The sequence below is a fragment of the Aplidium turbinatum genome, chromosome 1, assembly GCF_918807975.1.
Source record: "Aplidium turbinatum chromosome 1, kaAplTurb1.1, whole genome shotgun sequence".
In the NCBI taxonomy this organism is placed as follows: Eukaryota; Metazoa; Chordata; class Ascidiacea; order Aplousobranchia; family Polyclinidae; genus Aplidium; species Aplidium turbinatum.
Window position 1 is genome coordinate 45,975,260 of NC_137472.1, and position 71,178 is coordinate 46,046,437.

Here is a 71,178-nt window from a genome sequence, read left to right on the forward strand (position 1 = left end):
AAGGGGGTGACAACTTGTGACTATTTTTTAATATTCTTACATTTTGCTTTGGTAATTGCAAGTGTTTAAGATCAAAAGCGCAACAACTGTGATTAGTTTACGTTAAAAAATCCCGTAGGGATTTCCTGCTCCCTAAAGATTTCTAAAAATCTAATATTATGTTTGTTCTTGGTTTTGGTGGACCCAGCCCAGGGATTCATAGTATAGAGATGATCAACTCGGCTGGATATCTGACAAGCGGAGTGTGAAAGTGTTGCCAAATATTTTTTAAATTTTTAGAAAAACTAATTTTTTGGCATTTTTAAAGAGTAGTGCTCGACCAAACCTAGTTCGTTTATTTACTGGCAAGTTTTGGGCAACTACTACTTTAAAAATGCCAAAATTAGATTTTTTTCTAAAAATTTAGAAAATATCAAGCAACGTTTTTACACTCCGCTTGTCAGGTATCCAGCCGAGTTGGCGATCCCTATACTATGAATCCCTGACCCAGCCATATTAGTTTTTCTGGCGGCAACTCTGCGCATTTTTCCCAAAACGATTCAAGTTTGGCAAAAAATGGACTGTCTCGTTTTCGTCGAAATTGAATGAATTACAACTTGAAACTCTGACATCATTTTTTATGCTTTTCTGACTATAAAAATGTGCACCTGCCTGAATTTTTCTAACTATAAATGTGCATTGTGCACGTTACCTCATTCGCCAAAATGTGACCTATCAACTTTTGCCGCAAACGGCTTCAATTGCACTTTGAAGATGACATTTTGTCATGCAAATTCAAACAAACGCTGGTACACTTAACAGGAATTTGGGCGTTTTGTAGTTTTGGCTCTCTAGTGTGACGTACTACGTAGCACTGTGCAGAAAAAGACATTTGTTGTACCATTGTGCAAAGGCGAAGAATGACTTGTGGATTGACCCAAATAAATATATCTTGGCAATATATTTATCAAATTACAAACATAGTGGTAAATTAGGCACTTCTAGAAACTAGATTATCGACAAGTTGATCTTAGAAATTCTAGAAGTGGTTAACGATATGGATTTGCTAGATGACAGTTCAGGTTTCCAAAATATGTCTGTTGGTCGATTACGTCATACCTTAACTCTTTGTTCGTGAAATCGATTGTTCAATTACTTGTGTTTCAACTCAAAAAGTTTGGAAGAAGAAGCAATTGTTGCCTTCTACTGGCCCGAATCATTTTTATTTTCTTGAGCCAACAACTATTTTCATGCCCTTCCTCATTTTCATCGCCGAATATAAATTGCTCGTTTTTTTTTAGCAATAGTTGCAACGTTTATTTGATGAATGCGAAAGTAAAAAAAAAACAGAAACGCTTGAATCGTTTTATTGCTTCACTAACGTTTCGTCCACGTGACAATGTGCACCTTCAAATCAATTTTGTGAAGGTTTTTCCAAACTTGTATCTTACTGTATATCGAGTTTCGCTTTGAGCAGCTTGATCGTTTTTTATTTCACAATTGTAGATAACCACCTGGTTTAGCCTGATGCTGCGAGTTCGCTGTGGTAGGCCACTATCGGTTCGTCACGAACTTTCGGAACACTATTCCTATTCATGTGCAATGACGAGTGATGTTGGAGTCAGAGTGTCGTTGTTTTATTATAAAATTACATAATATTAAACAAGAAAATTTCCAACATAATTGAAAGTTTTGAAGTATTCAGTTTCGGCTCAACATCTTTGCTTTCATTCTGGAAAATTTTGTTTTTCTGTCGTAAATTTGCTACATTATTTAGTGAGAGTAGTTCTGTGATTTCTGATGTCTCTTAACCTCAATGATGACTGAGCTGATCACCTCGATTGTTGTCTCCTTTGTTTCTATTTGAATAACAATACTGGTGAGTGGTGAATGATGAATAACAATACTGGTGAGTGGTGAATGATGAATAACAATACTGGTGAGTGGTGAATGATGAATAACAATACTGGTGAGTGGTGAATGATGAATAACAATACTGGTGAGTGGTGAATGATGAATAACAATACTGGTGAGTGGTGAATGATGAATAACAATACTGGTGAGTGGTGAATGATGAATAACAATACTGGTGAGTGGTGAATGATGAATAACAATACTGGTGAGTGGTGAATGATGAATAACAATACTGGTGAGTGGTGAATGATGAGTGACAATACTGATGAGTGGTGAATGATGAATAACAATACTGGTGAGTGGTGAATGATGAATAACAATACTGGTGAGTGGTGAATGATGAGTGACAATACTGATGAGTGGTGAATGATGAATAACAATACTGGTGAGTGGTGAATGATGAATAACAATACTGGTGAGTGGTGAATGATGAATAACAATACTGGTGAGTGGTGAATGATGAATAACAATACTGGTGAGTGGTGAATGATGAATAACAATACTGGTGAGTGGTGAATGATGAGTGACAATACTGATGAGTGGTGAATGATGAATAACAATACTGGTGAGTGGTGAATGATGAGTGACAATACTGATGAGTGGTGAATGATGAGTGACAATACTGATGAGTGGTGAATGATGAATAACAATACTGGTGAGTGGTGAATGATGAATAACAATACTGGTGAGTGGTGAATGATGAGTGACAATACTGGTGAGTGGTGAATGATGAGTGACAATACTGATGAGTGGTGAATGATGAATAACAATACTGGTGAGTAGTGAATGATGAGTGACAATACTGATGAGTGGTGAATGATGAGTGACAATACTGATGAGTGGTGAATGATGAATAACAATACTGGTGAGTGGTGAATGATGAATAACAATACTGGTGAGTGGTGAATGATGAATAACAATACTGGTGAGTGGTGAATGATGAATAACAATACTGGTGAGTGGTGAATGATGAGTGACAATACTGATGAGTGGTGAATGATGAATAACAATACTGGTGAGTGGTGAATGATGAGTGACAATACTGGTGAGTGGTGAATGATGAGTGACAATACTGATGAGTGGTGAATGATGAATAACAATACTGGTGAGTGGTGAATGATGAGTGACAATACTGATGAGTGGTGAATGATGAGTGACAATACTGATGAGTGGTGAATGATGAATAACAATACTGGTGAGTGGTGAATGATGAGTGACAATACTGATGAGTGGTGAATGATGAATAACAATACTGGTGAGTGGTGAATGATGAATAACAATACTGGTGAGTGGTGAATGATGAGTGACAATACTGGTGAGTGGTGAATGATGAATAACAATACTGGTGAGTGGTGAATGATGAGTGACAATACTGATGAGTGGTGAATGATGAGTGACAATACTGATGAGTGGTGAATGATGAGTGACAATACTGATGAGTGGTGAATGATGAGTGACAATACTGATGAGTGGTGAATGATGAGTGACAATACTGATGAGTGGTGAATGATGAATAACAATACTGATGAGTGGTGAATGATGAATAACAATACTGGTGAGTAGTGAATGATGAGTGACAATACTGATGAGTGGTGAATGATGAGTGACAATACTGATGAGTGGTGAATGATGAGTGACAATACTGATGAGTGGTGAATGATGAGTGACAATACTGATGAGTGGTGAATGATGAGTGACAATACTGATGAGTGGTGAATGATGAGTGACAATACCGATGAGTGGCGAAAACATTACACAAATTTTATTTACTGTCTACCAAACCTGATTGTTTTTATTTACTGATATCATGTAGTGATGCAGCGTATTGTATGTTTTTAAATTGTTTGTTTTTTGATATTTTTTGCTATGCCAGTAGTGTTTTCGTAATTTATAAATGTAGTTACTTTAATATGCACAACAAAATATGCTCTATGTATCGTATTGTAAATGAAGGTAAAGTGCCAAGACTATGCTTTTGTGCTTGTCAATGCTCTCATTGGCAAAACTGATATCTCACCAACAGAGGTGGGCATATGTTACTTTAAAAGTAGCGCACTACCCGCTACCACTACTCTGGCTAAAGTAGCGCGCGCTACAGCTACTTTTCCGTTACTTTTGTCTCAACTTAAACTGACCCAGGAAGCACTCTGTGACGTCAAAATCACCTTGAAAACGAATGATATCATTCGAGTGTCCTACAAGTCATCAGTTGTGAACTGAGCAAGTGACAACTGAGCTATCACCATTTGAGCAAGTGGCTAAAGTTGGTAAATAAATGAAACTGAGTAAGTAACAACTGACCAAGCCTTAACTTGGCATGCCACAAGTCAGCAAACTCAGTTTGAATAGCGATGACCGAGCAAGTCCGACGTGAGCACGTATATCCCATTTGCTGACTTGGCAGTAGCTGAAATGTAATTGCCGAATTAAAACACCTGCTGAGTTGTCGCATGCTGAGTGGTCCGACGACCTATCATTCGTTTACACTGCCATTTCAAAGTCGTTGTAGAAAACACGTTTTAGGTTAAATTTATTGTTACGCATCTTTTAAAAACACGAGCAACATAAAATGCGAGTGGCGAAGTTGTGCCTGCTTCAGCTTCAGCATGTCTTTTCCAACGTAGAAAAATCTCTGCACCGCAGCACTGGAAAAAAAATGGGATGTTGTAAAAAATTGTTGAAGCTGTTCACTAGGCGTTTAGTTAAATAGCATGATATACGTTCTTCTGGTGCAAACTAATTTGCTGAACTATCACAAGATCGAAAAGGTGATAATCCGCTTTTATTACGGCTTTTTGTCAATCAGACACGACTGATTTCTTCTAGCTTCAAAATTTACGCACGATAATTTTTGTTTAGAATTTAAATTTTATTTTATATGTTTGATTGGTTTACAGCAACATGGTCCTGTGTTTTGCCGTGCTAGACAGGCAGTCACTACTTGATATAGCCACTTGAAGAGGTTAGCCGTGTCTGACTGACGAAACGTCGGAATAAAAGCAGATTATCACCTTATACAATACATCTTGTGATAGTTCAGCTGAGTTTGCACCAGAAGAACGTATACCATGTTGTTTAATGGGGTGTTGTATTTAATAAAGCGACGTTATAAATCGGGACTAAAAAAGCTCAAAGACTTGCTTCTTTCTAAAAAAATGCCTCCACAATTGACTTTTTACCGTACCAACGTTTCATGCGATGGCACCAATACAGTGAAAAATTCACCTTCGGAGTCGATGACTGGTGTTGGTGTCACTCTTGTCGGTATCAACGTGGCTTAATATTTCCCGCAATAGTCGAATGATTTCGGCTTTGATTTTTTCACGCATTGTTTCCATAAAATATCTCCAAAAACGAGTATTTTTTTCACTTTAACTTGGAAAGTAGCGGGAGATGTAGCAGCGTTACCGCCACTTTTACCAAAAAAAAAGCGCGCTACTGCCCATCTCTGCTCACCAGCTTCAAATCATGTGTTCATTTTGTAAGTCGTTATCACTGTAGCTGACCGTAGGCTAGCTGATTCAATCAGTGCGTTTTTTTATTTTCTCTATCGTATTCCATTTAGTGCTTTTAAAATTATCATTGTGTGCCTTCGCTGATCCGTTCATTGTGTAGCTTTTTTGAAGTCACATAATCCTCTGCTGAGCTATTGGATCTCCCCTATCATTAGTTTGTTCCTTTACATTTTGAGAGTTAAGCCCACGTCATGTTTTTTTTTTTTTTATTGCAGATGATGAAATTATATAAAGTGTTTTTGATGTTTTTTTCATGTTAATAACTCAGTTACAAAAGGTTGTTTTTTCATCATTCCAACGTCGCCAGGCGACTTTTGTTGCCTGGGAAGTCAATCCACCCCTATAGCCTACTCTATGCCGAAAGCTTTGAAAGAGAACTCACATTGGTGTATCGCAAACATGCGCGGAAGTTTTATCATTTTCAATAGTGTGTTGGGCTTTTTCCGTAGTTACCGGTGTTGAAAGCAAAGTTTTTATCGACTTTAAAGTTCAACACCAACCTGCACTTGGTGCGTTGGTTTGTCGAAATGTTCTTGCAGCTGATTAACCTAAGGATAGTTTTTCTTTTGTTCTTCAATGCCGGTGCCATATTTTTCGACAAAAATTCTTTATTCTAAGCACTTTCCAATGACATAGCAAATTTTTCTGTTTGTACGCTACCATGGTATTTTTAATATAGGCTACATTTCTGTGTCATGCCATGCAGCGTTTTTTTTTTATTTTTTTTATGGACAGATATTAAGTATTTCATCAAGTTTAATGCAACCTAATTAAATAATCATTAATTTGAACATTACGTTGTTTGTGACTGTCCAAAACCGCTGTTTTTTTTGTATGGCTCGGCCTACGCATTTGTTTTGATCATTTCAACTTTGCTGTTGTTTCTTGTTTGCAGTCAAACTGCATGGCATCGGCCTGTCCACTTCTGAATCTTCACTTCAATAGTAAAAGTCCGTCCCGATAGCTCAATTGCTTGAACTCTCAACTTTGTGACCAAGAATCTGCAAAATCAAGCGGTGTTGGTTCGACTCTGGGTTTGCGGTTGAACAGCGCACTTTAGTAGGGTCAAAATAGGAAATATATGGGCTGACCCGAAAAAAATTGCAAGAAAACGTTTTATTGGTTTTTCCTTTGGCTTAACCTCAATAGAACAACATATGAAAAGTTTTCCAAGATTTGAGCATCACAAAGTCTGAAATATGACGTCACAAAAAGTGGCCTATTGCAGGTAAAAAATCTCTCTGGACTGTCAATTGTTAACCAACATAGCTGTTTATCCATAATTTGTTGACAATGAATTTATAAAATAAGTGTCTAGTGTTGCTATTTTTCCATTATAACAGAATATAGATAGATTTTGCTTGTGTTACAATTAATATTATGACGTCATTATTATGTCATGATGCCTGTAAGAGATAGCCGCCTCTAAGCAAGCAGTTTCACTGAGCGATTGTTACTAGGGTGGACTGAAAAATTTTTTTTTCTAAACAAATCCCCCTCCAAAAACCTGGCAAATGGCCTAAAACTTGTTTGGGGGTGTTGCCCGCTAAACTGGTCGAGCCCGGGGCCGATAAAGGTCACGGAAAGGTCAAATTTCATAAAATTGCCGTAACTTTTGAACCAATTATGATAGAAAGGTGAAACTGATCTTAAAAGATGTGGAAGGGCAAAGTTTCTATCTGTTGTATGAGTAAAGTCTTATCTATCTTTTTCAGAAATAGAAATATTTCCAAAAAACTGCTTTTTAGAGGTCTGAGACACTAAAATATGGAACAAAACTTGTAATTTATTGAAGTTGAGCTACACTGTGCAAACGTGAAATTATATAATGCTATAGAAGATTAGCTACTAAGGAATGATCAACACAATGTAAAGTAGGCGTGAGCATCCAGGTCAATCATCTGTTCTCTTCCTACCAATGATCGATATGTACCCCGGCGACAAAACATGTATTCTAGCCACACTTGACTTCACCTGTAAGCTCGCAACAAGGCACAACATTCCACCTGTTATAACTTTTGATCAGCCATTATTTTGGAAGGCTTCTGAAATTGTTAACGAAGTTGAAGACTCAAGTCCACTAAAATAAATTGTCTTGTTACTTGGTAGTTACCATACACTCATGAATCTGTTGGGTACCATCAGGACATTGATAGAACTGAAGGAAGTTCTAAAGTGCACTGAAGGAAGTGCACTGAAGGAAGTCCTAAAAACAATCTATGGCGAGAATGCTGTGGTACACATGATGAAGGGAAAGGCTGTGCACTGTGTGCAGCGTGCGCTTCGAGGACATCTCTTAGTAGAGCATAGTGTCTCACCAACCAAATTGTCTCAGAGATCATTAAATGTGACCCAGAGTTTGAGATTTGCTTGCTTGAACTTGAGCAATTATACAAACTGAGGAAGGTATTATAGATGTCGCCACATTATCCAGATCAGCGTGCACGGATATGCTTGCTTGTTCAGTTTCCGCAAAGAAATACGAGTTGTCTGAAATTTCGAAAGCTAGCAAGCTTTGGTTGAACTATCAGCGGATGTTGGGAATTGTCCGAGAACTTATCGAGGCCGATCGCACTGGATCATGGGAAATGCATCTCCATACCATATCCGACTCTCTGCCAATATTTGCTGCCGTGGGTCACCCAAATTATCTGAAGTCAGCTTACCTATATCTCCAAACGATTACTGTCTTAGAGATTGAACACCTTGATGTGTTTCAGATGTTCATGCAAGGATACCATGTCATTCGGCGAAGTGACTAATTGTGAGCTGGACTAGGTTGCGAGTTGGTGATCGAACAGACGCTAATGAGATCACTGAAAAGTACTGGGGGGCTTACACGAGGCAGTGGAATGACGGAACATCAGCGGACCATCTGGACGATGTCGTCTCCTGTATCATCTGCCTACTGTGCTATGCAAGAGTTTTGTGATATGAGATATACAAGCAGTGAACAGCCAAAGAGGAAACTTCAGCAAGAATTTCAAGGGACACAGTAGAACGGACTGAACTGGCTACTACACTCGAACTCTACAGCCCATTTAAAGATGAGATCACACTGCGCAATATCATTACTGGGATGAACGCTGGCGCTGACTTGAATGTACACAACCTTTTTGCTGTGGGTATAGAAATTGTTGCCGAAATGGATGGCCAGTTGATATTTTCGTATTCACATAGACGGAACACAAAGGTGAAAACATTGGCATCAGCGAAGGTAATCAAGGTTGCAGATGAGCGATTGATAGAACCATCACTCCTGTTTCAGAGGTTTATGGTTGTGTCGCAGTCTGGAGACCTAAGCTTGGATGAATTGATGCAGTACGAACTCTGCCCATATTCACCATCTTTGTTTGAAGCTCAAAATCTATTATGCAAGCCAGACAAACCTGCCCTGCTGGAAGCAATACGGAACTATGCCGCTTCTGTGGAAAGTGCTGTTCTTCGGACTGCATCAAAGACAGAGCACTACGTCCTAGATTGGGGTCCTCTCTTACATCGACTGAAATGGACAGAAGGATGTACATATAGTTCAATTGTGGATGATTACATATCTTTCACAACTGGGTTGTATGGTAAAGCAACTGTCGTTTGCGATGGATATGGAGGGCCCAGTACAAAGGATAACGCACACCAAAGACGGAAGACATCTGCTGCTAGAAAGTCAATGTGACCGAATCTACCAAATTTGTTGGGTGAAGCAAGACTTCCTGTCAAATGCTACCAACAAGAAGTCACTCGTTGATATGATATCAACTCGACTAAAATAGTGTGACTGTTATGTTGTGAAAGCAGAAGGGGATGCAGATGTAGACATAGTACGAGCAACGGTGGATTCATCTAAGCTGAGAAACACCACGCTCATTGGAGAGGATACAGATCTCCTCATTCTGCTTCTCTACTATGGTGATGTAGACTGTAAAGATCTGCACTTTCGATCAGACAATGGGAAGCCAACTATCCACAACATCAGAGTTCTGAAAGATTTACTGTAGAAAGTGCTAAATGTAAGGCTTTAGTATCACTATTTAATCATAATGGGACAACATCTGACTCTGACCCACTCCAACCACCCCAACGCAATCCCATGGCATGCAATTTGTCTCTGATAGAGACTTATGGCGCTGTCTCTATAAAAAGCCTGGTATTATGTCATTTTATTCCAAATTATTACGTGATGGCTATCTTTGCAAAAAAGTTGTGACATCAAGCACATTTGTTACGCTTGAGCAGTTTCCGCCAACAGAATATGCATTGAAGTACCATTCATTACGCCAGTGGTGCCGAAGTTAGTTGAGGATTGGGGGGGGATAAATCAAAATTTTATCAAATTTTAGACAATTTTGAACATTGGGGGGGATGCATACTTTTATACACAATTTTAGTGGTTGTGGTAGGCCTATTAGGTTTATTAAACAATCACCGGACCTCGGTAAATTAGCTGCTAACAGCATAATACACAGACAAGAAATAGTGGAGATAAAAGCGCTACCTGTGCTCTTGTGAATGACTGCTGCAAGATTAAGAAACAAGCAAAGAAAAATTGGTACCTCCAGCTGGATTCGAAGCTATGACCTTCCAATGAATACTTAATTTTTCCAAAAAAAACAACAGAAGTTATAGGTTACTTTTCTTTTTACCCTCTCCTTCACTAGAATCACTACACTTAGTGCGCTATAGGACAAAGTCACTAGTCAGGAGACTGAAAACAATCGAAGCTACAGAAGAACATTTGCAAATTTATGACAAAAATGCTAACTTTCAAACACATCACAAGAACTTGTTACAACCAAATTGCGTTTTACGGTAGTGCTTATTGAAAATACATTAGCACTGTCATTTATGCTGATGTCATTAAGAATATTTTGGTCAATGTTGCAAACAATGCTAGCATTTAACCTTTCCTGTCCCAAAGTATTTCTCAGTCAGGTTTTCAATCTACGAAGATTGGAAAACGACCTCTCACAAGCAGCAAAGCTTACCGGGCAAAAAGAGGTTCTTAATCAGCTGGAGTATTTGAGAATAGAGAGGTTTTTTTCAACTCGGACAATGCCTGGTAAGCTCTTTTGGCATCGTACAGAGATTTTGGTGCTGTTGCCTTGCTGAATGAATCAATTTGATAACTCATCGATTGTCTATTCAGCTCTGGATAATTTTTGACCATTTCAGGAACTAAGCCGGTCTTGAAAATTCGTGCAAGTTCTTTATAGCCTACTTTGCCAAATCAGAATTCAGGCTACTTTCAAACCTCTCGGTCAGTTCAGACATAACTCTGTCCATGAACTGATTGTAAAGTATTTTATAACTTAATGCAGTTGAGTGTCTGCAGTAGCTGCCATCGAGCCTCCAGTCCCCTCCACCCAATCTTTCAGGGACTCTTCTTTGCCGTGGTGCTTGCAAATAAAATTAGCAGCAAATTTTTCCGGAATACCTTCAATGAAGGTCCTTAATTCATTGTCTAGCGTCAAATCCAAGACAATTAGAACTGTGATTAAACATCAATAAAAGAAAAACAACAGCAATTCGAGATGCTTACAAACAACTAAATCGAAGTACAACTTCATAGCAACTAATTTTTTCTGAATTATTGGGGGGATGCTGCCAAAATATTGGGGGGGATATATCCCCCCCATCCCCCCCCTACTTCGGCACCACTGCGATTACGCTGCCACTTGCAAGTGATGGCATGGATGGGCCTAAGTACTCAAATGGACGCTGAAAAATGGGGTTGGAAAATTCAAGGAGATAAGCTATTACCAGTGATGACGGACAAAAACCCTGCTCCTGACGTTCTACTAAAAATGGTTCACTGTAATTGTTCAACTGGGTGCAATACACTCAGGTGCGATTGTAAGAAGTATAAACTTGAGTGTACAACGGCATGTGGTCCTTACCAGGACGGTAACTGTGCAAATATTAACAATGCACCCATTCTAGAAGATACTGATGATTGATTTATAACTCACACCTGATAAGACAGTTTCGTGAATTCTGGTATATCAAAGTCTTCTTTGAACGTATTTAGTGATGGAAAAGTGTGAATAAATAACATATGAATGAAGACATTGGCATATTGATGTCATCGGAGATGAGGCAAACTGATTAAGTTTTCTGTAAGTCAATCTTTCACACACGTATTTTTTCACTATATCTCCAAATACTTTAAAATTGTAAATATTCGTGTAGGCTAAATAGGTGAAAACGTCATGATGATGTAATAGATGACGTCAAAAGTGAACGTTAGATTACTGTGTTAACCAGGGGTTCCCAACCTGGGGGCCATGAGCCTATTTCAAGGGGGCCTTGGAAACATTTGAAAAATAATAGTTTTTTTAATTTATTATCTCTAAGTCCACTCCAACACTATAGAACAAAAAAAAAATTAAAATTTAATAAAAATACTAGTACATTTTGCCCAAATCTGTGGGTTTTCAACAAGGATATTCAATATGACATGCGGCTTGCTCTTTCCACCACCAAACCAGAAATTAAGACAATGTCACAGCAAAAACAAGCTCAACCATCACATCAACTGCATATGTAATAACTAATTAAAACAATGAAAACTATTAATACTACAAAAAGTGCTCAATGCCAAGCAAAAAGGCAAAGCAGAGCGAATTAAATCAAATGTAGTTATTACTATCTGAAGCCTTTTCAAATTGTTCAAATTGTGAAACAATTTGTAAAGGCTTCAGATAGTAATAACTACATTTGATTTAATAACTAATTAATGTATTATCATGTTTATTGTGTGTTGTATTTATATCATTTTATCATTCTAAGTACTGGTTACTGCATAAACAAGTTTTTTAATTAAAATGACGTTTCTTAATTTTTTAAAAAATTGATAAAAATAGGGGGGCCATTGATTTTTTAAAATTTTCAAAGGGGCCACGGTGTAAAAAAGGTTGGAAACCCCTGGTGTTAACTGTTAAGATTACTGGGGTAATGCAGTTTATAGTTAAATTTGCCATTTTTATTGGTTAAGAATCAGTGTTTTTTTGCATTTGGTACCTATATACGAGTATTTCGGTAAAATGGCGGCCATCTTGAATTACGTAATATTTGGACCCTTTGTGACGCTCGAATTTTGGAAAACTTTTGATATGTTGTTCTCTGAACCGAAAACTATTGGAAAACACCAAAAAACGTTTTCTTGCAATTTTTTTCGGGTTGGTCAGCATATTGACCCTACTACTTCAAGGACTGCTTTCCATTCAGCGGCACCTAGCGGATAGAATATTTCCTAGAAAACAACACTTCAACAAGCGAAAATTTCACCCTGTTAATCACGGTGACCAGGCCTGCGTTAGTGGTTCAAAGGCAGGGATATCTAGAGAAGGGGACATGAAGGCTCGCAGCGATTGCCTTATTCTCATGACACTACCAGGGCGGTAGTTTGTAGTGCTTTAAACATGTGGTTCTTTTTAATATCGTAGAAAGTTTTGTAGTGCAGCTGATACAGTAAGCTACAAAAGACAGTTAGCAAATGTTACGTAGAGCATATTTAAAGAATACCTGTTTGGAAAGACAGTTGAAAAGTTACATGTAAGCTGTTTTTTTTAACAAAGCCTTTACAGTAGGCTAGATGTAAAGCAAGTATATTGGTAGTTGAATTATCAAGCAACCATGAGCATGCTGTGAATATCCAGGCCTGATGCTAATAGCGCAAATTCAAGTTATCATAACAAGATCTATTAAACTACTATCGGTGCCAATTGTCATTTTACGATAAACAAAAGCCCTTCTATTGTCAGACGTAATAAAAGCCTTCGTATCCCCTTCTTTAGATATCCCTGTTCAAAGGGTATCCACTTTAACGTAACAACTTTTGTAAGTGCCTGTAAAGCATTAACCAATCAGAAACTGCGTTGTCTGTGAAGTAATTACCGATACTTAAATGGAAGTTAGAGGTAGAACGCTCCGCCGCAGCCAGGTGTCCTGCAGGGTTAGGACTAGGGAATAGGCGTAAGTTACATTTGGACGACGTGAGTTCGATTCCCACCCCTATCACAACTCTTCTTCTGTAATTGTGAAACAACGTTTAAAGAAGACCTGAATGAAAATTTTTTTGTTGATTTTTTGGTGTTAAGCCTAAGTAGCCTATTATCTTTTTCGAAAAATTTTTTTGATAAACTTTTTTGTTTGGCAATTATAACGATTACTTATACGATTATTTATACGATTATATTATTATTATATACGATACGATTATATTATTATACGATTATAACAATTATATAAAAAAAAAAATATATATATATGTATACCTGCACTTATAAATACCTGCAATATAACGAAAAGAAAATCAACCACCAGATGGCGCTATGTGCCTTATGACGTAGTTGGTTGTTCACTCAGTTGGTAGCTTCATACATTAACACTGGAAGCACTGATCAAAGCCTCTAGCTTAGGCTCCTTGTAGGTGTGGTATGCTTACCGGATGTTGAAGGGTAAGAGGCGAATCCAGCTAGTACCCAAATCACAAATCCGACCTTGCAAATACTGTACATAGTGAATAAAGTTACTTTTCTGTGTTTTAGGAAAGGTACGATCGCCCACCTCCCTGGATCCGCCGGGTTAAGCGTTCTAGGAAGTGTCTTCAGTCCAAGAATAAATATTCATTCTATCATAGGTTATATAAAATAGCAACAACATAGACAGTGGCGTACGCAGGATTTTCTCAAGGGGGGGGCCATTGAGTAGCGTAGCCAAGAATTTTGAAAGGGGGGGTTGTGACGACCGGCGGGCGAAGCCCGACGGCATTTTAGCTTAAGACGACACCCAGCGGCGGGGGGTCTGGGGGCCTCCCCAAGAAAATTTTGAAAAATTACTTTGAATTTGGTGCATTCTGAGAGCATTTTCAACAAAAATGTGGGTATAAATATTCCTGTAAAATGGTGCTGTCAGGTGGCATAGCAAAAGGATTAGATCATGTTTTCTTCGGCATTTTTCGGAAATAAAGCTAAGTCTCTATGTTTTCTTGTTGTTAATTCCTGGCTGAGATGTTTAGTATTGGCAAACCTCGCTCTTTTAATGCAGTTTTGTTTAAAATTAGGCAAGTTTTTTTTAGACTAAAACCATCATTCTCAAGCATAAAGAGACTGAAAGCATCATTCTCAATATCGTGACGTCACACGCGTGCCAAAGTGGGGTTGTAACCCCCAAGGCCCAACCCCCCCCCCCTTGGCTATGCCACTGGCCATTGATATCCCTAGTTTAGACTTTATCCATTTCTCTCTCACTAATCACTATAATAGGCTTACAGAACACTATGCTACATTGGCATACCTGGGGTGGGGTAGGTGGATTGGGCTATGTATTTCGTATTGGCTTAGTCTATAAAACAACATTGTTACAGTAATTGCTTTGACAGAGCAATGCAAAACATATTAAATGCCTTAATCTACGTCTTTAACTACTAAAACATTTTTAAGGGGGGGGGGGCGGGGGGCATGGCCCAATGGCCCCCCCTGCGTACGCCACTGAACATAGACCTTGATAAAATTATATTCATACAAAATTCAGAGAGTTATGAAGTAAATAAGTAAATGTTTGCAACTATTTAAATAGGGAGAGGTTAATTTTAAATTCAGCTTTAGCCCTGATTTTAGGATAGGCCTACATCAGTTTTTAGGGTATAGTGTACTAATCTGAGACGTCTGAAAAAAGAAAAATTGAAAACTTTCCCCTATCCTGAAAATTACTTTTTGTGTAAAATTGCATTAATGTCACTTTTTGTTTATGGCAATCAAAGTATAAATAATATTTACTACTGTACCAAAACACATTAATAATGTTGCAAGACAACCACAAACAGTTTTTCCGGCCTTGATTTATCGTAAAACACCAGAAAGTAATTATTTCGATTTGTGCGCATGACAATGCGCAAAAGCGTACCGAAAATACAGATATTCTGCATTGAAGAGATAGAGAATAGGCTACCACATTGAATTGATCCAGGGGGTGAGTTGATACACCCCTCTTCCAAAAAAAAATAAAAGTTTTCGGGAAAAAGTGTTGCCAGTTGGCGATAATTCAGGGTAAAAGCGCTGTGAAAATCAGTTCAGTTCAATTGTTTTTATTTCTGACCATCGTATCAAAAACAATAGCCTACACGTCAACGTAGCAAAAGTTGAGAAAAAGGTAGAAGCGACAAAACGCGAACGTTAAAACGTGCTTGTGACCGAAGTAAGTTATTCAGTTGAAAAAAAAATTTGGCACTGTCGCAACACCTTCAGAAATATAATTGAATGCACTTTCCCGAAAGACTATGGTGTCATCTGAAAAAACAAAATGTTTAGTCTGGGAGTAAATTTTTTAAATATTTTTTATCGTCGTCTTGCAAAAACTAAAAAACTTTTCAAATAAAATCGGATAGATTGTTGTGTTCAGTTTATTGTTCTGTTGGCGATAAACGGGCAACACTAAAAGGCGGAAATGCGGAAACACGAAAATAAGCGAAATAACTTTAGAATTAAAACAGTTATAGTATTTAATGATCTCACAATTGCTTCTAAATAATATCTTTCAATGGTATTTCAACATAAGAAAATGTTCGGTATTGAGTTGTGGCTAAAAATCGCATTTCCGCCTTTTTCCTATTTCAATAAATTCCATTAAATTTCGAAATTTACTCCAATAACTGTAGAATTAAAACAGTCAAAGTATTTAATGACCTCACAATTGCTTCTAAACAAGATCTTTCAATGATATTTCAACATAAAAGTAGGTTCGGTGGTGAGTTGTTGTTAAAAATCGCATTTCCGCCTTTTTCCTGTTTAAATAAATTCCTTTCAATTTTCGAAATTTACACCAATTCGACAGAATTATAGAGAAATAAAACATAGTAACTTTAGCGGGTTTAACATACTTTATTTCACACAAAATATAACATAATTAAAATAAAATAAACTCAAACGTTTTCGACACGTACGTGTGTCCTCATCAGGAATTAAATCTGCAATACATAAAATAAAAATCGTAAGATTACCGGGATGCGTAACTACATCCGCTTTTCGTTCATCCGCAACATTAGAAGGGTAATTTTTTTTTTTATTTACAAAATAATGTATTTTTTATGCGTTACCGTATATAAAAAGAGTGAAGTTGGTTTTGAAGAAATTTAAAGTTTTTAGTTGAAAGCAAGCCAACAGCAAAGCGTGAAAAAAATGTCAAACTGGCAATTTACCATTCTAATGTTGGCGGAACGACGGAGTTGCGCGTCCCAGTAGGTTGTTTGCTTTGATAAGAAAATATGAACAATTTAACACCCGGATATTTAATATTATTTAAGCAACCAACTTTTTTGAGGTCATGAATTTAGGTGAATAGGTGATTTAAACTTATGAAGAGACAGGAAAGAAAAGCATTCTAGCTGACTATGTAACAAAACTGTATATACTGTATAAGTGTAAGGAAATAGCTGAGGGTATTTTGACCTGTGTGATTTAAAATTAGTTTACATTTGGTATATAGGCTACTAGTGCATTATCTGAAAGCTGCTTTACATTTCTAGAGTCCTTTTTTTACTAAATGTACGTGTTCTTTACTATCATATTCATAGCCTACTTTCTTAAAAAAAATTTCTCTAACATCTCATAAAAAATCTGAAGCAGTTAAATTTGTAGGAGTACGGTACTTACATAGGTGTTAATTATGTTGGGGCGGAGGAGCAGTGCCTGTTTTTTAGGATTAACATATAGCCTACGGTGCTCTTCCACAAGACGCCCTGTTGGTCAACCGGAAAAAATGATGACGTCAGACACATTGGAATGGACTATTATGAAGGAGGAAGTGCGGGGTGGAAATGCAATGAAACACACCAGAAAGAAATTGCCTCCCATTTATTCATTTCTTGCTCAATAACCAACTGGTGGCCACCTAAACTTGACCAAATTCAAACCATTATCAAAAGTTTATTTGCAATGATAAAAACATTAAACGACAACCAATTAAAAGAACATGTTACTGTTTATTGAAGTGCTAATTTTCATTTTTATATCTTATTCAATATGCGCGCAATCGTTGTTCGAAGACAGCCCCCCAACGAAGCTTTTGCCCAATGCATTTCAATGGCAAATCGATCGTCTTTCAGTTCACGCCCTGCATGTTCACGATAATTAATTGTCTCTCATTTATTCATTTCTTGCTCAATTTCAACAGATTTGCTATCGTTGAAAAGCACAAGCATAGATCTAACCAACTAAGTTAATACCAAGTCCCAAAATACTACTAGCTCCATCTGGTGGCTATTTAAACTTGACCAAATTCAAACCATTATCAAAAGTTTATTTGCAATGATAAAAATATTAAACGACAGCCAATTAAAAGAACATGTTACTGCTTATTGAAGGGCTAACTTTCATTTTTATACCTTATTTAATATACGAGCAATCGTTGTTCGAAGACAGCCTCCCAACGAAGCTTTTGCCCAATGCATTTCAATGGCGAATCGATCGTCTTTCTGGATTCACATTGCGTGATTGCGATAATTAATTGTCTCCTATTTTTATAGAAAAAATGCTAAAGTCATAGAAAGGATGAGGATCAGGCACACAAATAGCCTAATTTGTGGTGTAATGGCTTGTCCGAATCAAGTAATGTAACAAACACTGATCAGTAGGAAAGCGATGTGTGCTCTAGAGCGGTGTAGAACTTTGATCCTTTCGGAGGTCGTGGAAGAATTGTTGTCACTCGGCCCTCAGTCGACATCAACTGGAAAAGCTCGGTTGAGGAAGCAAGTGATGTCAGCTCTAAGTGCAGGAGACAGAAAATTGTTCCTATTTGGATGGAGAATCCTCTGCAAATAATAAAAAGCAACAACAACCAGCGAGACAGTGGGTGCGGATACTTATGTTTTGTTCAATGCTTAGCCAAGAAATTTTTTCACAACACTTAGTCTAAGCCTAATAAACCTAGGCTTAAATATGGATCAAAGGTAAGTAACGAAACCGTAATGAAATGACTTGGGCTTGCATTCTCGTGTTCTTTCATTACCACACGAAGTCTTTTTCCTAAAGGCATCCGTGTGTGTAAACAAAATGATTCATAGGTCCAAACCTTAAACGTTGACACACAAAATTCATGTTACAAACGTAAGTTAAAAAAATTATTTTGTTTCATCTGACATTGCACTTTTGTTAGCCTAGTTTGTTTGTTATAGAATAAATATTACAAAGTATGTGGGCAGCAACCCTTTTTTATCATTAGGTAGCCCTGAAAAGGGCTGTTTTTTTTTTGGCAAATGGACGATGTGGCGGCTACAGTAAGGGGTAGGACTCCCTTATGGCGCGGAGAACTTCCGGAAAATGTCGTCCCCGTGGAAACTGATGTCGCCACATAAATTCATCAAGATACCCAGGTATCATGTGCCTTGTGGTGCCACCCATTCTTTTAAATTTCCGTTTACAATTCAGCCACAGGTTTTCAATGTGGTTCGTATGAACCCCTGTGGCCGAAACATAATGATGGTGATGGTTGACCGTTTGGTGGCGATATCCAAGATCTAAAAAAATACGAAAGCAACTTTAAATAAATTTCAGCGTAAAATGCTTGCTGCAACGGTTTCCAAATAGAAATAACAAAAACATGTTGAATTGGTAAATTTATTTTTAATGGATGCATAATTCTTTTGACATGAGCCATCGTGCTTTTTCAAAAGGAGCTGTGCAATTTAGTGGCGAGGTCAGTTGATTCTTTTTTCTGCTCCCAAAGTAACTTTAAATGGTTAACTGTTGTTAACAGTTTCTACACTATGAATAAGTTGTATCAAGTGGGACCTTGCATGACATTTTAAGCCATATGGTTGGGTCTGATGCTATCACAACAGAAAAGTACACGTTGTACTGTGATATGTCTTCAGACAAGCTAAACACAAACTGGTGGTTGAATGACCAATGGGACTGTGCAAGCAATCATTTAATCGGTTGTCGTTTAATGTTTTTATCATTGCAAATAAACTTTTGATAATGGTTTGAATTTGGTCAAGTTTAGGTGGCCACCAGATGGAGCTAGTAGTATTTTGGGACTTGATATTAACTTAGTTGGTTAGATCTATGCTTGTGCTTTTCAACGATAGCAAATCTGTTGAAATTGAGCAAGAAATGAATAAATGGGAGACAATTAATTATCGTGATCTCAAACGCAAGAAGAAAAATCGTGATCACGCAGGGCGTGAACTGGAAGAGGATCGATTCGCCATTGAAATGCATTGGGCAAAAGCTTCGTTGGGGGGCTGTCTTCGAACAACGATTGCGCGCATATTGAATAAGATATAAAAATGAAAGTTAGCACTTCAATAAACAGTAACATGTTCTTTTAATTGGTTGTCGTTTAATGTTTTTATCATTGCAAATAAACTTTTGATATATGTTTAAATTTGTACAAGTTTAAGTGGCCACCAGATGGAGTTAGTAGTATTTTGGGACTTGGTATTAACTTAGTTAGTTAGATCTATGCTTGTTCTTTTCAACGATAGCAAATCTGTTGAAATTGAGCAAGAAATGAATAAATGGAAGACAATTAATTATCGTGAACATGCAGGGCGTGAACTGGAAGACGATCGATTCGCCATTGAAATGCATTGGGCAAAAGCTTCGTTGGGGGGCTGTCTTCGAACAACGATTGCTCATTTAGTAAATAAGGTATAAAAATGAAAGTTAGCCCTTCAGTAAACAGTAACATGTTCTTTTAATTGGTTGTCGTTTAATGTTTTTATCATTGCAAATAAACTTTTGATAATGGTTTGATTTTGGTCAAGTTTAGGTGGCCACCAGATGGAGCTAGTAATATTTTGGGACTTGGTAATAACTTAGTTGGTTAGATCTATGCTTGTGCTTTTCAACGATAGCAAATCTGTTGAAATTGAGCAAGAAATGAATAAATAGGAGACAATTAATTATCGTGAACATGCAGGGCGTGAACTGGAAGACGATCGATTCGCCATTGAAATGCATTGGTCAAAAGCTTCGTTGGGGGGCTGTCTTCGAACAACGATTGCGCGCATATTGAATAAGATATAAAAATGAAAGTTAGCCCTTCAATAAACAGTAACATGTTCTTTTATTTGGTTGTCGTTTAATGTGTTTATCATTGCAAATAAACTTTTGATAATGGCTTAAATTTGGTCAAGTTTAGGTGGCCACCAGATGGAGCCAGTAGTATTTTGGGACTTGGTATTAACTTAGTTGGTTAGATCTATGCTTGTGCTTTTCAACGATAGCAAATCTGTTGAAATTGAGTAAGAAATGAATAAATGGGAGACAATTAATGATCGTGAACATGCAGGGCGTGAACTGGAAGACGATCGATTCGCCATTGATCACGCAGGGCGTGAACTGGAAGACGATCGATTCGCCATTGAAATGCATTGGGCAAAAGCTTCGTTGGGGGGCTGTCTTCGAACAACGATTGCGCGCATATTGAATAAGATATAAATATGAAAGTTAGCTCTTCAATAAACAGTAACATGTTCTTTTAATTGGTTGTCGTTTAATGTGTTTACCATTGCAAATAAACTTTTGATAATGGTTTGAATTTAGTCAAGTTTAAGTGGCCACCAGATGGAGCTAGTAGTATTTTGGGACTTGGTAATAACTTAGTTGGTTAGATCTATGCTTGTGCTTTTCAACGATAGCAAATCTGTTGAAATTGAGCAAGAAGTGAATAAATGGGAGACAATTAATTATCGTGAACATGCAGGGCGTGAACTGGAAGACGATCGATTCGCCATTGAAATGCATTGGCCAAAAGCTTCGTTGGGGGGCTGTCTTCGAACAACGATTGCGCGCATATTGAATAAGATATAAAAATGAAAGTTAGCCCTTCAATAAAGAGTAACATGTTCTTTTATTTGGTTGTCGTTTAATGTGTTTATCATTGCAAATAAACTTTTGATAATGGTTTGAATTTGGTCAAGTTTAGGTGGCCACCAGATGGAGCTAGTAGTATTTTGGGACTTGGTATTAACTTAGTTGGTTAGATCCATGCTTGTGCCTTTCAACGATTGCAAATTTCTTTAAATTGAACAACAAATGAATAAATGGGAGACAATTTCCTTCTGGTGTGTTTTATTGCAATTTCACCCCGCTTTTCTTCCTTTATAATAGTCCATTCCAATGTGTGTGACGTCATCATTTTGTCTGGTTGACCACAGGGCGTCTTGTGGAAGAGCACCTAGCCTACTACATGATTTTCCATTCAGGCACGTTTTAAACTTTTCAAGGTTTTACCACCTTTTCCCATTCATTAATGTGCTGGAAGATCTATATCAATTTTTGTAGTTAGTACCATATCTTTTTCGTCCCGGACGCGTTAGCACGAAAAATAAAATGATTGATTAATAACTAAAGGATAGCGGAATATTGCTGTAAACTGGATATGGACTTTAGAGAGCCGAAAAAATAAAACAGCATGAGAAGAATGATCATAGAAAATATGAAAAATAATTTTGCAAAACTCTTTTTATGATGGTCATTTTGTTATTTTGGCTTTTACCATTTTTTTTGAATTTTTTGTTCCATTGCCCTATTTTGAGCTTGGTACTTACAAAATTCAATTCAAATTCAATTCAAGCAAAATTCCCTTACAAATAGTCAAAATAGGAAAATTGAAGTATTTCGAACACACAATATTAAGGCAAAACTTGTTACAAAGATCATAGAAGGGACGATAAACGGTAAAAGAAATAAAGGCAGACCAAGAATGATTTGGACAACAAACATCACAAAATAGACAAAATTAACTTATGAAAGTGCAGTACGCACAGCTCATGGTAGAGAACAATAGCGCATTGTATCCAACCCTCCATACGAGGAAGGAACAAAATGATGATGAGTTAAATAGTGTGATTGGAAGACTTCCGTGTTCAACAAAAAGGTAGTTTCATTGTATTTTCCTTGATGTTTGGAACTTTTTGTAGTTTAATTTCAAACCACAAGGGATTTTTTTCTGGCTTTTTTAAACTTTAAACACTTTTATCTTTTTTGACGATGCCTTTAGTAGTTTGACTTAATTTGGTACATATTTTTTCTCTTTTTGAAAAGGCTTTCAATGGGTTTTGTTAAGAATAGCTTTAAGTTAATGCCAACATTACATATTTTATGTTACACTTTTTTCAAATTACATTATCAGGCAGATTGAGCAAGTTTATTCTCCCATAACAAGAGCACTGAGCAGTGATGTCATGTCACTGGTGTTTTTAACTATGTGCATACGATGGAGGTATAACCGGACAGTGCCCTAACACCTGTCAAGGATCAAGATTTGATTTGTCTTTTTTCAAGTGTCTTATTAGAAGAAAAACAACGGCTAAGCCTAAGCTGTATTCATTTTTAGCTGGAAAGTGCTTACATGATTGATTGATTGATTGAATCTTTATCCTCGGACTGGGAAAGTTTCTTGCAGAGCTTAATCCTGGCAGTTTCGCATACTTGTAGAGGCTTTTAATCACTGACCCAGGCCCGGTCACCGAGATTGACAGAGTGCAGTTTCCGATTGTTGAAGTGTTGTTGCCGGGGAACTATTCCATCCACTAGATGCCGCTGAATGGAGAGCAGTCCTTAACGAGCGTTGCTCAAGCGCACACCCCGAGAATTGAACTTGCGCCGCTTGATCTTGCAGCTTCTTGCTCATAAAGCCCCTTTTTTGCTTTACACATTATTTCCATTACAGGCCTATTTGCTGTGAAAGCATTCTCAAATCTGGAGTGTGTATTTTTTAGTTCACAATTTTTAATTGAGTTCATCGTTTATAACAGCATGCCATTGAGCAATAAATGTTTGTTCTTAGTAACTTATTGTTGAGTCAGCAAATGGGATGTATACTATATTGGTTAGGGTGGCTCTTAAAATTGAGTTTTTGAATTTTGCATGGGACACCCTTTCAAATGGTGAGGTTGTCAGAAAAAATAACTCTTGCAAAATTTTTTTAAATTTGAAGTTGATTTAGAGGTGGCCCTCCCCCCCTAAAGTTCTGTGCCCTCTCTCGAAATACCAAATCTGCGTATCTCGAAAACCACTTGAGCTAGAGATACGGTTTTTGTGTTAAAAGATGCAGAAAACATGGTTTTCTATCTGCTTTCTGAACATTGAATGCATCTATCTTGAGTAGAAAAGCAGTTATTTAGAAAAAACGCATTTGACCAAATCTTGATTTTACAACCTTTTTTGTGACCACGAAACCGTCTACAAAATTTCGTTTTTTTTTCTTAATTTTTGCACCTTAGAGGGAACACTGGTAACGATATTCATTTCAAAATGTAATTCTGGTCAGTACTGCAAGAAGCGATATTATCGACAATATTTTACATATTGCCTTGCGTATCGTGACAGGATGTCTGCGACCTACACATTGTACACAATCGGACAATTTCCCTGTCCTTGCAGGCAACCAACCAGCTGAGTTTTGTCGCGAAGAAGCCATCCTGTCTCTTTCTCGGCATTACGAACCCCAACCACTTGCTCCACTCAAGTCTCTACAAGTCTGTGAGCGAGCAATCGAGCATCCTCGCCAACTGAAATCGAGACACCCATTTGTATGTGACGCACAACTCCTGATGAAAACCGCTGAAAACCAATCCATCAGCGCGGCTACCTGGGAGGACAACAAATAGAGCTCAGAGAGGAAGAAGAACTCCTCAAGGCTCTAAAGTTTTATCTCCGACACCAGCCCCCATCCAACCAGAATGCATAATTTGCCAAGGAAGGCCTGGGTGTGGCACAACCGCCTGCGTGCTGGGCTACTGGAGTCAGACTATTCCGCTCAAACATGCACAAATTGGGGATGGCTCCATCCGCAATCTGTGAGTGTGGCATAGAGGAACAAACCACAGACCACACCATCTGTAACTGTGCCAAATGGTGTGCGTGGTCTGCTTGAACTGGATGACGAATCAATGCAATTGCTACTCGACACCTGCTCAAGCATCTAAACCACATCGGCACTGCCCAAGGGTGGTAAAAGATAGAGCCCCTTGACCCCTGGAGTAACAAAGAAGGTTTAAACAAAGAAGAATCGACAATATTGTTCTTGTTGGAATTTGGATTCAACAGTTTCCTGTGTTCAGTAACAACTTGCAAAAGAAACTGAAGTTGGTACTCATCTTCAGTTGAGAGTTTGTTAAAATCCGGGATTAGACTGAGAGCAACTCCTCTCTCTGCTCTGTCATTGACTACTGAAAGTCCCTTCGCCATGTGTAAAGCTTGAATAAATGCACCATCTTCAGTCCAATGAGCAGGATCCTTTGAAAGTCTAATTATTGCTTCATCTTCACCCAACAGCTGAAGCCATTTTGAATTAGAGGTGCAATACTGTTCTAGACCCTTATTGCTAAGAAACGCATCTACTTTGATGCTTCGTCTCCTTGGTGGACGTTCTGCTGTTTCATTTAACATGGTTGCCACCATTACCTTGTTACTTTCCACAGACAATCGAGAGTCAAACAAGGCTAGTTCAACCATTTCTTCAGACAGATACCATAAATGCAGACCAAGCTTTTGCATAAATCGCCTTCGCCTTCCAACAAGTGCAATGCATAGCACCTGAAGCTTGAAAGCAGATTCCACACTCAGGAGTTTCTTCAAGGAATATGACAAAAAACGGGCATTTTAGCTATTCATGAATGCATAAAAGTTTAGGAATACTTATTTCGTTTATTACTTTACCAGTTTTACAGGTTAGTTTATGAACTTTGTTTATTGAATAGCTTGGGCCACAATACTTGTTTAGCACTGTTTTGTGCTAGAATACCGAAAACAGGTTTTTTCTAAATAACTGCTTTTCTAATCCAGATAGACGCAATCACTGTTCAGAAAGCAGATAGGAAATCATGCTTTCTGCATCTTTTGACACAAAAACCGTATCTTTAGCTCAAACAGTTTTTGAGATATGCAGATTTGGTATTTGGGAGGAGGGCGCAAAACTTTAGGGGGGGAGGGCCACCTCTAAATCAATTTCAAAGTCAAAAATTTTTTTGCAGGAGTTATTTTTTCTGACAACCTCACCTTTTCAAAGGGTGTCCCACACAAAATTCAAATTTTTTTCATTTTTTGCCAAATAAGAGCCACCCTAATATTGGTATAGGACAAAGTTCCTTTGATTATATTTCTATGACATGCCCTAAATCTATCTCACATGAGAGGTGATGAACAGCTGCTTTGCTATGTAGTTTGCCGCAAGCACAGTTTGTTGTTGTCATGTTCTGCTCACCGGAATGGCCAGTTTCGGTGAGTCCGATCCCTTAACGTGGGATTTTTTCAATTTTTTTTTAAATTATCAAGTACCGTAGCCTAATTATCATTGCCGTTTTAAGGTTAGGGGTTAGAGGTTAGGAACTCACCGAATAATAGCAGACCCCTGCTCAGTGCTCACAAGCTGTGTCTCAGAGCAAAAACTTATACTTGTTCACAAAATGTTTTCACAAAGCATTTGTATGTCATTGTGCTTTTATATTTTCCTTGGTCATTAGCCAATAGTATATAAGTTTAGTGAGCATTCAGGAACTTCATTTATCGAGTTGATATTAGGTCGTGTGTTTTTTTTTATTCTTTCCACAACCTTTTCTGTTTAATCTAAGTCATCATCTACCAGGCGTTAAGTATGGATACAACTTGAAAGAATTAGTCATTAATGACATCTACCACCACATGCAATCTGTTTCTATCTCTGGCACTAATGGAAAATAGGAATGCAATGTCGTCAGTATAGTATCAAACCCGCGGAAACACGCGTATCTCGCGTTCTTTTGTCACTTATCCGGGATAACGTCTGAACGACATTGGTATATGACTTCCCTAAAATCTTTACGTATTGACATACATGAAGATTTGCATAAAAACTGACTTTCTTGCCTTCCTATCCTATTTTCCTTGAGTAAAATAATTGTGCTCTTACCAGAAGATTCTTGTGTTACAACGTGGTGACGGATTGTATATCGTTGCATTCCCTGGATATGATGACTAGCATATTTGCTGCTGGCACAAGGTATGAGAACGGAGCTAATGATTTCCGTCTTGAACATTGCCTTTACTACTTTGTTCTTGCATACTGTGTTGTTTGTACTGAGACGGTTAGTCAAAGATATCCGATATCAAAGATATTCGTTGTAACACATGAATAAGGATTTAGGGAACTGTGTTCCGAAGTAGTAGTAGTCCAGTTTTAATCCGGTGATATCCCCGTTACCGAGGGTGGCCGGATTCACCTCCAAATGACGCAATCGCTTTCAAACCCTGCCTCCACATCGATCTGTCTAACGCGCCCTCTCTTGTCAAGCCCACCATGCTGCTTTCTTCCTCAACTTGCCTTTTCCACGTTTTCTTGGGTCTTCCTTGAAAGTTCCGAAAGCTAAGTGCAATCCGCTATTACCACAGCAAACTCGCAGTATCAGGCTTAAACAGGTCGTTAGTATCTACATTGTGAAGTAAGCTACGATCAATCAATCATGCTGCTAAAAACGAAATACCGGTAAGTTGAATGACTTTTACTTTGAAGAACAATCTTGTAGCATTCCTTTTTTGGTTCCAAAACTGTCACATATGCAAAATCAATAATCCAAATTTTCTGTATTAAAGTGCAATTGATATTTCATCAAACAAAACACGAAATGCAAACAAATAAATTTGACGATAAAAAAGAAGCATAATCTAAATAACTAAAGTTCATAGAAAACGAATTCTTGATAAGGAAATAATATTATTTTACATGATTTCATTGAAGAAACACTTTTAAAACTGAGATACAACTCGTAGATCTACACTTTCTTCTCTCCATGCTTGTGTTCTGTTTGGTTTGCAAGTGTAGCTTCAACAATTTTTGTTAGCAAGTTGGTTTTCTGCAAGAAATAAAATCAGTTTCAGCATTGATGGGAATGGGATCATCAAAATTTTATACCCAGAATAAGTACAAAGAGGACGTTTAGATATAGTGGATATTAGATAAATTGATACGTGGATACTGGATAGGTGTGATATTTTATTTAGATTAAGAAAGTTTAACAAGATCTCATTGAACTCTTAATTTTCTAGCATTATAATACTCGAAAAAATAATGCAAGTTCGATTTGAAATTTCTATGAGCTACTGTAGTAGGCTACTGTAATTGTAACCTACAGCTTATAAGCATAAATAACCGTGCACAAAGAAATAAATTCAATTCTTACTTTAAGTGTAAGGTTTGACGTAAAACGCTTTGTGTGAAATATGCTTGAAAATTACGGAATGGCCCGATTCGGTGAGAGCCCTATTCGGTGAGTTTTTTTTTTAAATTATTGCGCGCCGTAGCCTAATTATCATTGCCGTTATAGGGGATAGGGTTTGGGGTTTTTTGGGGGTTTTGGGTTTGAGGTTAGGGGTTTTGGGGTTAGGGGTTTTAATTAGGCTACGGTACACAATAATTTTCAAAAAAAAATTCAAAAAAATCACCGAATAGGGCTCTCACCGAAAAAGGCTCTCATCGAAAAAGGCTCTCACCGAATCGGACTCACCGAATAGTAGCAGCCCCTGAAAATTACGTAGGCCTAGCCTTTTGGCATTCAGAAGTTTTTTTAAGCGAGTCTTTTACAAGTCAGCAGTTGTGAACTGAGCAACCTTGGAAAGTCAAAAGTCAGCAGAATGAGTTTGACAAGCGATGACCAAGCACGTCCTACGTGAGCTCGTAAATCTCATTTGTTCACTTGGCAGTAGCTGAAATGTAATTGCTGAGTTGTCCCACGCCGAAAATTTTTAAATATCAAATTTGCTAACTGAATATTTTGGATGTTAGAAAGTGAGGGTTGAAGTACCTTTTCCATAACTGGTGGATTTACATTTCGAAGTTGATAGATTGACACCTGTCCGTCGCTGTCGCCAACCAGTATGCTGTTGGAATTTTTCGAAAATATTGAGCAACTAAGTTTTATTCCTGGACTTGCCAAATGCAAGATCAAGGGATCCAACCTGTAAATGGACTGTGTGATAAAACCATTTCTCCTTGCACTTATAATATCACATCACTATTCACTACCACGATTAAGCTACCAGTAGTATCGGATTTATATAATCATTAATCATTCCCGCTAAATCTACATCGCTAGAATGTATTTTTTCTGTGCATGCTTTAAAAAAACCGATGAACATTCTGGGCTGCTAAAGGCATAATCCATGGAATCATGATATATTAGTGATCAAACGGTGTGACAACTGTGGTATACAAGTATTAAAGCATGACATTGGTATATATGTTTACAATTTTTGAAGTTACTCAAGACTTCATGCCAATTCTTCTTACACCTCCCTAGAGTTTCCACGTGTAGCTTCGTTTAACAGTGTCTGTTGAAGAGCAGACGACTTCTAAGAAATTTACTTTGTCATGTACTGTGCCTGGGTCGAGTAAATTGTTGTTTGAAGTAAACTTACGTGTTCGAATTGAGGTCCCAGACTTCGACAGCTCCTTCGTTAACCGCACAAAATACTGTAGGCGAGTAAGGAGACCAGGAGATGTCATGCACAACTTTCGTTGTCGAAAAAAAGTTCAGTACTGGCTTGAGCTGTTGTTGTGTCCACAATCTAAGTTGAAATCAATAAGTGATTAAACAATTTACGAATAAAATAGCTCTAAACTTTCTAAAGTATACGAATAGGTTTTAAGAATTTTCCACACACTAGAAAATGTAGACTGTTGTTAATCGCCTGACCATTCACCCATTACATGCGCAATGCAGATCCAGTAATTAGCTTTAGTAGGAGCAACTTCAACAGAACACAATAATGTGTACGTCTAAATTAATCCAACCTTGCAAATACACCATAAATGAAGTTACTTTTCTGTGTTTTAGGGGTCCCCTCACCTGGATCCGCCATTGGCGCAATGTAGACAAAAATACGAAACTTCTGTATTTTAATTTAATATAATCTACCTTATACTCCAGTCAGCACTGCAGGATAAAAACACATTCGGCGCAAACGGGGACCATTTTACTTTGTAGATCGGCCCGGTGTGACCTGAGTACGTGTCTAAAAACTGTTCATTGTAAGAGCAAGAGCACTTGTGAATGAGTCCTTCCTCAGTGCCCGCCATGTACATGTTTGTATCCTGTAAAAATGTAAGATGCATCACATGTTAATTGAATCAAAACAATTACAAATATACTGTATGGGGCTTAGTAAAATTTATTTTGTTTTTGAGATAATAACCCATACTTTAGAGTTATATTGCATGAGGTGATGTTTGTTGCTTATAAATTGCCCTTTGTCGCAGCAGATCAGCTCTAGACGCCGGAGTGACTTCATTTAAATTTCTGACATTTTTTCTTCAAAATTACCTTTTGGTGGAAATCAAAACACATTCCAGGCGCTTGGCGTGATATGAACGCTTCAGCTTTGTCTTTCTTTCTCTGAGGGTTGCTGTTTCCCGATCTTTTTAGTTTCATCAAATCTTAATACAAATCGACGTTTGATAGAATTTATCACCTTCATTGAAACTTTTTTATGCTTCTAAACTACCAAAGCAGCACCACAACGTCAAACAAAAGTCTCATCCATTTACCGCTGCATTCAAATCCTTTGCGTATTGACCACTGTACAATGCGGCCGTCCGCTGAAATGGATACGAGAGTTTCTCCGCGTTCATCACCCATTCCTTTTTCCCGCTCGATCCAACACAATTGCCACACGGGGCTGGAGTGCTTTCCAGGACAATCACTACAATTGTATGGACTGCAGCTTAGATACAGTACGATAATTATTGCATATTGATATTCTTATAACTGTAGTCGAACAGCACGTGAGAGCTGGCAAAGTACGAGTTTGAGGTATTGTTGTTTGAGCTCTTCAAGCCTTTTTAGAGAGCAGCTATATAACTTTTCTGAAGGATTTTTCACCAGTTCACTGAAGAAATTACTTTCTACGTTTTGAACTTACAAGCTGTCTACAGCGGAAGCATCCACGGTGTTCCTGACGTTGTAAATGCAAACGGTTCCATCGTATTGACCCACAGCAAGCAAGTTTGGACTGGAAGAGCTGAAGTCAATTGCCGTGACGCTGGACTTTGTGTGAAACACTCTTTCCGGATACTAAAAATAATACGGTGATTAATTTAAGATGATGCTATTTTTGCAACTACTTGAACACATGAATTTCATTAACAAACTGCTTTGCAACACATGAATGCCAGCAACGCAATGCTGTCTTTTTCTAAACAAAAACATGTTTAGTACAGATTATGGTTGAGCTGTTACCAGAGCGCTAATAGAACAAGCGACTGTAATTTATAATGTTACATTGTTGCTAAAATTTTACGTTTTGGTAAATCTGATGATTGGCGATGAAGACTACGCTGACATCTCACCTCGGGGTTTTTTAGATTCCAACAACACGCCAAGCCTCCCTTTGATCGAGCCTGCTCTGTGAAACCGAATGGTCCGTACGCAACAGCAAGAATATCTGAGTTCAACTTGTTCCAAGCCATGCTGGACACGTTTCTACCCTATTGGAGAAGCAGATGTGTTGATATGCAATGGACCTGATGAGTGATCGATTTACTGCACAGATTAGAATCACATTACTATAATAGATGAGACACAATGAGATACAATCTTTCAGTGACAACTTCATACAATCTTGATTGAAGTTGTGAAAAGATATGATTGACACCAGCAAAACAGCTCATCAGAAGTTGATGTGCACAACGCAGTATAAATTAATGGAGGTACCGTAAATTTGACTTACTTTGGTTATACTACAACCGTACGACCAGAGCCTGTCCAGGGTAGGCCCGATCGAAGACATAATAACCGGTGGTGTGCTTCCTTGTGTCTCCTCAGCTTCAGAATTTTCTTTGTCAGGATCTGCCACAGAAGTACAAGTCTAACACACGTATAATCACAGTAGGTATTCTGACACTAAGTGTGCAATGGATTAGTGGAAAAACTAACCTGTTAATATTTCCATTCCTCTGTAAGCTGCTTGTCTTGATTGATAAATGTTTTCCGTCACAACCCTTTCCATGATGACAAGTTGGTGCTTGATACTGTCTCCGTTGCTTATTATCTCCCAATATGGATGCTCACCTGCATAAATCAACAATTTTTATGAACAAAAACTAACAACATTAGCCGATTCTATTACTGGAAGTTTCAGCTGGTTGTTGAAAACACCGCTCACCTCTACCCAGGGTGTAATAAATTGGGTGGGCGTAGTTGCTGAAGTAAAAGCGACCGAGAGAAAGGAACTGGCCACCCTACTCTCCTTAGTGCCGAAGGCTTACTACAATGAGAACCTTATCTTCTCATACCCGACACTTGAATCAAGTATGGGACCCCCTTTACCTTTATTACTGGAAGCAATGGAATGGGATCATGTAGTTTTCTTCATCATTCGCCAAAATGGACGAAACAGAAATTCTAATGTATGTTATTTAACAATGCCAAGGTTTGTTTGAAGCAAAATAAAGAAATATACGGAAAAGGAAGATGCCAACTACAATAGGAACTGTGCTGCACTTCGGTTACCTCACGAATTTAAGGTTCCATTCATTTCACAATGAAAAATTATTTGCTTACTAGCAGCGCTACAAGCTGACATTATTTTGTTCGGTAGTTTTCAACTACACAGAGACTAAGATCCGTTGGCACTCAATGATTACAAGAAAGGACAACAATAATAACACTGTGTTATACGATGATACCGCGGCTTTATTGTCACGCTTTAGGATCGCCGGTGCGGATTTTTATTTCCACAGTGACTAATCTCTTCTTTCCGTCACACAACTTCTATATCCTCTCTAATGCAGTTTCTCCATCTTTATTTTTTCCCTCTTTTCACCATAGGTTTGAATTTTCTCCATAAAAAGGTCAACAACTACCTCATAAATAGAAACGTTGGGGTTGGCAGTACAGCTGCTATAGACACACCTTGCCATCAGTTGTGCTTAATGAATGTTAGTGTAGTTATGGGAACTTGTTATGTATCTTACCACTTTCATCTGTTAAAGTTGACAGATCTCCAGCAACCGGAGTGAATTCTCCATCGTGATCTCCCATAACCGAAGCTGTCACAAAGCTTGCTCGACTTTCTACAGTAAATTAAAAAACTTTTATTTTTTTGATAAGTGCTATATGGTATTTCTTCGGAAGCCTAATACTTACTGATACGTGTATTGTCAAGGGTAAATGATTACGGAAATTGGAATCTGCAGTAACTTGCAGCATATATTCCATCAGAGCCAAAGCTATATCAGTCAAGTACCCCATACATTATTTTCTTATTGAAACCCCAGTAACATTATTTTTACAGATCTGTTTTACGTAAAATCGATTTTTAGAATAAAAGGTGTTGATGAGATAATGTGTGCTAAAATAACTCTGTATTCTCAAAATGTCAGCTGCGACATACACAGTCAAAGGCTATTGGAGATGGAAGGAATAGGAAATGAATACACCTTTTCTTCAAGAATCGCTAAAATATTGTGTAAATTGCCAAATCACTCAGGAAATCTGGACGTAATTGCATTTAATGAGGTTTGTATTATATTATAATATCAAAGTCATGAAAGTCGATAATCATTTAATGTAATATGTTTCCTTCTGGGTTTGCTTTGTCTCAAACGTACTTTAAATCACTCATCATCAAAGCGTAAAATACGATTTTGTGTTCTAACAGGTACCTATATGACGTACTTAGGTGGTGCAGTATCTGCTGCCTTTTTCAATTTACAGTTTGCCTGATTAATGGAGGCAACAAGTACTTTGTAATTTGTTGTTAAATTTTGAATGAGGTGACTTCAATTGATTTCAAGGCATTTGTTACAAGGTTTTCTAGCTCATTTGGTACAAATTTAAACTGATGTTGTTATTTCACGAATCCCCCCCCCCCCCCCCCCCCAAAAAAAAAGAACTGATTATAATATTTCCTTTGCTCTTCTCCAGGTGCGGTTTGTAGAAAACGTAAGAAAGGTTATAGAAAAATTGGAAGAAAAAGGATATACTGCGAAAGCTTTTGCAAATAACGACAGTGCCATGTCATTTAACAATATCTTAGCCGTTAGCATATCTTCACAGGTCAGTCTTACTAGAAAACCAGGAACAATCGTTAAAGAATTATGTATGCTACACGTTTGAAGGTATTTTCTCTTTATTTAAAAAAAGGATATCATCACGAAGAATAGTTTATATATATTTTTAATGTACTTATCTTTTTCTTGTGGATATTGTTTTCCTACCTGGGTATTCTGAGGTTAGACGTTTAGCCAGTGAAAACTAACAATTCTTGGAATCTGATCAGCAGATATCGTTGCACGTGTTCTAAGTAACCACTCTTCCATCTTGTTTCAGTGGTCGATAGTCAGATGGGAACATTTGTGGTTAACACAAAATAACTTACAAGCCACTCACTGTTTAATGGAGGGAGACCCTCACGGGAGATGCGCAGGAGTAGTTTATCTCAAGCATAAACAATCAGACGCCCAGGTAACCCTAACTCGATAAACATGATCAAATTTCATAAGTGTATTGCAAAAATTCTGTAATCAATGTTTCTTCATTTGCTGATTTCAATTTTAAGACTGAAATGGAAAAAGTCTTAAAGATTACAAAATATTCACCCGAATTATTTTGATCTAGGTTTGTGTCGTAATAGCTCATGTGATGCCTGTGGGAGATGTGAAGAGAAACCAGCAAAACTCTCTCTTCAGCATCAATGAGAGGAACAGCAGAGCGAATCCTCCAATCTCCACAATCATCTTGGGAGATTTAAACCGATTTGAAGACGAAATTTCTGATTTTGAAGAGCGACTGATGAAAAGCAATTTCGTGGAAGCATGTCCGACACGGCTGGTAATTTCTTCTCAGATGGCTGATGAAGTTGTGAAGGAAGAAAAGAACATAGGAACATTTTCACCATGGCCTAGTGATAAACATGTTTACGATAGGTTACTTCGACTACCATTATCTGAGTCGAGGTTAGACGTTCAGTTGTGTTCAGACAAACGCGTAAAAGTCTGTAGCGTTGAAGCGAAGGGGATCATGCTTTTGGAACCCAACACCAGTAATCCCCCCGAAGGCATCGACCCCATGAGACATCGATTAGATCGCAGAATGACTTCAGATCATATCGCTTTGATAGGAGCTTACGAAATAACCACAGGGTGATTTTTCATACATTATTCAACTAATGTGATTAATTAGTACCACCAAATATCGCAATTGACATACTACTTCACTTTCCATTAATCCCATGTATAGATAATTTGACAGTGTTAAAAGTGTTTGGGCATGATTATAATTTTGTTGAAAAATTCCTGCACTTGACAAAGTATTATACAGCGAAACTTGCTATATACAAATACAATTCAAGTGCATATTCTGACGGATGTTACGGGTTACCTCCACCACATTAACTTCATCACGTTTTTCATTGTGTTTTTTGCGTAATTGTTTATTTCCTTTAATTAATAATGACGGTTTATTTCATGTGGGGGACGTGAATGTGTTGTATAATGCACCATGTAGGATATATGTATACAGTTACTTCGGGATTCCTAGACCAATAGTTCAAAGTTTCATTAACTCACAACTCACGAAGTTAATTACGCTTTGCACTCACCACACTTGTATTAATTTCGGCCTTGGCGACCTGTAAAAACAGACCACGCTATTGTGCAATTTGGCTGGAGGCTAATCTGCTGCGCTTGATTGTAATTGTAAGTGTAAGTTGCTAATCTGAGTTGCAGTTATTAAGTATAATTTTTGTCCACTGCACATTTGTGTGGTTTTGTGCTACTTTTGCAGTAATGTCATCATGCGAATCTTCAACTAGAGTTTACCTCTTTTGTTGGAAATACAAAGAACACCTGGCGACACTGGTAACAGAGAAATGTTTTAAAATTAACTTATTAGGTTTTATCGGATTTTTTTACGTGAAACCATGTGTTTTGACTGTTTTGCAGTAATTTGAGTTTCAGTGATCACACTTTGGCATTTGGGTTTCTCGTAAATATAATTTCAAACAGATATAACGAACATTTAGCCTAGAGTTCGAAAATAAAATTACATCGGCCACCGATCATTATTATAGATTCACTCGTTGGAAAGGCCTGTGTTGTTGTGTAGAATGTAGATCGCTAGGTTTTTAATTTATCCGGCCAGCAGAGTCGACTGTTGCTCAATGCTCAGTGTATGTCGTAGGTATTGTTGGTGCTCAACTTCAGGGACAGTACGTGTTTTTATAAAGAACTTTTTCTAAAGAAAGTTGTTATTTTTATATTTAATTACGTTTTTAATTCGTCTAAAGAAACACTTGCAGATTGCTCTTTCGTAATCTTTTCAAGTCACAGCATTTAGGTTCTGCCTCAGTTGTTGTGTGCCCTCCAGTGGCGGACGGTGATCATTTTTTGGGTGTTCACTTTCAGAAAGTATCAAACACATGGTTGATTTGTACAGTGACTCTTTGATATAATCTGAACAGAAATTGAGCAAACTACAAACCTAGTGTGTGTTTTAAGCCTGTTGAAAAAAAGTGAACACCCAAAAAATGGTCAACGTACGCCACTGGTGCCCTCCTGTTTTTGATCATTTAAACTTAGAAACACAGTGAATTAATTTTAATACAAACTCTCACATGATTGTCTTATGATTCTTGAAATCGATCGTGAAGGATGAAGAAATGGTCTCATTTCGAAATTCTATTTGATACGAGCCATTCCTCAAATGTCTGAACTGAATTCCAAGCCAGCATATACTAAGTTTTTTTTTTACATTGATACAACGTCTGCTGGCATGAATTAATGTAAAATAATGACTGAGTTTCCGATTTGGTTTCCACACTTGACCAATTACTGACCTGTAACTCGCGAAGTTCCCATGCTGTCTTCGCTTGTCATTTTTCCAGCTCGACTTTCCCTTTCAATGGGTGTCTCCATCCGTGAATCTGGTGCGGGTGGTGGGAGTGCATTTGCAAACGTATCAAACATATCCCAGGAGGTCACGTTGACAGCAGCGTCGACCAAACCAACCTGCGTCGTATCAAAAGTGAAATAAACAATTTAATTCATCTAATGAAATGCAGGAACGTATGCAGGTTGAAACTTGCCTGCTAGTTTCAGGCAGGTCGAGTACACTACCACGTGGTAGGCCTAATGACATGAAATAGGGATAATATAAGTTGGTTTCCATCAATCTTCAATGTAACTATCAAGAAAAGTGTATCCTGTGTTTCTAAGTTAAGCTTTACCAATTGAGAGAAAATTACAATACAAAATGTTACTGGTTACTACGTGCAATAGTTAGGTGTCTGAAAAAGGAGGCTATAAATATTGTCAGAAAAACTTGATCTATTTCACACCTTTTCAGCTTGGATGTCTTTGTGCTTTTGTGCATCATTGAAAGTCTGCATCCCTCGTTCAGCAAAACTATCATTTCCTTCTCTTGCTTTGCAGAGTTCTTCATACAGCTGGTTTTTCTGTCTAAATAAAAGTAGGCTACAGTACCGTATAGAGTTGAATTTCTAGCAAAGTAGGCCAAGATCAAAAATGTTAACAAAGCAGCAAGAATGATCGATACATCTACAACGTGAAGTACAAGTGTGGGTTATATCACTTGTTTTGATCACCAGGAAACTGCTTGCATAAATGTTTCACTTTAAATTTCTTCAACGTGTCGAGAACAAAATGTAGGCTACTAGTTAACGGTAGACCGTAACCTACGAGAGCATCGGTGAATGGAGAAACGTGACAAAAGGTTTAAATTGTGCATCAACAGCCGTTTGAGTAATAGCATAAGGCTGACCTACATATCTGATCTGTCCCTGGAACTGGGACAAAATCCGAAAATAGTTATCTTTAAAAAATTAGTTCACCATTTACATGTCTATTGTCTAGATCAGATGTAAGTTATAAGTACGTTCATGCTCATACAACAAGGTAGGCTATCATTCCTTACTGTACGAGTTTAGCATCTTCATTTTCTTCTGAAACTGCTACCCCTTTTTGCTGAAACATCCACATGGTGTCTGTTTCTTCCAGGATCACTTCCACCAGTTTGTTGAGATCATCTTCTGTCAACTCTTCTATCTCCTCTTTTCTAACTGTGATAACGTCTGTAAAATTGTGAAGTTATTAAGTAAAGTTATAACGAAGGTCCAAATTAAGTCAATTATTTGCTTAGGCAGCAATGTGTAGCCTACTCAATCAGGGGTGTATTCCTAGCATTTTGTTTGGGGGGGGCTCTATTAACACCAAGCTGTGTTGTTATAGACAAAGTATAAGTAATCGGTGTAGGTGAGCCAACAATCTTTACCTTTTTTTAAAAAGAAACACTGTTCAATTTGTTTCTATTTCTGAACATCATATAGAAAAACAACCCACGCTAAAACATAGCTTGAAGTACAGAAAAAGGTAGAAGCAGCAAAACGTGGTTGAATCCGAAATAAAATTATAAGTTTGAATTTGGCTTGGTTACTACACTGCAATCTCCTTTGCTTTTTCTTTACTGCGTAGGCTTATACTTAAAACTCGCTTTGCATGAGCTAATTCCAATCTCTTAACTCAATCGTAGGCTACTTATTTGAATGAGCTAATTCTAAGCAAACTTGCAAAAAAATTGACTGTAGGAAAGTGAGAAAATGCATCTCCTGAAATGAGCAGCTTTGCTAGTAAGAACCAATAAGCTGCCAATGTGACAGTTACACTAAAATTTCATTTAGCTATTAACGAACAGTACAACTCCAAATACAGCAAAAGCATATTCCAAGTTGGTGCAAACGAGATTATAGGCTAAAAACAAATAGCCTGCCTGTCAGGTTTTTGGTTTTATGGGCTAAGCTAAGTTATAAGCACTACGACAGTCTTTAATTTTAGCCAGCAAACAGTTGTTGCACACATCTGAGTTCATTCAATGTGGGCAGCTTAGAATGCTTAACCTGAGTATCCACATTCCACAGCCGATGAGTCCGCAATCACTTCTGAGTTGCCGCAGTGCCATTCCATGTATGAGGAGGTGGTTCATTGATGCTGATGAACAACATTACTGAAACAATGGACCACCTAGATCCCCCCTGTCAACGCCCCTGCGGATGAACAACATTACTGAAACAAGTCAGTTGGTCAGCCGTGATCTTGGCGGTGTAATGACCAACTTCATTTGCGAAAATCCACGTTCGGCTTCAGCAGAACTTATAGCAATCATGTTTAGTACTACATTCTTGAGCAACTTCATCGCATCTGGTGTATGGCAAGGATGGTCAACGTACAATCGAAAATCGGAAATAAGAATGGTGACATGAAATCTCTCCTCTATTTTCCGTAATATCTGCTCCCCTTTTTGCCATGGAACTTCGATTACAGCGGGTCATAACTCAGGTACAATAAATTCCAAACTCTTCACAGAATTTTCATTGTTGGTGTCCACCATCCTGCTTCTAATGTTGTCAACTGAAGCTTGAATAAACCGATTACGACCAAAACAAGGATAGTCTCTACGTCGAGCTTTGAACTGGTCCAACGTTATGCCTTTAAAGGAGTAGTTTTTGTACTTCCAGGACTCAAGTTAACAACTTCATCAAACGAATGCTTTCCTTCTTGAACAGCTTTTTCATTTGAAATAGAAAATTAACAGTCCATTTGACGTGACCGTTAGCTACTACAAAGTTGATATTCTCAGTCTGGAGAGTTTCTGACAAAAGCGATAATTGCCGAAGACAATCTTTTAAAAGCGCCAGATCTTCTACGAATTCCTTGGTGGTCATTTTGATGCAGAGACCACTGAGGCTCTGAATATGGCCCGATCTGTTTCTCTAATATTCTTCCTTTCTGCGAGGGTTGTGAAGTGTTTATACAATGCTGGGGAAACTATTCCACAGAGCATTGATACCACGATGTGAGGACGCAACACAACGCACACTGAAAATTTTACCCACTTTCCTAAATTTTAAGGCACATGGGTGGGAAAGGTTATTCAATGCAAGAGTCACATCACACGCAGACATCTAAAATGTCAAAAGAGCCACAAAATTTTTATGCCGTTCTTTATTGCCCTATTTATAAAAAGTTTGATTTACTATACATGTAGATTGCATGATAGATTTAAGCTAACTCTATGGAACCTTATCACGGAAAATGTCGATTGCTACCAACTTATGTTCGTGTATATATTTTTGCAGTTCTTTTGTGAGAAAGCTGTTAAAGTGTTACTTGTTCAGTCAATAAGTTGTTGTTCAGCCAGAAGAGCTGAAAAGTGGAAGCTTGAACGAGCCCCCCCAGAAATGCAACCCTGTAGGCTACTCAATCCTTGAACCCACAGCATACCTGCAAATCCAGTCGTAACTTCTGGACCGGACTCTGTGATTTCGCCGCTGGATTCAATAGAGGACTTTTTTGAAACCGCTGACCGATTAGAAGTGCTTCCGTAGATAGATCTGCAGAGAGGTAATGTACACTGAATTAGGTGATGGTCCATGAACACAATTAAGGTTTTCAAACGCTAAATAAACTTGAAAAGCTTTTGAAACAATTTTGAGTAGGGAAGTAGCATCACAGCATCAGTAGCAGCCTACGGTAAATCCCACACTCTTTTGCGGAGATTGTTTTTAGTTTAATTATTTCCTTGTTACTTTTTTTCTTTCTGAGAAGAAGAATACTTTCCCTAATCTTTATATTTTGATGAAAAAACATTTGAAGAAATTTTAGTTACGATAGCCTACTGTTCACTCCAGGTAGATATGTGGTTTAATGCAGAGAAAAAATATAAAACCTGCTGAAAGGTTGAGCATAACTGGCCGTAGCATTGGGGTAGAAAGAGGTGAACGACATTGCATCAGTTGGTGTTCCTGCCACTGATTGGTTGTCGCTACCAAATATGTGACTTTTTTGGTTGCTCACATCGAAGGCCTGCAGCGGTTTTGGTGTGACATCATTACCATCTTCATCATAAACCTGGAAAATAGTAATAATCAAGCAAAAGATAGCCCCTGCAAAGGGAATGTAATTTGTTGCTGGCACATTTCCAAGAGAAATGGTGTCTTGAAAAATTTTCAAAGTCTTGGTCACACTCAAAAGTTACACAGCTAAGACATTCCAGTTTTCTGCAGGTACAAACACAAAACGCAGACAATAACGCTGAGAAAACGTTGGCAATTAGCAAAATAAAAAGCATCGCACGTGTTTCTATACTGACCGTAACGCCCAGGCGTCCACCACCACCACCGGCTGATCTTCCTTCTCCCATTCGTGCCTCGCTCATGGTCACGCTTCGTCGGCTCTGTGAAATGCTCACCTCACTTCTCTTGCCGAAGCGACTTTGACTTGCGGTGTTCAGGATGCTGCTTGTGCGAGTAGTCCTTGATCTGAATTATGGATAAACAAGACTTGAGTGCAGTCATAAAACGTGGCCAAAAACTTTATCAGATAACACTGGTCTACACAAAATTTCAGGTTTGGGTTTTGACAACTCATTTTAGCTAATTTTGGGGCGCTGAATCCGAAGATGAACTCAGATTTTTTCTATCACATCACGTTTTTGAGATATGAAATATCCCTAATTTTTGAAAAAAATCAATTTTTGCCCTCCCTCTGTTGTCAAAACAAGGAATTCTGATGCAATAAACACTGTTTTACCTGCAAAAATCTAGCTTTAATTAGCAAACAAGCATTCTATATTATATTCACACAAATTGCGTTGTCTTTATTAAAATTTCATGCCTTGGAATAAAAAATAGGCATGCAAAAGAGCAACCATAATAACATCAAACCCTACATTATGCTGACGAACATGTCGATAGGACAGTGACAAGGTATTATCTGAATTATAGCCTACAGTTCACACAATATGCACATAGACATTCCAATGGAGTGCAGAAATTCTGAAGACACACACAGAAATAGCAAAGTGCCAAAATAAAGATTGACTCAAAGGGACTTGGGCAGGGCGAGTTCAGAAACAGTCAAAAAAACCCTGTCACCCTGTTCTTCACTAACTTTCCCAAGGTTTTCTGGAAACTCATCCGCATGGCTCTTCAAATAGTGAACTTTGATGCTCATCTTGCATTCCAAATCTTCAAAACTAAGCAGTAGCTCCCTTAAGAGATCCTTATAATTTTCTGCTTTTCTGTTTCCCAAAAAATTTCTCACAACAGCACCGAAAGCATTCCAAGCTCTAGCCTCGAATGGCAACATTGATTTTACAAAATTTTCATCCTTTAACAATTGCCTGATTTGTGGTCCATTGAAAATCCCAGCTCTTTTTTTCTCATCACTGAGATCAGGAAAAGCATAACATATATACTTAAAACACTCTCCTTTATGATCCAAAGCTTTTACATATTGTTTCAAGAGACCAAGTTTGATGTGAAGAGGAGGCAAGAGGATCTTTTTGATATCAACTAACTGATCACGTATGATATTTTTGTCTCCAGGTGTCAAGGTGAGCCTTGGAGGCCACTCTTCTTTGTTCCAGTACTGATCCTTGGCCCTGCTGTCCCAGTAGCATAGGAAACATGGGTATTTGGTGTAGCCACTTTGTTGCCCCAGCAAAAGGTTCACCATTTTTAAATCTACACAGGTGAGCCAACCATGCTCATGGTACTTTAACTTTTCAAGAACGGTTTTGATGTTCTGATACTTTTCTTTCATTGTCACCGAATGTCCTATCGGAATAGAACCGTACACGTTACCATTGTGAAGTAGAACACACTTCAAACTTCGTTTGGAGCTATCAATGAAAGGTCTCCATTCGTCTGCATCATACTGTGGTAATCCCATTTCTAGAAGAAGCCCTTCTATATTGTTGCAATAAACGAAATCATTGTGGGAAGCAAAATATGGAAGCAGTTCTTCTTCTCGTTTGCGATAAAATGTCACACTTGTACCAGCTTTGAGAAGTTTCCTTTCCTGTAGCCTTGATGCCAATAACTCTGCAGATTGCTTAGGCAAATACAAATCTCTCACTAAATCATTTAATTCCATCTGATTAAACTGGGAAGGCTTGTCTGACAGATCCTCGGGTGCTGGTTGAAAAAATTCACTTTCTCCTTCACTAAATGATGCTTCTGAAGAAGAAATAGCCTCTTCGTGTAGTTGTGGAAGTGATGTAAATACTGGCAGTGGTTTTTCATCACTGTGAGGAACTGGCCGCAATGCCGAATCCAGATTTGGATATTTCAAACGATGTTAACTCTTTTTGTTATTCCCTTTCACACTAACAAGACAAAAATAACAATCGTCAACATGATTTCGTTGGGTATTCCAAATCATGGGTATTCCAAATCATGGGTATTCCAAATTTCATTTGTGAACCTTTTCCTTGCGACCAACTTCTCAGACATTCAACGCAGGTCTTGCACACTTTATGAGGAGCCCAGTTTTTGTCCTGGTCCCCCAACTTGACTTTAAAGTAAGCAAGATATGCCCTTTTTACAAACGTGGTAATATTGCATTGTTGAGACTTCAACATGAAGCATCCACAAATGTAACAAAATACATCTGGATCATTACAACATTTTCTTCTTTTGCTGGAAGCAGACATAGCTTGAGATCAAATATAACCTTTCTTTGTTAGTAGTTTTCTAAGAGCAAGTTTTTCCACAGAAACACCACTATACCAAAAACTCTAACCGACTTGAACTCAAACTTATAAAGTATGAAAATACCTTTTCCTTCTACAAACCACTTTTCAGCTTGAACTCTGATGTTGGTCTGTACAATGTACAATTGTACATGTGCTTTATGAAACTTCTAAATAAATCTTCCTTACTAAGCAAGAATTTATTACTAAGTCAAATCTACTCCCACCAGCTGTCTTCCTGCGATATTCCATCTGCACAGACTGCACAGAGATAGCAGCTGACCCACAGATAAAGCCTGAGAAGCCAAGACAGGGAGTTCAAGCCAGCATGGAAAAACTCAACGCTACCAATCTCCACTATGTCCTATTACGATTATCATAACAGGATTTTTTTTTATTTTAGAGGAAATCTGAACCAATTTATAAATTTAGTGTAAAAATATCTCTATGTTTGAAAGTTTATAGCTGTCAGAAAATAATTATATTTGACATTTTACTGCACTAAAAAGGGTAAAAATTGGTCAATTTCATAAAATAATGGCAACGATAGAAAGAAAACTTAATGTGATAGAGAAAATCTGAGTTCATTTTCGGATTCAGCACCCCAAAATTAGCCAAAATCAGTTGTCAAAACCCAAACCTGAAAAAAAAAGTTGAAATTTGTAGACCAGTGTAATCAATCATGATATCAACCATTGAAAGTCAATCATTCCATGATGCTTTTAAAGCGTGACACCCGATAATTTTCAATACAAACTATAGATTTTACTCATTTATTAATCATGCAATCAAAAGTTTAATAAAGCTTATCCACAGAAATATACTCACGCAAACACATTGCTTTTTGTTGTTTGCTTTCCCATTTTCGACATTATTTAAACAGAAATCACCTAAACTAACTATAAAAATTGAATATATATATATTTTTAATTCCAAAGCTTAAGAGTTTATTCTGCAGAATCAAAAATTACTGTAATATGTTTTATGTCCATCAGCTAGCTACTCAAATTCCAAAAACTCCTACATTAAATACTGCGTATTAATATATTATACAAAAATATAACTCAAATGTCACTGATTCATTCCCTTTGTTGTGTGCAACGATGTTGATGCACAAATTTGCACTTTGATTTATGGTGTGATTTTGAACTTGACATGAAATGAATCATCTGAGTTCACCAACAGTCAGTTTCAATATGGTAAGAAAAAGCAACGTATTTTACATTAATTATGTACAGCAAAACGGTTGGCATGAAAGGGAGTTAAACAGAAATTAAATATGAATAATAATTAATAGTCAATAGTTAGTGTAATTTTTTTCCTGATTCATTGTTAACTTAGTTTATTCATTTGTACAGTCAGGCAATCAACAATGGCTTTAAGTACACTCAAATCTTGATAGTTTGAATAAGTTAACTGGCTCAGTGTTGTGACCAACTGACCATGCCACATTTTTAACTTTTCACGCTATTTTGACCTCAAGTCCATACAATCTTATGTCTTAACATTCGTGTTTTGTCACTTTTACCTTGTTCTAGACCTCCACTATGTTTGGCATGTATTGTTTTCTCTGTGATGGTCAGAAATTAAAACACTTACTCGTACATGTGCTCAACACAGACCAGATATCAACTTTAAATATTCTCATTAACAGTGATATTGTGTTAACATATTAAATATCACAGCTTCATCCACTAAGTTCTACACAGGTTAAAGGTATAAATGAGGAAGGGGCTATAATATACTTACAGTGCCATGCATATAACCATTTCATGTAAAACTTTTTATACGGTATGTGAAATGCTATTAAAATATGTGGAAAAGACAAATAGATCTTTATATGAATTTTTTTTGTGATTGTAATCGAAATAATCTTACATTTAAAACCACAAATGCGATTCATCTCCATCCCAATTATATTAACAAGTAACAGCAACGCACCATGACGATGTTCATATTCTACACAAAGACTGCTCAACCAGCCCTTTGGTAGGCACGCAAAGCTGAATGGAACAGATCGAAAAATAAAGTCACAAGCCTCTTGATTTTGCTCAGTACAAATGCTTAAATTGAAGGTAGGCATATTAATAGTAATAAAAGGTTTCTGCAGACTCTTAACCTCAGTTCTGGCTTCCATACTTGCGAGGCATATTAATACTTGTTAGTTTATAGACTTATAGTTAAGGGCCAACCCAACATGCCGTATAGAAAGCTATTGGAAGTAAAGGCCATTCAACATTAGAGGTGTAAAGTAATGAAAGTAGTACTGTTACTTAAGTAGCAATAAAACAAAAAAACTGGTATCCATCTAAAATGGACTGGCTTGCAATTAGCATAAAAATTAGAATAAACGTAAAAGCAACTTGCAAAAAATAAAAGACAGTGACACTATAATTCCTTTTTACTTTTATGTTAAGTAGCAATGTTCAGTAGCTAGTACTTTTTGAGTAGTTTTATTTTTGTTTACTTTCTACTTTCACTTGTTTAGTTTTATGCCAAAGTAACGTTACTCGAGTAATTTTATACGTATTTTGTCAAGTAGAAAGTTGTAACTTTGATAAAAATCGTTAAGGAGTTAACATTGTTGAAAAAAAAGTACCAGGTATTTTGACCAAAAAAGTACTGGGTATTTAGGCAACCGGTACAAATTTCAAAAAGTACCGCGGAACCGGTACATAAAAAGTACTGCGGTACCGGTACATAAAAAGCAGGGATATCTAGAGAAGGGGATATGAAGGCTCGCAGCGATTGCCTTATTCTCATGACACTACCAGGGCGGTAGTTTGTAGTGCTTTAAACATGTGGTTCTTTTTTTAATTAGAGAAAGTTTTGTAGTGCAACTGGTACAATGAGCTACAAAAAACAGTTAGCAAATGTTACATAGAGCATATTTAAAGAATACTTGTTTACAAAGACAGTTGAAAAGTTACCAGTAAGCTGTTTTTTTTTAACAAAGCCTTTGCAGTAGGCTAGACGTAAACCAAGTATATGGGTAGTTGAATTAACAAGCAACCATGAGCATGCTGTGAATATCCAGACCTGATTCTAATAGCGCAATAAAAGTTATCATAACAAGATTTATTAAACTACTATCGGTGCCAATTGTCATTTTACGATAAACACAGATTATTTACGATAAACAAAAGCCCTTCTATTGTCAGACATAATAAAAGCCTTCGTATCCCCTTCTTTAGATATCCCTGATAAAAAGTACCGCGGTACAGTACCGCAGTACAATTGTACTCGGTACTGCCCACCTCTGACAATAACCAAGTTGATCAAGCACAATGTAATGATATTAAAAGCCTTACACTTGGATCAATTTGCTTCTCTGTTGCTGGGAAACTTGTTTGAACAGAAAAGAAGTTTCCCTATATGGTTTTGATTTTCTACTCTGCGATTTTTAATTTCGATAAAGGAGTAATTTATAAGTCGACATTAGTTGACAGGATTTCTTGGGCCCGGTACCAATTTATTTTCGGGCCCTCCTTCATCGACAATGTTATGAATATAAAGGTTGTGTACAAACTTTTATTGATGTTTAATCATGGACATTTAACAAATCTTGCGCAACCTTAAAATTTCTTGAACCGCAAAACTTACTATCTCTATCAAGCGGTTGCTTTTTTGAACTTTTATTTGTCACATGGCGGTAGAGAGTATTACTTCCCGATTCCATTGATGTTTCACTGGTCATTCTAGGCTCACCAGAAGTGAATTTACAGCACTGCAGACAGTTCTCAATTTGATTTGGGAAAGTGTTTGGGCCTAGGTCAAACATTTGCTGATTGCTGCAATCTGAAAGCGGTTTTGGTCTAATTTGTAGTGCAGAAATAGGCAGATATGTATGTATACGACGCAAATTCTACGCCGTAGACTATTTATTTACGCTAACGGCCACATTTTTTTGGATAGTTGTCGCTTGAGGCTACGCCGTAAAGTTTTCGCGTTTTTTTAGCGTATAGCGTCAACCAGGCGCGGATTTATGGGGGGGGGGCCAGGGGGCCCGGGCCCCTTCTAAAATTTTGTGAAAAATTGTATGTTTCCGCATCAAATGGTTTGATATGCTTCTAAACAGCTGATATTAGTCCCTCGGCAACACAATTGATGAAAATGGTTGTTTTAATGTCTATCTTCTAGCATATCGTAGCCTATATGTCGTAGTAGGCTATCATTGTTCATATCTGTTTAGCTTTTTCTTTCTTTTTAATTGATTTTCAAATTTTCTGCCCCCCCCCCCCCCGAAAAAATCTCTTAGATTCGCGCCTGGCGTCAACGTATACTTTTTAATGTCTTAGCTGTTGTTTACATTTTTTTTTATCAAACTGCTAAAGGTTTTTTTCGCTATAACACGCCGATACCTTCCAGCGCTGCAGTTGAAAGAATGTTTTCAATGGACAAAGACATATTGAAACCAAAACGCAGCAAAATGTCAGATGAACACTTTCAGATGCTTGTGTTTCTTCGTGGAAATTCAAAATAAAACTTGTTTGTTTCGAGTGGTTTATTTTATACCTTGTGAATGTTTGGCACCTAGCAAACAAAATGAGTTCACGCAAGTGTAGGCTACGCGTTGACGCCGCCAACTTTTTTCACAAGTTACGTTGACGCATAGGCTACGGCGTATGGTTTTCAAACGTTTGCGCTGACGGCGTTGTAGCGATCCATTATTTCATCGTATAAGTTTTCCTGCCTTTTACTAAAGTTTCTGTAATTTTCCATGCAACTGCTCCCAAAGAAAATAGAAAAAAGGGCGCACACAATAAAATGGTTTGTTCGTCCTTTGACGAGAGCTCTAACATATCAAACCAGCTCAATTAGACAAAGAGCTCTATAAAATTGGACCAGCTCTATCGAATCGGACGAGCTCTATCACATCAAACCAGCTCAGTTAGACCAGTTCAGCTCTCAGGAAAACATTAAATTGATTGTTTAATTAAAATGTAATAACTCGTGATAATGTTTCACTATCCTGTAATTTCATTATTCTGTACTGTTTAAATTCAAATTGTGTTATAGACCTACAACATTATACGAACACCTTCTGATAACTTGAAATTATAATTCGAATAACAATTGTGTGGAAATCAGTTCATGGAGTCAGATAGCCAAATTAGATAGATAGAAATTTCATCACCAAGCAGTCAGACAGCCTTATTATTAATTCAATTTATAAACAAACCATTCTCATCCTTAAACTCATACTTAAATAATCTAAATAATATATAACCACATTGGTTACCCCGCACGTAAGTAGGTTTTTAAAAATAAAAGTAAGTTTAACAAGATAACCAAAATTATGGAGACTCTGGTAAGTACATTATGCTACAAAACTTTTATTTCTACGTCAATAAAAAAAAAAACAAAACACGAGCTTACAATTATTTTGTAAAAACATGTCACCTTTTATAATTTCACGCGTCGGTTTTTAACAATTTTTCTGTAGCGTATTGTAGCCTACTTTTTTAAAGCACCATGCCGGCAATTTATTGCTTGTTAAACGTAACTGATTTTTCTTGTTCGCTCAATAAAGCGAATCGTTCAACGGCAGACTACTCCTTTCAGCAGCCGATGTCGACAATTTATTTAATTTTATGCCGAAACGCCAATTGCCAATGTAATGTTTTTAAACGTTGCTTAGATAAAGCCTACTAATTGCCAACAAGTTGCCTTTGCAGGGAAACATAATTATGTAATTTTTTGTAGTATTATCGCAGGGTCAAATGTTACTTAAATACTTAGCTCATTTTAATATACTTTTTTTGCAACTAGCATGCAACTACATGCAACTAGCATAGAGATTACGAGGTTCGAGCCTCAATCTCATTTTTCTACAGACGTACATGTGCAGGCACAGCTCTGCAAAGCGTTATGGTGTCGCTTCCAAGCAACCATCCGTGAGTTTGTGCGTCTTTTTACTCCGACAAGGAGATCTCCAAATAGGAGAGATCATTGTGAAGACTTTGCTTCACAACTTTGCCACCCTTATGTTCTCAGCTGAAGCATCAGTTTGTATAACTCTGTGGCGCAAAGACAGGGGAAATTATGCGAAGCCGCCCATCCAGGGTGTAGTTTTCGTTTGCCCCAATTTTTTTTAATATTACTAGGAGCTAACATGATTTAAGAAACGTTGTTTCTGTTTTTTGTTTGCATTGCACTACTGTGTATGCACAATTTCTTTTTACCCTGTAATGGAACTTTTTGTGTAAGCTTGCTTGGCATTTGGACATATATTTTCTTTTGTCTCTTGAGAAGACAGAATCGCTGTCACGTGTTCTGGTGCTGAGATCGACAAAACAGCACTATCCATCACACTTAAACTTTTACTCAGCAAAACAATCCATTGATGACATCACTCGCCTCGACTCAACTGACACTATATAATTTCTTCAATTTGTATCGGAACATGGCCGATCAACGTTGAATAATCGTTTTGTAGCATATCGCTGAAAATCTTCAAGACAACCCATACGGTTGACGTGGCAAATCTTAGTGTTCACGTTGCGTGAACAGTTTTCGATGTTTTGGTTATGTTACTGTATAACGTTTTTTCTTAACAGTGCTATTATCCCCACAAATGATGTCACACGCTGTGAACAACAGTGATGGACCTTCGAACCCCAGAAATGTAGCTAAACAACAACCTCATCAATCAGTGACGTCATCCGCCGAACAGTCGACGGGCAGCTCATGTGATTAAAAGCTGCAAAACCTTGCGTTTACGTTGTATTTTAATATTGTAATTATGTAACTTTATACTGTATTTTTTGTGTCTTTTTAACAGCGCCAAGCTGTTGTGCTAAGACGAATGGTCTTAAGGATTGTCCACTCCAGCATTCGTCCATTTGTTTATTTTGCAGTCTGAAGAGCAGCAATGTAGGTTATTTTTGTTTGTTCTAAATACATGTGACTGTTTAATCATCCTATGTAGTTCTTTGCAGGACAGTACAGCGTCTTCCAGTATAGCCATCTCAAGTACGCCTACTTCGGAAAGAGATGCATCTCAGCCAATTGGCAATTCTTTTTCAAGTCTCTTGTAAGCTACAAGCTGGCCAACCTGCTTTTCAAAAGCTCTTGCCTATACACTGTAGGTTATATAGCTTCATCGCAAGAAAAATGCAAACATTGCATTAATACGAAATCGTTGTCTTTTTCTCCACTGTCTGCATCTTTTCCAATGCAGATCCAGTGGTTGTCTATTTCAACCTTTCTCTCTTTATAGGTTGTCTGCTAAGCGTTTTTGTTTATTGTGTATGGTTGAATATGACTGCGAGTGGCATGCAAATGCGCGCATCTAACGGTTGGCATGGCATGTTACTAACCTAATTAACCTATGTTGGGCAAGCATGCATATGCCCACGAAACATTAGTTTACCTCCTGCATGAAACTACCGCATGGTTTTGAATCATGTAGCCTACTGCATCTTTTTTATTTCTGTGTTTTGTTTGCAGTTGCTGAACGACTGTTCAAACTTATGCACATTTACGATTTTGTGAATGGTATTTAGACCTGTCGATGCCTATGTTCTTTTGTTTTAATTAGTTTTGTTCGCCTTTCAAATCGTATCTTTACATGTTGTACAGGTCGACTTATAAACCAAGTCGCTCAATATTTTAAAGTTGAACTTGTAATCAATTTGCTTTGCTTTTTTCAGAAATCTTACACCACATTCATTCATGAACACCAGAAGGACGTGATTATGCGTACTGCCGCCTGAAACGAAAAAATGCTCCAGAGCCACCTGCACTCGACTCTCTAGCGCCTCTCAAGGAATACAAAAAGCCAAATGCCAACAATTAAATGCTACGACGACCTCAATGATCTCCAACTGCGATGATCTCTAGTAAACAAAAAGGAGACAAGGCTGCTGCTGCATTTGCATCAACTCAATCGGCATGGTCTGCTTTTCAACAGAAAAAGCCAGACAAACAATGAATGCCTGCTACGGTTTTCAACGGCGCTTACAAAACAATTAATGTTTCTACGAGGTGGACTCTTCAACACAGCACAAACTCAGACATTCCTTTGCGGAAGGCGGTGGACTCTTATTATACGGCACAAACTCAGACATTCTTTTGCGGAAGGCGGTGGAACCACGCAGAATCACTTCGCGACACGATATCACAAACACAACACCACATTATTATCATAAACACTAAACATACCTATTTCATACTATGTCTGTTACAATTGTGTTAACGTTTTTAACTCCTTAAATTTGAACTAAACTTGGTACCCTTGGTTCCAATTTAGCCCAAATTTGGGGGGGCCTCTGTAGCGATCCATTATTTCATCGTATAAGTTTTCCTGCCTTTTACTAAAGTTTCTGTAATTTTCCATGCAACTGCTCCCAAAGAAAATAGAAAAAAGGGCGCACACAATAAAATGGTTTGTTCGTCCTTTGACGAGAGCTCTAACATATCAAACCAGCTCAATTAGACAAAGAGCTCTATAAAATTGGACCAGCTCTATCGAATCGGACGAGCTCTATCACATCAAACCAGCTCAGTTAGACCAGTTCAGCTCTCAGGAAAACATTAAATTGATTGTTTAATTAAAATGTAATAACTCGTGATAATGTTTCACTATCCTGTAATTTCATTATTCTGTACTGTTTAAATTCAAATTGTGTTATAGACCTACAACATTATACGAACACCTTCTGATAACTTGAAATTATAATTCGAATAACAATTGTGTGGAAATCAGTTCATGGAGTCAGATAGCCAAATTAGATAGATAGAAATTTCATCACCAAGCAGTTAGACAGCCTTCATCTTAATTCAACTTATAAACTTATACTTAAATATAATAATAATAAAATATATAACCACAGCGTCAATACTTTTTTGTATGCGCGTACATCACTGGAAATAGGGATAGGCTATAGCAATCTTCCTACCTGTGCCATTTCAGCTTTTGAGTTTGAATAAATATTAGTCTGTTTATTTTGAAATTCGTGTTTCGGGTAATATTCGTGGTTAGGGAAATCACTGTAGCCTACTAAGTTCTTATTTTCCTGTTTGGTGGGTATTTTACCACCAGAAAGCTGAAGTGGGCCTGGTACCCAGAAGGGGGCCCGGTACTTTACCATCTGACGGCTGAAATGGCTGTTTTAATCTCTGATGGCAATTCCTTTAGATCTGATTATATTAATATCTTGATAATGATCGAAGTCGCGGGGAATTTGTTAAAACCGGACCCTAAAATATTCCGGGCCCGGGTCCAAAAGTATCACCTAGACCCCCCTGGTGGCACCTAGTGGATGGAAGAATTTACAGGTAGCCTAACAACACTTCAACAATCGGAAACTTCGCTGTCAAAAACTCCGTAGTCGGGCCTGCGTCAGTGGTACAAAGGCTCTACAATTTTAAGTATATGACACTGCCAGGATTAAGCTATCAAAGCTTTGTCAGTCCGAGGATGAAGATTCCCTCAGTCATTTGCTGCGACACAACTGACATTTTCTTGTTTTTTTATCTGAACGCGCTTTTATGTTTCGTTAGAATCGTGGTCCCGTAAACAAAAAAGCCTGGTAGCCTATCATCAACTACCTTTTCAATGCTATTGTGCAATCAACCTTATTCATGAAATGGATAGAGTTGCAATTTCTAAGTTACATCTACGAATGTGGCAAGGAAGACAAACCACAAACTATACCACACCAAGAAACCCAACGTTTTCAGGTCGCGCAAACTCAACAAGACAAGCTCTGTTTTAAAAACGTTACACTTACACGTACTAAATGGGGGTGAAGAGCAAGAAATTGGTCACATATGATATTTAAACAGTTCGTTAGCCTTTGCCCTTTATCCTTGGGAAAACGTAAATGTGAAAGTGAATAATATAGCCAGTACCAACGAACAAAATTAATGCATTAGAACTTTTAATACTGCAATTACAGGGCACCAAGCCAACAAATCAATGGCAAAACTAATAAAAACAAATCAAAAAAGCACTTTAAACTATAACATCACACTTTTTCAAAAAGCACTACTGCTTTTAATAAACTTTCATCAGATACAAGTATTTGACTCTCTAGGTCTTGCCGAACGCCCAGTTGTCTTTTGTTCAGCTGCCACATATCTGCTTCACTCTGTTGGTGCTTAACTTGTTGGGATTTTTCCAGTTTCAAATCTCCAGAATGCCTTTTTATCGGTGGCGCATTCGTCGGTATGTCGCTGAGTGGGGGTCTCTTTCGGGGCGGCTTGTACATGCTACTGCGACGTTTTCCTTTGAAACCTGAATTATGCAGTGACAAGCTTTCGACCTTGGCGTCAGGTTGGCGGTGTTGATTATCCTTTTGCGGCGTATTCCGCGCAACCTCACAGCTATTGGTTGTGTTTGAGAAGTCAATTGTAGCCGAAGTTTCTGCATCTTTGGAACTATCTTCAATGTCCATGAAAATTTGTCCTTTCGCCCAAGAAGCGGCAGTCACAGACATTGACTTGTTGCTGGCAGTTTTAAAACCAACACACGTAACTTTCTTCAAAGCACACGGCGTAAGTTTAGAGGCTGAAGTGGCAATGTTAGCGCACAGTTTGTCATCACTGAAAGATGTGGAAGTTATTGGTGGAACAAACTCATTAACATTCGAAGAATTTTCGGTTTCAATGTTCTCTAGAAACGCTTGTGCATTTTTCCACGCAGCGTCAGAGATAGACAGTGATTTGTTACTTGCTGTTTGAAAACCTAGAATTGTGCCTGAAGGTGGTCTTCCACAAAAATCGCTGGTTTTCACAGAATCGCTGCACAAGCTATCTAATCCCTCTAACAATTTGTTAGGCTTAGACGAAGACAGGGCCGACGATGTTATGGGGCTTGAACTAGCAGTGGTAAATCCAAGACTGGATTTACAAACACCTTTAACTAAAGTAGATGGCAGAAGTGGATTTGTTAAGCAGTCGCCTTTTCTTCTTTCTGCTTTGTGAGAAGTTAGTATAGAGTTGGAAGAAGTGACAGAATCATATGCTTTTTTATCGCCACTACATCGGTCACCATTCACGCTAGAAATAGTCGAGATCACGTCTCCAACGGTCGATTGATTCCAATTCATTAAGACTTTTTTGTTCGTGATGGCAGACTCAGGAATTAAAGAGGTCTTCTCACTGTTACACAAAATACTTTTGTAACTGACTACCGGATTCGGATGTCCGATGACTTTCGGTGGTGCACTCGAATTAACACAGAAAGGTGTTTTCGGTCGAACGTTCGCTTCCACTTCTGTTCTATTCTGCACATTGCGTTGTAATTTTTCGCTTTCCGTGACGTCTTTCTTCTGTTTTACAGCTTTGCTGCTAAAATTTGTGTCAAACATGGAACCAGAAAAGAAAGTGAAATCATCGCCATTTGTATTACTTGTCGTCGCCACATGAACGGAATCGGATGGATACACAAATTTATTTCTATCGTTTAGCTGCTGCTTGAGAACTTGAGTCAGCGTTTCAATATCACTGCTTGATTTTGTCTCGTGAGATGTCGCAGATGAACACGAACCTGCTTTCTCGTCATCTTTGTTGGTGAAACTAAAAATAACACAATAGTAGATGAAGTATTGTACCGTATTGTTGTTTTTTTTTTCTTTACTTAAATACAGAAAATACAAATTTGTAAAAAAAAACATGGAGTACAACTATACATGGTAAAAAAGCAATACAGAAATATGCATGTACTTTAAGTCAAAACCATAAAGTGATCACGTGTGAAACAAAGAGTTCATCTTTTTGCTTATCCCAGCTGAGAGTCTATTGAGTTAAGATTTTAAAATAAGAATTTGGTTAAAAACCAAGGTTTCTTTGTGGAAAAGTAAATAGCCAGTAGCATGGTACTGTAAATGTAAAAATCACAGGTTTTAAAAAAAAGTAGCAGTGCTGCCAGTGCAGTCAGACTTCGTTAATGCGAACCTGAAGAACCGAAATCCCCGTTATCCAACACAAAACTGAAGGAAACGAATTCCTTTCTATATATACAGTTTACTCCTTTAATGGAAACCCTTTGTCCGACTGTGACACAAAAGATTTGAAAGCAATGTCCTAAATTTAAATCAATAGCATGCTCCTTCTTTCGTGTGAGACGGGACTGTTCAGATTTCAGGGCAGGTGATGGAAGGCCAGGCGAGTGTGGCTTCGTCCAGTGCAGCTATGCCATGCATTTCATTTTGCGCCTTGTAAATTATGGGACATTGAAGAACATAGTGAGCAGTTTGTTCCTTCGAGCAGCATTCGCAGGTTACTACACTTGTACATGTTAAAATGGAAGCAGTTGGTTTGCAATTCGCCGTAAAATATCGAAAGTTTGATAATATCGTTTTATTTAATTGTAATATCGTATCGAATTGATTTTACCAATATCGCCCAGCTCTAGTCGGCATTTGGAAAAATTAGGGAGTTTTCTTTGATCTGTAGAATATACCTTCATTTTCTTTTACACTCTAGTCTTTTTCTCTTCTTGTTTCTGGTACCTTCTTCAATTCTACGAGAAAAATATTGCAAACCGCACAAGATAAAACAGTACTTTGCACACTGCATTGCACACTACATTTTTCTCTTTTAACTGATTTCCGCGACAAATAAAACGCGTGTCTATCACCACTTTGTAGTGCGCAAGAAGTGAAGAACTACCGTAAAAATTCACGCTGTCTAGAGCAGGCGACGAAGTGAACGCTTTTAGACATTTCAAAGGCAGCAACTTGTAACAAAATCGCAACCACTTTTTAGTTGTTGGTTGGTTTTGCTTTTTGTTGGTCGGTTCGGTCGGTTTTGCTTTTTAGTTGGCGCTTGTAAAGCGCCAACTAAAAGCAGCTTTAATCATTTAACCAAAAAATCGGCATCGGAATCGGCAAATATGTAAGAATCGGCATCGGAATCGGCAAAAATTTTGTAATCGGCACATCCCTAGTTGGAAGGTCAACAATTTCCGACATTCCAAATAACAATGGCTATCATCAGATGACACCAGACTGTGTAACGCAAAAATGCAATTTAGTTTCTGAGCAGCCAGAAACTACCGGTAGGCAGTAGGCACTTTGAATTATACTATCATAGTAAGGTGCATGCACCATTTTGAACATGGTGCTTCAATTGCAAGATTGATTGGTTTTTCAATAATCCAAATACTCTGCTAAACTGACATTTTATGACCTAGCAAAGTAGTCCGGATTAATAAGGTCTGACTGCATATGATTTTTTTTCTGTGCTTTAGGAACAATTACTAAAATATTAGGATATAACACATGAGACACAGATTGGAATGGTTGATATATAAGCAAACTGTTACTATATTATATAAAGCAAAGTGATAGACCTCAAGCATAAACATAACAATAACATAAATACCTTCGAGAGGTTTGACTTGAAAATTCCTTTTCATTGAAAGCATCATGAAACATTTGTTCATTGAACTGTTCATTTAATTCTTCGAACCAATTTTCATTCAAAGGGCCAAGAGCTGAAAATTAAAAAAAAAATATTTTTCTCCATACTTTTCTTAAACTGGAAAGTATTATTAGACAAACACGTTGGATTGCATTAAACAAATTGGGAAACATTAAGATATTTAAAGTGATATATAAATTACCAACGCAACAAAACACATCTACTAAATAACATGTTGGCAAAGTTAATTTTATAAATGTAGTTTTGAAATGTACTATAAAGTCTGATTTAGATAGCCAAATAGACACTAGTCTTCTATTAGGGTGTCGGTCAGACCCGAAGATTGACATAGAAGTTTGTTTTAGTTAAGAAATCCAAACAGTTTTTTCTATTTCCTGATACAGCTTATGATTCTTTCTGTCGGTGTTATTCTGTCAACGCGCTTTGCACTCGGTTGCTGTGACTTTAATGATTGTATTAAACACAGAGAACAGATCCAAATGCTAGCGGTTAAACTAGTTTTTTAACCGACATAATTATTTAGTAACTTTAGCTTAATTTAGATTTTCTGCATAACAAACAGTTAGAAACAGCAATTCACTACAAACCTTGATAAAACACAATTTCAACTCTTAAATATTATGCTCACTACTTCTTATCTGTGTTACTCCACCTAGTTGCTGGCAAGCGCTGAACTCAGAAATCATCAAAACAATCAATTGTGATGTCATAAGAAAGTGTGGTTGTGACATCGAGAGAAAATTATGAACAAAACAAAAAGGGGCGACGCGGTTGCTTTATGGATATTATAATACAGACACACTTTCTTTTGTTGCATAACTTATGTAAGAACCCATACCACAGTGTGAAAGATCATGAAATGCTAATATTCTTTAAATTGTGAAAGCACTCTTTATGTCAGTTTTGACAAAATTTGGAAATGTGATAGCCTATAAATTTAAAATCCAAATCTGTGGATCCTTCTCTTGTATCATGGGCCAATCCCATAGATGTTTGTTGGTACACCCCTTTATGTTCTTTATATCTAAATTGTGTGTGAGTCTATAAATTTTCTATAAATTATATTGTCTATATCTATAAAATGTATATTTTTAATTTAATTGAAAAAACATACTGGTCAATAATTAATTGAAATTTGATCACTGCTACAATATCGGTATTCGTATTATAACAATACAATTTATTTAAGCCTAGTTCATATAGTGCCAATCAAAATAATTTAATACCTTTTAAAAGTTTTTGGTTTTGTAAGCATTCCAAAAGCTTTTCACTTTTCACAACATGTTTTAAAAGCTGCTGCTCAAAGTCATTATTCACAGTTGAGTCATCAAACTCCATTTTTAGTAAATGTCCAGAGCCTGTGCTAAAAACAAATTACAAGTTAACAATTGATAGGATTAAAAATGCAACAATTAGTAAAAATTACAAGTGTTTTTTCTTTGTGATTTACAGTATTGCTAAATGTAGACAACGAGTATAGTTCCCACAAAAGGCCTAGCACAAAATATATGTGCTTAAAGACAGATTTCATGGCAACAATAGCAACTTTCAAAAAATTATGCGGTTAGATGGTAGGCTGCTTAATAATAGAATTCAATGAGACATCTTATTGTTTTGTGACTTTAATTAACCAAAGGAACTACGGTAAGATGGTATTGTAAGCACTTAGATGCAATTTTAGAAAAATCGGTCAGGTCAAAAACCCTTCTAGTGTGGGAGCAAACCTCTGCCAACATTTATGTCATGGAAGTCATACAAAGCAACAAGAGAGGACCGAAGATGTGTTACGGTACCACTTACCAGGGTACACAAAGCAGGTCCCAGGGGTTCAACCATCAGGTGAAGATGTTATCACCGAAAAACACGATGTAAGGAAACCATGACTACAGACCTGGAGATAGTAGACCCTGAGACTGCCAACTCACACAACTACTGTCCTGATGATGCTTCCATCCATAGATACAAAAGCACAAAGATACAACATTACTTGTACAGTAATATATATTTGCAATAGGTTAATTAAAAAACGGAGAAGATTAGTTTAAACAACGTATAGTAGCCTAGCCTATGTTTTTAAGAAACTGAATAGATAGCGACTGGAAGTGCAGAAAATCAATCTATGGACAAAACATAAAAGTGGCATTCTTAGAAACTGTAGGACTAGGCTAAATCAAAACGAATTTTGCCTGAAATAAAACTCTGTTTGATTAGCTTACAAAATAATTTTTCCAAAAAAAATTGTTTGGTTTCAAATATACTTGTATTTTATACCAGAACCAAATATACCAGAATGATCTTGATGCACTGAATGAGTGGTCCAGAAAATGGAAATTGAAATTCCACCCAGAAAAGTCCTGTATTTAAGAATGGGAAAAAAACCCACCAACATTCAAGTATACCATGATTCAAGACTATACTGACAACTCAAGAAAGGAATTGACATTTGTGAGTGACTACAAGGACCTTGGTGTACGGTGTAGTTATTGATCAGGACTAATCATTCAGAAAACACATAGAAAAAATGGTTTCTAGAGCTAACAGTATGGTAGGACTGATTCGACGTTCTATATCTAATTTTGATACCACAGTATTTGTCACTCTTTTTAATGCATTAATTCGTCCAATTTTGGAATACAATAATTTGATCTGGTTTCCAACACATAAGTACTCTGTAGCTGTAGTAGAAAATGTTCAAAGGCGTGCAACCAAATTGGTTCCTGGATTAAGGCATTTGTCATATTCTGAAAGATTAAAAAAATTAAACTTCCCTACTCTAGCATTCCGACGTCTTCGCCATGATATTATTCAAGTGTATAAATATTTAAATGGTTTTTATAATGTAAATTATACTGTATTATTTCAAATGAATCCAAATACCTATGATACAAGAGGGGAAGAGGCCATAACTTAAAATTGTATAAGCCACAAACTATGCCAAGGCTGAAAAGCAACTTTTTCACAGTGCGTGTAGTAAAGGCCTGGAATAATTTACCACCAACAGTCATAAGTGCACTTAGCTTGAATGCATTCAAGGCAAGGCTTGACAAGCACTGGAGCAGCGATCCACTGAAATTTACCTTGAAATCATCTTATGATGTTATGTATTAAGTGACAGTACTATTGTGTATGTATTTTTCATGTATATATCACCGTATTATTTTCTGGTCCCACTAATATGTCTTCTAAAAGTTTATATACGGTATGTTATCAGATGTTATTGACGGTTAGAGTTATTAGTTATCAAACTAGCTGTTAACCTAATTAACAGCAAATGCGTTATGTACCGTATATCAGAATGATGAAAAAGCACCTCGGTGCTTACAACATCAAATATTTATTATTATTATGACTAATGTAACTGCAAGCATCACTGCCTCTGTCACTCTGTGCATCAGTAAACAGTGAACTGAATAGTGATAAATAAGGTTGCCACAGGTTAATATAAAAAAGAGCCCAAGCCTATGCGAAAAGTAGCCCAATTTTTTGGGGGTTCTAAAATGGAGCCCAAATTGGAGCCCAAGCAAAGAGATAGGCTATTATACAAAATTTTTCCAGAGCGCTTGATCATCAGTCCCAAATTATAAGTGTTTTTCCAGCTCTTCACATCTTTCAGACAGATTGGCAACCATGCATTCACTCAACTGTTTGTTAAAATAACTACAAACAAGTACCAAACAATACAGTTTTGATAACCCACCAAGGTCGATCAACGTAGAAACTATCTTTTTTGTACTCATATAAATTGTTAAAAAAATTCACTAACTTTTTTCTCATCTTTCTACATTTGTAAAAACTTTATTAAGGTGTTGGGACCATGCCATAACTGATTGTCCTGCTTTGGCATCATGCACGTTATATGATAGCGTCCGTGTTTTGTCGCTTCTACCTTTTTCTAGACCCATGCTATTATTATTATTATTTATTATTTATTTGCAATCAGACTCAAAGTCCATAGAATTCAAATTTTTAATTTATATTTTCAAATTTATATGTTTGACATATATTGTTTTTTGTTGTGATGGTCAGAAATAAAAACTAGAGAATAAAAACAAACTGAACTGATGTTCACTGCATTTTCATGAAAACCTGGATCACTTAAGTTGCCAGGTTTGCCAGATATTAAAGCCTAAATATGCATATTTTTGAAAATTGGCATCTTTATTACCAAGTTGGTAACCCTGCCTGATCGAGGCCTCCAAAAACGCTGCTCCTCAATGAAATAACTACGAATTAGGTAAAAATTTTAAACATGATACAATTTTTACATAAAAAGTTATATTATATTTAAAAAAAAAGTAGCCCAACGCGAATTTTTTGCGCCTGGAGAAATCAAAAGTAGCCCAATTGGGCGTAAAAGCGCCCAATCTGGCAACCCTAGTGATAAATACGAAAGAATCTTTAATTTGTAGCAGAGTTGCCAACCTTTTTTCACCAAAAAAAGCCAGACCTAGTCACAAAAAAAGCCAACAGAAAATAGCTGAAAAAGCGAAGAAAAAGCCAATTAGTATTCATTAAACATTCACAAATAAAAAGTGCACAACCAAATACTGTCCCACCAAACTTTGACTTCAGCAACAAAACAACGCAGAAACATAGGTAATGAAAAGACAAGCAACTAGAAAATTTTCTACTTTCGGCTTCAAAACGACATTCGGTCGGACACTACAATCAAATATAAGGTAGAAATTACTGCTCCGATTGACGCTGACTGAGTTTGTTTTCTAAAAAAATCGGGAAAGATAAAATTGAGCCAAAAAAAGCCAAAATTATGTTGGCTTTTTATTAATGTGACAAAAAATCGATGAAACATGAAAAAAGCCAGAAAAAGCCTAATTTTTCTGGCTTTTTTTATTTAAAAAAAAAAATAAGCCAAGGGAGTTGAAAAACAGCCAGATTCTCAAAATCTGTCTTCAAAAAAGCCAAATTGGCAACTCTGATTTGTAACAGTGTTGCCAGATGAAAATTGGGTAATCATCTATCGAAAATATAATTTTTTCCGTGTGCTATTGGAGTTTGGTTTATTTGTTTGTTTTACACATTTTTAAATTTTACATATGCTAGCTGACTATGCTATTATTACAGAGAAAAAAACTTGCGCGAAGAGGTTAGATTGTTGTGCAAATTCCAGCATTTGATGAATGCAATATAGCAGTAGACTACTGTCAGAAATTTCAAAACAATCTTAAACCTAGAAAAATCTCTTCATTATATTCTTAATTTACCAAACTTTTTTTATTGCATTAACATTTGAGAAAGTGATCTTTTTATTTTCTCGTTTTTGTTAATCACACTCGTTTCTTCCTCACTACTTAGGCCTATGCTTTTCTTTTTGAATTCTATGACCAAGTTCGAGCTTTTACCTTTTTTTTAGACATCCTATATTTCTGGAAATCCTGATCTAAATCAAAATAAAAGTTTTGCATTAAATATCTACCAGGGATATCTAAAGAAGGGGATGCGAAGGTTCACAGCGATTGCCTTATTCTTATGACATTACCAGGGCGGTAGTTTGTAGCCATCCCTGCCAGAATCACGTAAAACTATCACCTTTTTTGTTTCCAACTGTCCCAGTCACTACTGGCAGGTAATCTTCAGGTATTATTTTTTCGCAAGCATCTTTTTTGTCTTCTTTCCCGTTTTCTTCTCCAACTGATCATCTTTATCTGGTCTCTCCTCAAGCTGTGGTTCATGAATTATGATCGCACAACAGCCTCGATAAACGTCTGTGTTTTTCCCGTTCTTCCCAGACTGATTGGATAGGGAAAGCGACTTGTCCTTGCATTCCTTCGCTTCGTGTCCTTGCCTACTGCAACGATTGCACCACTTCCTTGAATCTTGATGATTTCTGTTAGTCCTACTCCGGCAGTTGACAGTCTTATGACCTAAGCCTTGACAATTAAAACAACTTATTTCTCTTGGAACAGCACCTCTTTTAAAATTATTTGTTTGCCCCTCGTCATTATCGCATGACAACGTCTCTTCGGTCGACAACTTCTCATCATGGGCAACTAAATACTGTTCCACCACACTGGCTATATCTTCTAGAGCAGCGTTTCTTAACCTTTTCTGACTTTAGCACCCCTCTAAACAGGCCTGACCAGTCTAGCACCCCCTAACTATCATTGACATAAGACTACTACAGTACCGACCAAAAGTTTAGTACAGGCCGAAATTTTAACATGCCTTCAGATCGCTGGAGATATATTTTGTAATGAAGTCTCTTGTTGTAAACTGAGCAGTTGTTTTAACGCAGTTGATTCAGGATTTGGTATTTGGCTTTCATTCACCAACAGAAATTCAATTATAACCATATGTAAGTGAATCAACTCCCTTAAAACAACAGCACCGTTTGTTAGGCGACAAAAATATACAAAATATACCGCCAGTGATCAAATAGCATGTCAAAATTTCGACGCTGCCATTAAACTTTGGCCTGCACTATTGAAAGGAAAGCGAAGTACAAATTAATCATTTTGTTTATTCTTCAAAACTAGGCCTACTGTCGTCATTGGTGATAAAAGAAATAGGAAAACCCGAGAATAGTAAAAGAACATGGACAAACTTAAGCATATTTAAGTTACCCAGCTGGGTATCTAGTTACACATGTATCAGTGTGATTTCTGTTGTTGCTTATGTGTGACCAATTTCTCTATTCGAGGCTTCGTGTTTGTCAAAGCCACTCTCATGTCGTGGAGCAACCCATGTTGAAGGCGGCTCCGGCCAATTGGTTTGATTTGGAGCATGGTGGAGAACGCCTTTTCACACAGGTAGTTAGTCGGAAATGGGACGATCAATTCCATTGCTGCTCGTGCCAATGCAGGATGTGCCGTCAACTGGTCACACCAGAAATTAGCAAGCGGAAGGACGAAAGTTTGTCTCACAACTCTGATTCACCTGCATGTCAATCATAGCTCCTCCTTTAGTCTATTAGCCTATGATCACTCATGTCTGCCAAGAAGGCTGCTGTATCCACTCTGGATACCTTGCCATGGTGGTTTCTAGAAGCGAGAGGTGAGCAACAATATTACAACAAAACACCCACCAGATAAGTTTGCACAATCTACTCAGGATCAATTTGAGTATTTGACTGGGAGATGACTACAATGACAGCAAATCATGTAGGCTACTTCGAAACAGCAATCATTGATATGACAACTGCTGATACTGGCAGAATAACAAAAAAATGCAGAAAATTAAAATGGCATTTTTGATATTATACTGCATGCATTTAGCACCCCCTATAGTCTATTCCAGCACCCCCAAGGGGTGCTAGCACCCCCGGTTAAGAAACGCTGTTCTAGAGTCTTTAGACTTCTCTCCATTAAATAAACAGAAATATCCTTTGAACATGATTCCGTAAATTGCTCCTTAACTATAAGGTTTGCCAATCCATCTACTGATTTTTCAGCCCCCGAAAGTTCAAACCATTTTAACAAAAGGTTTCTTAAACGTTCATTAAACTGACCTGGGTTTTCATGTAAGCTTAGTTCAGGCTTTGCCTCACGGAATCTTTGACGGTATCCATACTCGGTAAAATTGTAACGCTTCAACAAAGCTAACTTCAATCTTTCGTAGTCCATGGGATCTTCTTGTGAAAGTCTTGAACATACATCAAGAGCTTGTCCCGATAACAACATGCTTAACTGGGTAGCCCACGTTGACTTCTCCAATTTGGCTATTGTAGCATATCGTTCAAATCTTAACAAATAACTATCTAAATCATCTTTTTCCTCAACAACTGATGGCAAATCTGGACGTTTAACTTGCGTCACAATAACATCTCGAACGTTATCGTTAGTAGAATTTGATCGCTCACCAATGCCCAGTTTTTGTCTTTCTAAATCAAGCCTTTACTTTTCCAATTCATATTGCGCTTTTCTCTCTTCAGCTTCACGCTTGTGATCTCTTTTCCTAAGCTTCTGCTTCGCGCTGTGCTCTCCTTTCTTCTGCTTCGCACTGTGCTCGTTTCTCTTCAGCTTCAAGTTGTGCCCGCTTCTCTTCAACTTCAAGTTCTGCTTTCCTTATTTCGTCCATTATCTTGTGATACTCTTCCATCACAAACTGAGACCTCTCATTGCCACTCAGCCCCATTCGTTCAGCCATGCTCTGTAAGTTTTCGATCATCTTATTTTTGACGGTATCCGCCATTTTGACAGCTGTTGTTGATATATTGTTCTTTCGGTTGTGTTTACCGGACGAGCCCCCAGAATGTCACGATTTCTTTCTACCTCTTACCAGAAAAGAGACTTGGAAAGGATTAATGACGTAGTTTAATGGGATATCACCGAAAAGCAGTCAATTAAATAGTGGGATAGTTCTACTAGTGAAATGATAATAAAAATTCTTGAAGAACTTTAACGAATTTCACTCACAGCTTCTCCTGTAACTCTAATTTCGATCACAATTTATATCAGCACCAACTCTCATCTATTTGTATTCAATTACTCCAAGTCTCAATCAGCAATAATCTCTGCACCTATTAGTTACCAACTACTACAACAACAATCTACAACTCATCATAAATCATAATAATCATTTACGCAAATTACACCACTATTTATAACAGGTTGTTTGGTCTAGTAGCCTAACAGTTACAGAACTCATTGTTCTGTCAAGTTGCATTACACGGAAACATCTTTGTGACGTCATACACCCTGCACCTGGCAAAACATGAGAAGCAAGCAAAAGAAGCTTCCAGAATTGCACGGAGCAGTAGAATGTTCTGGAAATACGTTACATAATAAAGATTTCGCAATCAGAGGTTACTGCAAGACAGTGACAAATAATAACACATCGCTCAAGAATTCCACAATAAAACAGCACGTTCGGTCAAGATCTACAAAGCAGCCCGTCGAGAGGCCTTGCACATTGATTGTGACAATTCGTTTGCAGTGCCATTTTAAAGTCGTTATAGGAAAACAAGTTTAACTTAAGGTATTTTTATACTCCAGTGTTTCGATCAAAAACCTCTAAACGATTCATATTTTTCCATTTTGAATTGGAAAGTAGCTAGCAATAGGCTACGTCTGAAGCAAATGTAGCGCTTCTCCACTACCGCTGCATTGTAAAAAAAATAAAGTCGCTACTGCTTCCGCTATTTTAACAAAAAGGTAGTGCAGCCATCGCTACCAAAAATAGCTCGTTAGTAGCGGCGCTACAAAAGTAGCGCGCTACTTCCCACATCTGCGGTAGTATAATATGATGATTTGAGCAAAAATTATGTGGGCGCAAATGATTGATTGATTGAATCTTTATCCTCGGACTGGGAAAGCTTCTTGAAGAGCTTAATCCTTTCAGTTTTGCATACTTGTAGAGACTTTGAATCACTGACGCAGGCCCGGTCACCGAGATTAACAGAGTGAAGTTTCCGATTGTTGAAGTCTTGTTGCCGGGGAATTGTTCCATCCATTTAGATGCCGCTGAATGGAGAGCAGTCCTTAACGTGTGTTGCTCAAGCGCACATCCCGAGACTCGAACCGGCGACGCTTGATTTTAAAGCTTCTTCGTTCCAGAAGTCATGCGCTAACCAACTGAGCTATCGGGACGGACTAATTATATTTGGGCAAGAAATCTTTCGCAACCTGAAAAAATAATCTTTCCTTGCTACACTTATGCGCTTACTCTATTTGAAACAGTGGCGTAGCCAAGGGAGGGGGTTTGGGGGGTTACAACCCCCCCCCTTTGGCACGCGTGCGACGTCACGATATTGAGAATGATGCTTTCAGTCTAAAAAAAAATTGCCTAATTTTAAACAAAATTGCATTAAAAGAGCGAGTTTTGCCAATACCAAACATTCAAACATCTCAGCCAGGAATTAGCAACAAAAAAACACAGTGACTTAGCTTTTTTTCCAAAAAATGCCGAAGAAAACATGATCTTATCCTTTTGCTATGCTACCGGACAACACCATTTTACAGGAATAGTCGTACCCACATTTTTGTTGAAAATGCTCTCAGAATGCACCAAATTCAAAGTAATTTTTCAAAATTTTCTGGGGGAGGCCCCCACACCCCCCGCCGTTGGGTGGTCAAAATCCCCTTCTTTCAAAATTCCTGGCTACGCTACTGATTTGAAATCTTGTATTCTCTGGAAAAAACTGTGCACAGCTGCTTACATTATGATAACATTAGTTTAAAATGTATCGATACGTCTCGGAAAGCTATGATTGCTCAAAGCACGAGATAGCAAAATTAGTAAATTAGTAACTAGAAATTTGTCAACCTTTAATGTTACGTAAATCATAGAACCAACAGTACTGCTGTGTATATGTTGTACAGTTTGAGCAACTACGTTTATACAGTGAGTTTTGTCAACTGGTGGATAACAACCTGCGTGAAAGTATAGTTAAGTAGATTATCTAGTTAAGCACAAAAGTAGATTTCGTAAGCTTAATTGTAAATGACAATGCTTGTTTAGTCTGTTTACGTTATTCTACGTTGACTTTTCTTTGTGATAAAGCTTGTGTGTGATGAGGCAAGGCAACATAATAGCCTACAATGACAAATTCTAAATCGGCCAATTTAGTAGTTGGCTAGACATGAAAAATTCTACTGAGCCCTATATTCTTGTGTAGGCTACTCTACTGTATATGAAGAAAGTAATGGCGGTAGAAAGTAAACCTGCCTTTTAATTAGAATTAGGAAAATGACATAAGGCATCAGCTTGCAAATTTTCAGTCTATTGCAATCTTTCACTGAAGCACCTTAGCATGTTTAGCCTATAGAGGAATTTTATCGGTTCTTGCGGTGATGAATGAATTATGTCGTTGTTTTCCAGTCACTATTTTTGTGTAGCCTACGCCAATTAGGATCAGGAAATCACTGATCAAAATCTAAGCTTTTCCAGCATCATTACGCCTAACGTTTGTAGTCTGAAGTGCAGTTTGTTTACGCATTCAAAGCAACTAAAAATGACAGAAACTCATATACGTCGGTACAACAGATGCAAATGGATGGCTGTTATCTCGATTATATTTGCTGTTATGACGATAGCTTTGTTGATTCCAGGTAACTTCAAAACCTTTATAGCTTAATTAATTACAACTTAGATTATGTCTGCCTTTATCAATATCAATTTCCTCCAAAACTCGTTAAATCTTATTCTATTTTGAGTTTGAGAAGTCCTGCCCTATTGCATGCAATAAACCGGTCAATATAGTCGAAGCCAGAGGTTCTTTACCAGGGATTGACGGACTACTTTGGGATCCGTGATAAATTTCATAGAGTCTGTGACGAAATTGATTAAAAAGAGTTTTAAAATTTAAGCACTAAAATTAGTACATTCAAAAGCAATTTTCAAACTGTTCACTCGAGGTCTCTCGTGAAGATTTTGTAGGTCTGCCGGTGCAGGCACATAGACGAACTCTTTAAGTAGGCCTATTATAATGAGTTAAAGTAACTCTGTGACTGATCGTGACTATTCCTCGTCTTCGAGGAGGATGCCTTTCGTAACAAAACGCTAACGACGAGTTCTTAAAAACTATGATAAAGAAAATGGTTGTGCATTGCAGGAGCGATAGGAATTTCAGGAGGAAACCATTACAACGATACCCTATTTTATCTTGCTTTGATTGATCTTCTTTTTGCCATTCTTTTCCTATTCGGTTGGCTGTCCTGTCAACTTGAAGTTGACGATGTTGAAGCTTTTAAACATGATATTCCGACGAGGTTAGTTACCGTACTCGAAAATTTTAGGCTGCTGAACGCAGAGTTTATTTCGATAGATCATTTGTCATTGGCATATCTAGAAAATAAAATATATCCGCTACACCTAGCCTACGCAGTTATGTTATTTAGTAGGCACAGTAACGTTAATTAGCGTCAATGCGCTCAATTGAGAGCGAAGTTAAGGGAGTACTTTTTGGCCCGGGATAATTTTAGGGGCCAATAACTTTGTCAAGGGGCCCAGCAAATTGAAGAAACCACTTTGAATGTATTCTTTGAATGTAGTGCAAATTTCTTAAAAGTGTCTTAATTTGGGTCCCGAAGATCTCATCGGTACCTGGCCTAACTTATTCTCTCAACGGGCCTAAGTAGGCATATGCATCAGTAGCCTACTCCAGTAGCCTACACTATGAATCATGACAAGTGGCCAACTTTACGAATTTTTAAATGTGATGGAATAGTTGTTTGAAATAGTTATTAATCTAATACTGTTAAAAAAAAAAACGAACACAACAACAGTATAAAACAATGCTCCAATTGGCCAATAACTTAAACGCAAACTTTTTACCGACCAGTAAATATTAAATGTCTAAAATCTAAATTCCAAAACTTTTGTTTAGGTAATTTGCTGAAAACCTCTGAAATTGGTGCGTTATCGCAGTGGTAAGTTATCTTTTTACTTCTTTTGCAGAAGACAACGAACTTTGTCAGCAACAAGCCATCAGTCCACATCTTCGACTAATTCTACTTCAACCCACCATCTTTTAACACTGGGTCTCGGCACGCACACTACAATAAAAGAAGCGTAACTTGTGAAACATTTAATATATATCTCAGCAGTAGGCTGTAGGTCTATTCTTTTTATAGAAATATTCCTTCAGATATGTTGTTGAACCCTCCATTCTAACCGTCTATCTATAGTTCTATACAGTAATTAGTCATTGAAGTAACTCGCATAGGCTGTCGACTGCTTTGATTTTGCCAAAAACGAAAGTGATCAAGATTATGGCCTACCTACACAGACAAAGCTACGGTTTTCACTGTATTAATTTATCAAGTGTTCGCCAAGTTAACATAGCCTATCCACCTATACAGGAATAGCCTAACAGCACTTTTGAGTATTGGACAGATGGTAATTTTTTACTATCAATAACGAAATATTTGTTTTTGCTGTGTAGTCGATAAATTTTCTTACAGAAGTCTATTGCATTATTTGTGTTCGAATGAAGCAGGCTATATATAATGTACAATTTAACTTGTCTTGAAAGTCTGCTGCAGCATTAGTCCGTCATGAGACGGTCAAAGGCCAATTGAGAACTAGACTAAGCTGTAAATATCTGGATTGCCTCGCCAACACGCCAATTTTATCTACTTTTATACATGGCCAGATTCTGCTCTACTCTTGAGACTTTGCAGTATCAATGGGTTCTCCTAAAACAGCAGGCCTACCATTGCACTTATAATCAGTGCTGTATTCGAGGGTAGACGGCGGTATACGCAGTTTACTCTTTGCTTTTCCGAGCCACGTATAGTAGGCTATGCCCTCTGGTTTTCCAAAAATAAGTAATTTTGTACCTCTCGTCCAATTTTGATGTTGATAATTCATGTTATGGTAGAATAAAGATTTGTTTTTGCAAGTTGTGTATTATTTATCATTTTGGCAAATCTGACAGTATACCCTGTGCTTTTTTTACGAATACAGCGCTGCTTACAACCCTCTATTGGAATTAAAATTAAGCCGACGAAGTTAGCTTAAGCTGTGTTGTAGCCTATCTAGCTTAGATATTTGTAATTGGCATGTTTGAAATGATATTTGTAATTGGCAGCAATGGCGAGTGGTTAGCGCGTTGGGCTCACAGTCGAAAGCCTGCATGTTCGACTTCAGCCACCCGCACTTGCTGTTGTTTCTCTAGGCAAGAAACTTTACGATAATTGCCTCTATCCAGTGATCGATTTCGAGTAATGGGTAGTACCAAATTTAAGTCATAAGTAAAGTAGACAACAGGAAACAGACATTGCAGTCGGCTGCAGCGTGGATCAGGTGTACGTCGGAACGCGTACACCGATGCATAGCGCTCAAGTCCGCTTTCCCGCAATGCAGGATAAAGATAAACAAACAATAGCCTACCAGTTCAGTTAGGCCAGTGCTTCTCAACCTTTATTTGTGGCGACCCAAATATTAAGGTTAAATTAATAGCGAAGATTTGGCGACCCTATTTTCAAAACTACGTTTCGCACAACGTTTTGTAAGCATGAAAAACTGAGCCACACTCATATATAACACGATTAAACATAACAACAAAATGTTGAATTTAATTAATGTGAGCCTTGACTTTGTATTGTTTCAACAACTTTGTCAAAATCTGGACCTATCTTGCCCAGTGCCAATCTCATGTCATCGTCAGGTTAAAGACAATTTCAATCCTTTGTTTTGATGTGAGCAAGCGCAGAAAACCTGCTCTCAAACAGGCATGTAGTAACAAATGGCAGGAGAGCTTTTCTGCGTGCGTGCCAACAACAGTCTTTTCATTCTTGACTTTTGTCCAAAATTGACCAAGGGTTTCTTTCTTAACAGTTCATCAATACACTGTCGCACTGAATGTCAATAAACTCCTCTTGAAACCCAAAAATTCTTTGGTAGTTTTCCAGCAGGGTATCAACATCAATAGCAAATGGACTGCGCACCCAATGCAAATTTTTTGCGTTTTTAGGGATAATCAAATGATGTTCAGCTGCGAAAATTTATTAGAAAGATATGCCACAAACAAAAGCCTCTTTTGATCAGTAAACTTTTCTGTAAAGCTATGCCTCTTGTTTATCAAAAATTCCTTCACCTACTTGGCCACCTTTTTCTTTCTTTGAAAGGGCTGCGGGAAATGCATTAATTTTTTATTCAATAAAGTTTAAAACAATTAATTGTCCAATTTTAGCAATTAGTTGTATTTGTTTGGTGTGGTTTTCCCTGGTCTAGTGTATACTGTTGTGTACACTTCACAGCAAAATGCGTGTGGCAAAATCGTCGGGTGAAACCTGCGGCGTAGTTTGAACAGTGAAAATTACGAAAAATTAAATTAGTGGTAGGCAGTTTTAACTCTGCTCAAGAGACATTATCTTTTATCACCACATCTTACAGCGGCCCAGCCAAATGAAACGGCGACCCAGTTTTGGGTCGCGACCCAGGGGT

The 71,178-nt window shown here is 37.5% G+C and overlaps 4 protein-coding genes across 5 annotated transcripts; 2 read left to right on the forward strand and 2 right to left on the reverse strand.

The window, feature by feature from the left end:
- Positions 1 to 26,965: 26,965 nt before the first annotated feature.
- On the reverse strand, positions 26,966 to 43,887 carry LOC145770358 (dynein axonemal intermediate chain 4-like). The gene is made up of 18 exons (XM_082581982.1): positions 43,765 to 43,887; positions 40,552 to 40,720; positions 40,129 to 40,310; positions 39,684 to 39,793; positions 37,321 to 37,477; positions 36,725 to 36,845; positions 36,224 to 36,395; positions 32,361 to 32,459; positions 31,321 to 31,455; positions 31,115 to 31,233; positions 30,735 to 30,872; positions 30,308 to 30,459; positions 29,934 to 30,088; positions 29,710 to 29,822; positions 29,305 to 29,480; positions 28,805 to 28,954; positions 28,192 to 28,345; positions 26,966 to 27,243 (listed from the first exon to the last, which is right to left on the reverse strand). Exons 1-18 carry the CDS (start codon positions 43,806 to 43,808, stop codon positions 27,163 to 27,165), a joined length of 2,427 nt encoding a protein of 808 aa, XP_082438108.1. The 5' UTR covers positions 43,809 to 43,887; the 3' UTR covers positions 26,966 to 27,162.
- LOC145770365 (uncharacterized) lies at positions 32,691 to 35,999 on the forward strand. The gene is made up of 4 exons (XM_082581993.1): positions 32,691 to 32,904; positions 33,313 to 33,444; positions 33,718 to 33,852; positions 34,006 to 35,999. The coding sequence occupies exons 1-4, from the start codon at positions 32,731 to 32,733 to the stop codon at positions 34,531 to 34,533; spliced, it is 969 nt and encodes a 322-aa protein (XP_082438119.1). The 5' UTR covers positions 32,691 to 32,730; the 3' UTR covers positions 34,534 to 35,999.
- Positions 43,888 to 51,630: 7,743 nt separating the features above from the next.
- LOC145781054 (uncharacterized) lies at positions 51,631 to 59,682 on the reverse strand. 2 transcript variants are annotated; one of them, XM_082592779.1, is made up of 4 exons: positions 58,132 to 59,682; positions 57,558 to 57,694; positions 56,272 to 56,383; positions 51,631 to 54,462 (listed from the first exon to the last, which is right to left on the reverse strand). In XM_082592779.1, exons 2-4 carry the CDS (start codon positions 57,667 to 57,669, stop codon positions 52,911 to 52,913), a joined length of 1,776 nt encoding a protein of 591 aa, XP_082448905.1. In that variant the 5' UTR covers positions 57,670 to 57,694; positions 58,132 to 59,682; the 3' UTR covers positions 51,631 to 52,910. The 2 variants fall into 2 exon arrangements, with proteins under 2 accessions (XP_082448905.1, XP_082448914.1); XM_082592788.1 differs by lacking the exons at positions 57,558 to 57,694; positions 58,132 to 59,682 and adding an exon at positions 56,919 to 56,974.
- Positions 59,683 to 67,111: 7,429 nt separating this feature from the next.
- LOC145779117 (uncharacterized) lies at positions 67,112 to 69,707 on the forward strand. The gene is made up of 3 exons (XM_082590693.1): positions 67,112 to 67,337; positions 67,841 to 67,997; positions 68,686 to 69,707. The coding sequence occupies exons 1-3, from the start codon at positions 67,241 to 67,243 to the stop codon at positions 68,801 to 68,803; spliced, it is 372 nt and encodes a 123-aa protein (XP_082446819.1). The 5' UTR covers positions 67,112 to 67,240; the 3' UTR covers positions 68,804 to 69,707.
- The last annotated feature ends 1,471 nt before the right edge of the window (positions 69,708 to 71,178 follow it).

Bases quoted from the DNA above. Each gene is read 5' to 3' on its own strand.
- LOC145770365 (XM_082581993.1), top strand. From the start codon at position 32,731: ATGTGTGCTAAAATAACTCTGTATTCTCAAAATGTCAGCTGCGACATA. The intron at 32,905-33,312 runs GTTTGTATTATA...GCTCTTCTCCAG, and splicing joins ACGTAATTGCATTTAATGAG to GTGCGGTTTGTAGAAAACGT. The intron at 33,853-34,005 runs GTAACCCTAACT...ATTTTGATCTAG, and splicing joins ATAAACAATCAGACGCCCAG to GTTTGTGTCGTAATAGCTCA.
- LOC145770358 (XM_082581982.1), bottom strand. From the start codon at position 43,808: ATGTCGAAAATGGGAAAGCAAACAACAAAAAGCAATGTGTTTGC. The intron at 40,721-43,764 runs GTGAGTATATTT...TCCATAATTCAG, and splicing joins ACAAAAAGCAATGTGTTTGC to ATCAAGGACTACTCGCACAA. The intron at 28,346-28,804 runs GTAAGTTTACTT...GTCCATTTACAG, and splicing joins TGGGACCTCAATTCGAACAC to GTTGGATCCCTTGATCTTGC.
- LOC145779117 (XM_082590693.1), top strand. From the start codon at position 67,241: ATGACAGAAACTCATATACGTCGGTACAACAGATGCAAATGGATGGCT. The intron at 67,338-67,840 runs GTAACTTCAAAA...TGTGCATTGCAG, and splicing joins GATAGCTTTGTTGATTCCAG to GAGCGATAGGAATTTCAGGA. The intron at 67,998-68,685 runs GTTAGTTACCGT...CTTCTTTTGCAG, and splicing joins AAACATGATATTCCGACGAG to AAGACAACGAACTTTGTCAG.
- LOC145781054 (XM_082592779.1), bottom strand. From the start codon at position 57,669: ATGGAGTTTGATGACTCAACTGTGAATAATGACTTTGAGCAGCAGCTT. The intron at 56,384-57,557 runs GTATTAAATTAT...TTTAATTTTCAG, and splicing joins AAACCAAAAACTTTTAAAAG to CTCTTGGCCCTTTGAATGAA. The intron at 54,463-56,271 runs GTATTTATGTTA...TGTTATTTTTAG, and splicing joins TCAAGTCAAACCTCTCGAAG to TTTCACCAACAAAGATGACG.